Source organism: Biomphalaria glabrata, chromosome 2 (assembly GCF_947242115.1).
Source record: "Biomphalaria glabrata chromosome 2, xgBioGlab47.1, whole genome shotgun sequence".
NCBI lineage: Eukaryota > Metazoa > Mollusca > Gastropoda > Planorbidae > Biomphalaria > Biomphalaria glabrata.
In genome coordinates this window covers 61,352,787-61,424,875 of record NC_074712.1, presented here as the reverse complement: position 1 = coordinate 61,424,875, position 72,089 = coordinate 61,352,787, and the positions used below count along the sequence as shown (strand labels likewise).

The 72,089-nt window shown below is 36.5% G+C and overlaps 2 protein-coding genes across 5 annotated transcripts in view; both read left to right on the top strand.

Annotated features, from left to right (window-relative positions):
• Positions 1-15,137: 15,137 nt before the first annotated feature.
• On the top strand, positions 15,138-54,409 carry LOC106052545 (solute carrier family 15 member 4-like). Of its 4 annotated transcripts, none has more exons than XM_056021790.1 (13): positions 15,138-15,212; positions 23,473-23,559; positions 38,397-38,554; positions 40,168-40,266; positions 40,912-40,976; positions 41,953-42,092; positions 46,604-46,773; positions 48,480-48,529; positions 50,315-50,473; positions 51,533-51,722; positions 51,855-52,055; positions 52,594-52,728; positions 53,332-54,409. In XM_056021790.1, the coding sequence occupies exons 2-13, from the start codon at positions 23,483-23,485 to the stop codon at positions 53,613-53,615; spliced, it is 1,728 nt and encodes a 575-aa protein (XP_055877765.1). In that variant the 5' UTR covers positions 15,138-15,212; positions 23,473-23,482; the 3' UTR covers positions 53,616-54,409. The 4 variants fall into 4 exon arrangements, with proteins under 4 accessions (XP_055877765.1, XP_055877766.1, XP_055877764.1 ...); XM_056021791.1 differs by lacking the exon at positions 15,138-15,212 and adding an exon at positions 15,252-15,419 and having other exon boundaries at positions 23,472-23,559; XM_056021789.1 differs by lacking the exon at positions 15,138-15,212 and adding an exon at positions 15,252-15,422.
• Positions 54,410-68,439: 14,030 nt separating this feature from the next.
• The window catches only part of LOC106070759 (solute carrier family 15 member 4-like), a 43,110-nt gene continuing 39,460 nt past the window's right edge, over positions 68,440-72,089 (top strand). The window contains exons 1-2 of the mRNA XM_056021250.1: positions 68,440-68,534; positions 70,706-70,863. Of these exons, the coding sequence (XP_055877225.1) occupies positions 68,440-68,534; positions 70,706-70,863 (253 nt within the window). The remainder of the gene's footprint in view (positions 68,535-70,705; positions 70,864-72,089) is intronic.

The following is a 72,089-nucleotide window of genomic DNA, read 5'->3' as shown; positions in this document are numbered from 1 at the left end:
GACAGTGTGCAACATTTTTAAACATGATTATTAATTTATTTAGCACTTTACTAAATAGAAGAAAAAAAAACAAAAAAAAAACATTTGAGTCGATAGCGGAGATTCCCACTGAAGCCTGTAAATTTAATTTTAAGATAATGTAGTTGTAAGAATATATACTGTCAAAGTAGAGTTTCTACGGGGTTGCCTATTAGGCATTTATTTTTTTACTTATGTGTAAATCAATTAATTAATAGCACACACATTCACCACACACAAACAAACCCACAAAGACAAATATTAACAGACACACACACACACACAAACACACACGCACACAAACACACACGCACACAAACACACACACACACAATGTTGTCTAAATGTTTATAAAGTAGATAACCTGTACTGAATTCAACGTTTGAGATCCTTTTCAATACCCGACCATTCCTACCGGTAAGTAAGCCTTTGTGACCTGTATTTGTCCCGGATGTACGAGGTTCGCATCAAAATGTTTACCAAGACCTCATCAAGAGTCGAACTTCGGGCTCATCACCAGACGTTTAAAAAACCACGAGAAAAAGTAGTTGAAAAAATAAAATCGTGCTTGAATAGTCCTTGACCTGGACTTAGTCAAAACAGAACTGGAAAGACCAACCCAAGTGCAAAAAACTTTCAAGTCTATGTTATCTGCATTGATATTGTCATCCTAAAGGAATTTCCATGAAGTTATATTATCATTTTTTTGTTGATATTTACATTTTAGTATACGTCTTAATATTTATTAAAATGAATTTAATCAATTCTGATACAGTGTCGAAATGTAATGTTAATTAGATTTGTGTTACGTCACTTCCATTGTGTTTAACGTCACTTTCATTGTGTGCCACGTCACTTTCATTGTGTGTCACGTCACTTTCATTGTGTGTTACGTCACTTTTATTGTGTGTTACGTCACTTTTATTATGTGTTACGTCACTTTTATTGTGTTACGTCACTTTTATTGTGTGTTACGTCACTTTTATTGTGTGTTACGTCACTTTTATTGTGTGTTACGTCGCTTTCACTGTGTGCCACGTCACTTTCATTGTGTGTTACGTCACTTTCATATTGTGTTACGTCATTTTCATTGTGTGTCACGGCACTTTCATTGTGTGTTACGTCACTTTTATTGTGTTACGTCACTTTCATATTGTGTCACGTCACTTTCATTGTGTGTCACGTCACTTTTATTGTGTGTCACGTCACTTTCATAGTGTAACACGTCACTTTTATTGTGTGTTACGTCACTTTCATATTGTGTTACGTCACTTTTATTGTGTGTCACGTCACTTTTATATTGTGTCACGCCACTTTCATATTGTGTCACGTCATTTTTTATTGTGTGTCACGTCACTTTTATATTGTGTCACGTCACTTTTATTATGTGTCACGTCAATTTTATATTGTATCACTTCACTTTTATTGTGTCACGTCACTTTCATATTGTGTTACGTCACTTTCATATTGTGTCTCACGTCACTTTTATTGTGTGTCACGTCACTTTCATAGTGTGCCACGTCACTTTTATTGTGTGTCACGTAACTTTTATTGTGTGTTACGTCACTTTTATTGTGTGTCACGTCACTTTCATATGGTGCCACGTCACTTTTATTGTGTGTCACGTCACTTTTATTGTGTGTTACGTCACTTTTATTGTGTTTTACGTCACTTTCACTGTGTGCCACGTCACTTTTATTGTGTTACGTCACTTTCATTGTGTGTTACGTCCATTTCATTGTGTGTCACGTCACTTTCATATGGTGCCACGTCACTTTTATTGTGTGTCACGTCACTTTTATTGTGTGTTACGTCACTTTTATTGTGTTTTACGTCACTTTCACTGTGTGCCACGTCACTTTTATTGTGTTACGTCACTTTCATTGTGTGTTACGTCCCTTTCATTGTGTGTTACGTCACTTTCATTGTGTGTTACGTCACTTTATTGTGTGTTTCGTCACTTTCATATTGTGTTACGTCACTTTCATTGTGTGTTACGTCACTTTCATTGTGTGTTAAGTCACTTTCAGTGTGTGTTACGTCACTTTCATTGTGTGTTACGTCACTTTCATTGTGTGTTACGTCACTTTCATTGTGTGTTACGTCACTTTCATTGTGTGTTACGTCACTTTCATTGTGTTACGTCACTTTCATTGTGTGTTACGTCACTTTCATATTGTGTTACGTCACTTTTATTTTGTGTTTCGTCACTTTCATATTGTGTTACGTCACTTTCATTGTGTGTTACGTCAATTTTTATATTGTGTTTTACGTTACTTTCATTGTGTGTTACGTCACTTTCATTGTGTGTTACGTCACTTTCATTGTGTTACGTCACTTTCATATTGTGTTACATCACTTTCATATTGTGTTACGTCACTTTCATTGTGTGTTACGTCCCTTTCATTGTGTGTTACGTCACTTTCATTGTGTGTTACGTCACTTTTATTGTGTGTTTCGTCACTTTCATATTGTGTTACGTCACTTTCATATTGTGTTACGTCACTTTCATTGTATGTTACGTCACTTTCATTGTGTGTTACGTCACTTTCATTGTGTGTTACGTCACTTTCATTGTGTATTACGTCACTTTCATTGTGTGTTATGTCACCTTTTTTTTTATACTGTCAGATACAATTCTAATGTCTACCGTGTTTAATGCTTGCACTAATGCTTCACAATTCCTCTTTTCAGGCTGCAAACTCCTCATCGGTTCAAAAAATGGGAGAAACCTGGGTGGACAGGGTTCTCGATTTTCCTAAAAATTTGACAGTTGATGTATATTTTAGGAAGAGAATGATTATCTAATTTGCTACAGTTGGAACACTCTTGTTTTTTTGTCCTTTTAATTTTATGAAATATTAAACTTTTTTTGGGTGGGGGGAGATGGGGGGGGGGAGGTTGGTAAAATGTATCCTTTTTTTAAATCTATTAGTCATTAGTGGCGAACAAAGGCGATCTTCTTTGGCTAGCTTAAAGGACGACGATGTAACAAAAACGCTATAAAGATCAACTCAGGAGCCATTTCGCCCTGACTCTCCTACAGGAAAGAAGCTAGCAGCAGATGGCCCCTGAAAGAGACGGTGAGCTCACACATAAGCTGCGGGAAATAAACATTTGAGACCCAAAGAAAAGCCCTTTATTAAAGACAGGCGCAGAAGACGAAAAGAAAATTTAAACAGACCGCCGAAGGGCAACGGCTTTGTCTGCTCGAGATGCGGAAAAATATGCAGGTCGAAACAAGGTTTGTGTAGTCATGTGAAACACTGTACTTAATCTTCGGGATCGAGGTCATTGCTATTGTTCATTTGTTATTAGTAGCAAAAAAATCGTTCTTACAAAGGTCACTCAGTTGTTTAAAGTACTAATTGTCCTTTGCTTCAAAGTATTTCTTTTTTTTTTTTACTTGTTACTTTTTTTAATAATGATAATCATTCTTCATTAGTTTCTTGGACAGACAACCAAATCTGGATATTGTTTAGAAGTTTTAATATTTAAAAATATTTGAGAATCGTTCAGTATTTAAATAGGCTACTGCTTTTGTGAATATAATCATGCATTGGCTTTTTAAAGGTTCTATGTCCTATGTGATTTCAAATATTTTTTAAGGCTAGTGATGTCACTACTGCGATGTGTGGGTAGTGAAGCGTGACAAGCACTGCTGCTCTTTGGTATGTCTGGCCCAGTGGTGTAGCAAGATACTCATGGGCAGAGGCGTAGTGAGGGGAGGGAAAGGGGGAGACGATGCCCCAGGTGCCACTCTCGGCGGGGGGGGGGCACCACACGCAGAGAGGCACCAAAGAAATGATTGTAGGTATGTTTGTTAGGTAATAAATTCAAAGGATATTTGTATAATATTATTATTAAATACTTTTTAGTTATATGCCTATATTTCTAAGGCCTCCTTCAGGGAACAATACCAGGAAAAAGAAGAAGAGGCAGACAGAGAAAGCGATGGGAGGACAACATAAAAGAATGGGCGGGCCTACCATTGATAGATGTTCTTAACAAGGCAAAAGTCAGGGAGGAATGGAGAAAGACGGTCGACAAATCCTGCTTGGTGCCCCAACGGTCCAACGGACTAAAGGATAGGTAAAGGTAAAGGTAAAAAATATTGCTATGTGATGCTCATGGGATTGCCCCGGGCGCACGTTTAGCTCATTAAGCCCCTGCTCATGGGCCCGGGTTCAGGAATACGACGATAATTAAATTTGTAATAGATCTAGACAAACAATCATGTAATTAACATTCGTAATAGATCTAAAGTCTAAACTAATAATATGCATTTATAAAAATGAAATTTTAAAAAAGGGAACAAACTGAATTTGAACTTTTTATCTACAGCCTTTCTCATGCTTCTTAAGCTGTAAGAAAGATTGATTGTAACTTAACCCAAATTGGAGTCACACTGAAATCGAATGCCTAGGATAACAAAGTAACAAAAGCCAAAACAAAAACGAGGTCCTGACTCAATGTTTTAGAGCAGCTTTACAGAAGACACAATGTGTTCGTAGCATATTTGTTGAGATCATTGACTGCCCTCCCCAGTAAAAGCGCAATGGTGATCTCGAGATCAGCATGTCATTTTTTAACACGTAGGTGGGACTTGTTTTGCTACTTTATGAAAATTGACTAAGAACACTTTTTTTAATGATTTGATGATCGGATTAACAGAGGTGCCCGACGAAGACGCTTTAAAGACCAGGTTTAGGCGCCAACTTGCCTTAGCTGACATAGAGGAGAGCACCTGCTTGCATGTAGCCTCAGAACGAGACAGCTGGAGGTCACTCACAAATGCCGAGGGATGCACATTTGAGACCAAAAGAAAATCCGCTGCAGAGGACAGACGCAGACGGCGAAAGAAAATCTTAATCGAACACTGGTAGACAATGGTTATGCTTGCCATAGATGTGAAAAAATATGTGGGTCACAGCTGGGGCTGCGTAGCCACGGGAAATGCATTCCTCATTAGTCTTCGAACTTTTATAAATATGAAGTATTGGCCTATATTAAATGTTTATTTTCTGTTTACTTATAAATTAATGCATGTATCTAAACGAGTCAATACATACCGTAATATTTAAGAAATTACAATTACGGAACACTGTTCACATTCTGAGTATTTAGAAGAACTACTTGCTTATTTTTTTCAAAGAGATTAATTCACGTGGTGGCCTCTACTAATTAATTATTCCAGTAGTTCCTAGAACACCTATCTAGGCTTTGAGGAACAAAGTTTGGGAAAAAAACTGTAGAAGAGAAGACTTATTTATTTATTCTCTGGCACTGCCAGGGTCGAGTTCCGTTAAAGAGAAACAAAATTCAATGTAGTCTCTTTATCAGTGTCCACCGAGAATTTTTCTGGTGATGTGGCAGGTCTGCAGCGGTAGCGCCCTCTGACAGGCAACGAGGATGTTCCTAGGGCCTTAAATGTTTCCGTGAGAACAGTTGTCATTATCCCCTCGGTTGATATAACAATAGGGTATAATATTGTTTTGGATTACTCCCAAAAACACTAAATCTCCAAGCCAAGGTTCCCATATTTTCTTTGTTTTTCCAATTCGTTTTTTTTTTTTATTATGAGACAGTGGTACGGAGATGTCAATAATAGTAGAGTTGTTTTTTTTTCTTTTTTATCAATGAGCAGCAGATCAGGGCGATTAAAATGTACTGTGTCATTCAAGATAGGCCTATCCCAGTATACCTAGTGATCGGCAGACTTGAGAACCTATTGTGGCGAGTATTTGTAATAGTGGAGATTTATATTATCGATCAAATTTTGTGTCAAAGCCAAGTGTTGGTGTATTAATTTTGTAATTTGTTTATGTCGATCTAGGCTGACAGCTGTTATTATTATTTAACAATATAAGATATTATGAATAAAAAGTAGTATTTGGTAAATTTAACAGCCGATGGTGAAAGGGACTTCTAGGCTTAAGTAATTACAGGTTTATTTTTCACATTATATTGTCCACATTAATTGGAGGATTCTGCGACTTCCACTACTGTTTAAATATTTTAGATATATACAAGAAACATTATGTAAGCATTTGATGGTGTCGAAATATTTCACCCTCCCTTTTTCTTTTTTTTTTTACTAAGGCCTTTGGGCCCGTACTGGTCGACGGCCTGGGAGCAATGAGCCGAGACCAGTCGTTCAAGTAGACCTCACCACTGACCTGCAACGTCACAATCTGCGGGGAGTGGAGACCAATAGCTCGTCGCCACCTGGTACAGACCTGTGACGTGGCAACGAGCTATTGGTTGAAACTGCCTACATGTTGCGACGTTGAAGGTACGTAGACCTACTCTCTCGTTATTTATTCGCTTGTCTCCCTTTGGCCTTTAATTTGTATATACGCCATCAAGCGTGCCATCAAGTACAAAATATTCATATCCATTGTATCATTGAACGAAGGTGTCAACTGACGTTTCAACCAAGCTAGCATTAGCTTCACTCTGTCTTGACCTTTCACCTCTCACCTCTGTGAACCCATGAGGCAAGACCTTGTCAAACATCATTACGTAGTATGACAAACAGAAGGTGAAGAGCACGCTTTTTTTTTTTTTTTATTAAAAGGGAAGTCACTCAAATAGAATGATGGGAAGACTTTTTAATGAACGGACAGGAAACATTGACAGCAGACGAGAAGTTCGTTTTCACGACACTCCGTCAGAACATCTTAAACCTTTCAATCGATCTGAAAGATGGGACATAACGTTAGAATCAAAGAACAAAAATTTAAAAAATACTTGAAAAAAAAAAAAAAGAAATCTTATATTAAGCGTACTTGTATCAGATTGGATCAGTCATGTAATGAAATATGTAATAGATCTAGACAAACAATCATGTAATTAAATTTGTAATAGATCTAGAGTCTAGAGTAGTCTAGACTAATAATATGCATTTAGAAAAATGAATTTAAAAAAAGGGAACAATCTGAATTTGAACTTGTTATCTAAAGCCTTCTTGTGCTTCTTAAGCCAACGCGATAACCACTCTGCTAGCGTAGAATCTATGAACGTGGAAGATTGTACAGTTATCTATTGTTTCTATTTCATGTTTGTGCGCACCAAGCTTGAGACGGCAATTAATATAAAGGGGACTAATTCAGCTAATTGACACCATTTCAGTCAAGTACTATTTCATTCCCTTGTTTGAGAAACCAAACAAAGTAATTTATAACCAATTGAAAATTAGCTAATTGGTTAATTCATTTTATTTATCCTTGTGTTGTCAGGTAATAGAAATAAGTGTGGGAAATTTCAGATTGATCCGAGATTGGGTGTCGGAGAAATAACGTTTACAAATTTTGGACTGGTAGACAGACACACAGACAGACAGACAGACAGACAGAGTTGATATAAGCTTTGTAAAAAACATTCGTGTTGTGAAAAAAACGTATAGTCTTTCTTCGTGAGAGTTTTATTTCTAACAGCTACAAAAGTCATAATTAGATATTTTCTGGGATTACGAATTATCCAACTACTAAAATTGAACAGAATTATTCTTTCATTTCCAGACAATGTTGTTTAAGCAGCATAATAATCATTTTCAAGTTACACATATTTTAAGTATTAACCATGTGTTAATCAGGTCGTGAATGTTAGTTAAGGATTTTAACTCTAGCAACTCTGCATTCTTCCTGTCTGACTCAAGCCACCCGCTCTATGCTTAAGTGTCATTAGAGAAAGAAAAGCACTAATATATCTGACGGTGAACTAGGGTAGCATGTGACCAGCACAACGAGCATCTGCTGAGCAAGAATTCCGAAGTTTAAGATCCAAGCCTGCAATGGGGTTCCAGCTTTAATTTGGGGACCTTTAGGGGCGCCTCTTAGGCCATACAGCTCTAATGGGTAACTGACATTGTTGGTTAAAAGTAAAGGGGGTGTTACAAGCAGTGTTTGTTTATTGTAATGATTGGGGTAAAATTATAGTCTTACTATACCATGTCTTGCATGTCTTTCTGGTCAACAGGTCCTGTGTGTAGGGGTACATCAGATGTGTGACTCCGAGAGAGTGAGAGTGTGGATATTGTTAGAGTCTGGAGACTTAAGTTAGAGTTAGTCGAGAGTTGGGAGTGTATGAATGTTTTTTCCCATCGTAGAGTCCATGTTGGACGCTGTCTTTGTGATGAAGTAATCAAATGGCCGGACGTTTAGTGTATATATGTTCTAGAATTAAATAAAGTGATTTATTAACTACGAGCCGACCCTCAACGTAGCATACGCCGCTACTGACGGTGGATGGTTGGGTGACGTAGAGAATTATATATACAGAGAAGATTACTTGTTCTCCCCCCCCCCCCCCTCTTTTTCCGAGCCGCGCTCTTTGTCGCCCCCGAAAGTTACGTGGGGTAACTCTAGTCCGACATGCAGAAATAAAAGAGTTATCTTTCCATGACTTTTTTATTGAGGGTTAGAGAGTCGCCGTGCGTGCGTCTTGTCCCGCATGGTTGGGCGAGGTAGAGAATTATATATACAGATAAAGTTCTGGGGTATGTCTCTTTGGTGAGTGTGTTATTACTACACTGGTAAAGATTAAGATGATCCTGTCGTCGAAAGATTTAACTACAGTTTGGAGCTGCTTCCCAGTGATCCAACCCCCTAGACAACGACTTTCACAACCAGCCAGAGCAATCCCTGTATATAGGCTGTTTGTGAGTGGCGGTTGGTCGTTGTGCTGCCCCACAGGACACCCTCATTAACCATGGGCCACAGAAACAGATGACCTTTACATCATCTGGCATATAGATCGCAAGATCTAAAAAAAAAAAAATGAAAAAAATGCTCGTTAGGCTTCAGACGGAGAACTAACATTGTTTTGAATTTAATGACAGACATTTACCACCTGGAGGAGTACACTCGAGACTCAAAGTCAAGTTGTCCTGAAGGTCGTCCTAGTCTCGACAATGTAATTTATCACTTCTGTGAGATACTTATAATATACATACGTATACTTGGGTTTTTGAAAGTTGTTTATCAAGGGGGAGATAAGTGGAGATCAAGACCATAGAGAGAATTTATAGAGTACGTAATATGTACCCAGATAACAAGAGAGCGCCACTTTATAACGCAGAGACGTCACATGACCTAACTTTACAATAGGGCAGTGGTTCTCAAACTTCTTTACCCGGGGACCTATTTATAGAGTCAAATCTTGTTCATGGACCCCCTAAGCTGGAGCGGACTGGATGTCATAATCGGTCCGGGCATTTCTATAAATTCCGGCCCACAAATTCTATATCATGCGATAGGCATCATTATCTATATCTACTTGTCCTCTAAATCATTATCTAAAGTTTGATAATGTATAGATATGAATAATGAATGCATACAGTGAACTCTACATCATTATAGGAAATATAGGCCTTATGTTGCTTTTCAATCGATAAGTATGTAGGCGCTAAAAGGATGAAGCCTACTAGTAGCACTGTCTACGGATAAAGGCTATGACATTATTTCGGAAAATGTGTTAAAATTAAAATGGTATAACACGGTAGAGTCTGTGAAAGATTTGTTTTTAAACACCTCGCTCAGAGGGCCTTTTTTTTTTTATAGAGAATGTAATAAAACCTTGAACAATTTGATATGTGCCATAGTGGCATCGATGTGGCCATATCGGTGGCCTTACCGGCCCATTTGGGTACCGGCCCACCGGGCATTTGCGCAAATGCCCCTATTGCCAGTCCGCCCCTACCCCTAAGTGAAGAAGCTTCATAAAATGCAATGTATATAAGCTAGTTATGGTCTTAAAAAATGATATGCTGCACACATACTGGTAAACATAAATATCAAAGACTCAAAACCCAAACATTTACTGCTGCAGGGGTAAACGACTGTATAGAAAATACGAAAAACATGCATATATGTAACCCTGCCGGACCAAGTAAAAAAAAATTTCCACCCCATTCCGATTTCCCGCGCTTTTACACCAGCGTAGCTCATTACTTTTCTGCCTCGATAGAGAACAACATCGGACAGATACGTTCACTTAAGACTATTTGGTGTTAATTGTTTGTTATTTTTTGTTTGTTTTTGTAGCTGATGAAGGCCTGGTGGCCCAAACGTCCTTTGTTTTACTTGGTCCGTCAGGGTTACATATATGCATGTTTATCGTATTTTCTAAACACATATATATATATATATATATATATATATATATATATATATATAAATATATAACTTTGGCTAATTAATAAGATAAACGAACAAATTAAAAACTTGGATGAGGTTGATGAGAGTTTATGAGTGTATTCATGCGAGACAATTATCACTTTAAAAACACTGTGCGCGGGCTGGAGGCAACAGTGGAAGACAAGCCTTATTATTATTATTATTATTATTATTATTATGCTCGGCTCAACCAGTAGTTTTTTCTAGGCGGTTTCCTGAATTTGTGATGAGATCAATTACGGCAATTAATCCACGTTTTACCAAATAACACGACCGGAAAGCAGTCAACAACTTCGGTAGAATGGTTTGAGAACCACTGAAAGAGGGCAGGGATGCCCAAAAAACGGCTAGCGGGACAAGGATTACCCGTGACGCGGTTCTATCCGACGTTAACCCGACCAATTGAAACCTCCATTCACATTTCATAATGAATCCTCCGAGGTTTAATTCTATTACACTTGAAAATTTTCGGAGATTATTTCCGTCTCATAGGAACACGTTTTGGCTATGTATTGAGTCCCTAGGCCCCAAACCGTTGAGCATCGCTACAATAAATAAACAGAGATATTGATGTCAAAGGAATATCGGAGCCTCCTTCGACTCCACCCTTAAAATAGTTTATGATAGAAGTGGTGAAGATATCGGATGCTTTATGACTTTAGAAACATGCACTATATCTCTTCGATATCTTTTCTCCATAAAATACATCTTCAGAACTTAGCATTATACATATATATATTTCAGGTTGAATATATATGAGTCACTGCCTTTGGTTTCGTCTTGAGACGGGCAATATATATATATATATATATACATATATATATATATATATATATATATATATATATATATATATATATATATATATATATTATCAGAAGGATAGAGAGACCGAGAAAGCAATAGAAAACATTAAAGAATGAACGGGTCTGATTGAAAGAGAATATATTCAAGGAAAAACCTGATGAAATACTCAGAGGCCCACAGAGTCACATTTCTGAAACAAATTCGTACAAGTTCTCTTCCCAAGTGCCATTAGGATGGCTGCCTGGTCGTGCGGTTTGCGCGCTGGACTGTCGTTCGGATTTATCGACGGTCGTGGGTTCAAACCCTGCCCGCTCCCATCCCCCGTCGTCCTGCGGGAGGTTTGGACTAGGAAGTAAACTATCTTCAACTCTGAAGGAACATCTGAAACACGTACAACATTTTTACATTTTACATTAGAGAATGAATTGGTAGCCTGAATCAGCCAGGAAAACAAACGACTTAGTAGAGTTTCAGTCATTGACTAACATGCATCACTTGATTCAGGGCCGGTACTAACTATTGCGGGGCCCTAGGCGAAACTGATTGCGCGGGGCCTAGTCTGGGTGGGAATAAGGATAATAAGTGAAAATTATGATTTTGTATTAAAAAAAAAAATCGAATTTTGAATTGTATTTATTCTGTACTATGAACAAATTGCGATTAAATTAACTTTAATTTAAGAACCTTGCAACCTATGGCATATTTATATGCCGGGGACTATAAAAGTAAATAAAGAAATGTAACCTCCGATTAAGGTGAAAATTCGCCCGATTATTACATTTTATTACATGAAAGCTGACGATGCCTTTTTTCTTTTATCGCGCGTAGGATTGGCGTTTTCCGCAATGAATGACATCCACAAATGACTATTTTGACTATTTTTCTGGAGATTTTTAAGAGTTTTCAGGAGATTTTAATAAATTCAGGAGATTTCCATGACTTTTTCGTATATATTCTGCAATTTAATAATTACACCTAGAATTAGCGCGGGGCCTATGAAAGCGCGGGGCCCACTGCGACCGCATAGGTTGCAGTGGCCTAAGACCGGCCCTGACTAGATTGACAAATGAAATTCACAAGTCGTAATTACCTTTTTTTTTTGAGGTAACGTCTGCAATATGTAAGATAAGAAGAGAAGATTGACGTAAGTCTTGAATGAACATGACTTAAGTCAAGTGAAAACAAGCAGGACCTATTTCCTTACTAAATGCCTACAAATCAATCGCTATCTCGAAACATCTTGACTCCTTCCATATCAAGACTAAACATTTTTCACTTCATTTGTTAAAAAAACTTGATGACCATCCTTTTAAGTTTCTCAAAGCTGTTATCGCTTTTCGGAATGTTTCCCACTAACCCTTAAAGTGCTGAACTGTTTTACAATCAGTGCATACAAAATGGAATGACAATTCTGATGTTTAGAGGCTTAAACTAACACACGGAGTTTTAAGGGTTAACTAACACATCGAAAACACGTGAAAGAAATCAGTTTAGAAAAGAATTTCGTCCTGCTGATTGATTAAACTTAACGGTAGAACGTCGATTATCCGGTTTGGCTGAGAACGGGGCCTATCCGGATAATCGATCGTCCGGATAACCGAATGCGGAGTATTATAATCAATCAGTTTCACCAACAATACAAAGAAACTTGAAACGAGGGTATCAGCGTCACGTACGTCAATAGGAAATTTGAGTAAAATATACAAGGGAACAGATCGTTATACGTAGCAGCCTATCATTATTGAGAGATAATATTTACTGACATGTAGCGGCACATAATAATAATTATAGCTTTTGTATAAGGCTACTTTCATGCTTATAGCATGGTCAGAGCGCTTTGGTCCAATCTTATTTGTGGAGCAATGGGGGAAGGGGTATTTGGGAGATGATTTTTCGTGCTGCCAGTAAACACCACCACTCTGCTCGAGTCAAGTGTCGAACCTTGAGCCCCCTTCATTGGTAGCCAAGACAAGCCAAGTTCAAGCGTACTTAGCCTCTGGACCACGCTTCCCACATAAGCAAGACCGCTTAGATACCGTTAGGGAGGGGGCTGGTGACTGAGTTGTTAAGCGCTTGGCTTCCGAACCTGGTGTCCTGGGTTCGAATCTTGGTGAAAACTGGGATTTCGATTTTTTCTCAATTTTTAGGGCGGCACTGAGTCCACCCTCCTCTAATGGGTACCTAACTTTTGTTGGAGAAAGTAAAGGCCGTTGGTTGTTGTATTGGCCACGTGACGCCCTGCTCGTTAACCGTTGCCCAAAGAAACACATGACCTTAACATAATCTGCCCTATAGACTGCATGATCCAAAAAGGGAACTTCACTTAGATACGTACTGTTAAAAAAAAAAATTCCAGATATTTGACGTCACAGATAATCGACATTCTACTGTAGTTTTTAACCAGCGGGGTTGAAATGTTTTACTAACAATATCCGGGAAAAAACTCTGCAAATTCAATCAGGACTGGTATTTCTTATCATTGAATAAATAGCTACATTAAGATATTTTTTTTCTATTTTACATTCTAATGTATTTTTCAAATATTTCTTTATATTAAGGAGTAAAAAAATGTGATAGGTGAATCATAGGTGTGGGCATTTAATGAACTCTAACTCAGAATAACACAAAGAAAATAAAACGAATAAAATGATAAAAAATGTCTCAAAATATAAACAAATGATATAGATTTTTTACAATCAAGTTTTTAAGCTATCTACTTACCTTATATATTACAGTTGATACTTCAAATAAAAGAAGATAATTACGTCCTTCGCATTTCATGTGTCAATCTCGTAATGCATGTTAATCAATGACTTAAGCTCTGATAAGCCGTTGGTTATCCTGGCTGATTAAGGCAACCTATTCCATTCTCTAAAGGCAAGAAGGAGCACTTGTACGGATTTGTCCTAGCGTATGGAATAAGAAATTTGCCTCTATCTTTGTGTCTTTCTGAGTATTTTATTAGGCTTTGTTTTTCTATTTTGTAACATCTTAACAAAACATCTAACTCCATCTCGTGTAAAACTGTTATATTTGTTTAAAATTAAGTTATATATGCAAGTAAAATCATAAGTCCATTGGGGATTTCTTTGCAAGCTATCATTTAGGAACTATGGACCAACTAATTGTCAGGGTTCAACTTATATGCTTGGCTCTTGTTCTTGTGTTTCTTGACTTGGCTCGTTAGGGGTATGAATACTTAATTACACTTATCAATGCTTGCTTAGTTACTCACATAAGAACAATTACTACTAGATACACTGAAACTCTAACTATAGATGTCCATTTTAATACGAATAATACGTTAATATTCAATAAGCACATAATGAAATCAGCTCTCAAATATTAGTAATCAACAATCACCAGTCCATCGACTTTCATGTTATATACTTATATAAACACCAGTCCAGGAAGCAACGTCCAACCCTCCTGGACCGGGAGCAAGACCTTATCTTATCTTATATAATACAGACGTTACTTCAAAAAAAAAAAAGGAGATTACGTCATACGCGTCATGCATTTAGTCATGCATATTAACCAATGACTTAAATTCTGCCAAGTCACTGGTTTTCCTGGCTAGCTTAGGCAACCCATTCCATGCTCTAATAGCACTAGGGAAGAAGGAGTATTTGTACACATTTGTCCTAGCATATGGGACGAGGAGTGTGCCTTTATCTTTGTGTCTTTCAGAGTATTTTATTAAATTTTGTTTTTGTATTTGAAGATTATGGTTCAGTGTTTTATGTATGATTGCTACTTTACTTTTGAGCCTTCTGTCCTGAAGGCTTTCTAAATATAGTGATTTTACTAAAGGTGTTACTCTTACTGACTTTACACACTCTCTCGCACATTCAACGAAGACTTAATCACTCAGTTCACAACATTTGCAACACTTTGCATTCATAACAAGGGCATATAACAATCATACCAAAATATCAAACAAACATTCATTCCCGCCTTACCTCCCCCTGACACTAATAAATAAATATGTATATGCATAATTTTATTACAAGACATTATTATGCAAATACTTGTAAGCTTTTCCAAAAAAGCTTTCATGGACTCCTCCCGGAACAGCTTAGATTGGCCTACTTTAAGCCGAAAGCTCAACTGCAATAGATAGTTGAACTATTTGAAAACACTTTACTTCAGCCTATATCACCGAAAACTTTGACCTAACTACCAATTTTTTTTTTTAAAACCTGAACTGTAAGTATCTCTAGTTACGTTGTCTCAAAGTTTAGGCTCTAGACGTACTGGGTTCAAATTTGTGTCGTCGCTGGGCACTGAAGGAGTGGATTTTCTGGACCGATGTTTCCGAGAGTTCTAGATTTTTACAACTTTCACCATTGGAGTTATAGTGTATTTCTGGCTTCTGTTTTCTTGGTGTTAAGATATTTGCGTAATTAAAAAAAAAAGGTCTGTAACAATTTTTTTTTTTTTTTTAAACCTGATCGCTTAATGTTTTGTCTAAAGAACGAGAAATTACAGGCATAATTAATTTTGTTTAAATTAAATTTGATTAAATTTGCATTACTATTTAGAATCTTCTGATTAAGAGCCACCCAAGCTATTTTCTATCATTTCAAAGGTACTTTACCATAAATTTAACAACAATACTTTGTTTATAATTGAGATACATTAAAAGTTATATCATGAGGCATATGTAACCCCATATTAAATACAATTAATTGTGCAAAATTGCAACTTGATTTGAGATCGGGTGTGGGAGAATGAACATGTACAAACCTTTTATCAGACAGACAGAGTCAGTTGATATAAGCTTTGTAATAATAACCAATAAAAAAGTAATGCGCAACAAACATTATCAATTTAATCCAGTCATATCCATTCCTTTGTTCTTTTTCGGCATGGGGGGGGGGGGGCAAATACATTTTAAATCGCATGTCCATGGCAGCATAGCCACATAGAATCAAACAGAAAAAATTGTCTGCCGCGCTTCACGGTGCATTGTGGGAGGAAGAATCAATGGGCCGGAAAGATCCACGTCACGGGATGGATACGATCCTCGGGCCGTAGTTTGGTCATCACTCATATGTTGAATTTTAAAGCGTGATTAACGCCGATAACAGAATATCGCTTTGACTTAAGACCAGTGTTTGTAAACACACACACAAAAAAATTAATTCTTGGTGTTCTATAATTAGTAAGAGGGGCAGGAACTACTCCAAGAACAGATGAATGCCTGGTCGTGTGGTAGGTGCAATGTTTCGGTGTAGATAGTGCTGGGTGTCAGATGCTGTAGTACTGACTGGATCTACTGTCTGTCGTCTATTTCATTACCCGTTAGTACTCCGACTTCCCATTCTTAGATGACGTCTTATCTTATATAATACAGACGTTACTTCAAAAAAAGAAGATGATTACGTCGACACCAAGCACTATTATTTGTTGTGGAAGACAATACATGAATCAATAGAAAAAAATCAACCAATTATATAAATAATCAGTGGCATCAATTAGCTTTGTTTAATATAGAAAAAGGTGATAAATCGTTCAGCATTAAGAAATGGCAGTAATTGTGGGTTATTCCCCTTATATAATTTTTTTTTTAAAAGTATTCGTTTTTTTAAATCTTGCTTGTTTGTTATCTCTGATTCAAGACATTGACCTCCTCACATCGATTTGTTCGATTTGAGCTCGATCTATGGTATTGTTGTTTCATTCAGAGACACTGCGTAGTTGTTAGTATGTAGTGATAAGAGACTTTTAAGGTCAACATGAAACTGAGAACTGAATTTCTTTACGTACACTGTGCGTCCTTTTATCTTCTTGAGTGTCTTTGACTTTATCTGGAACAGAGTGCATGCTATGTCTCGCCCCTTGTACACCTGTGATACCCTAACTACGGCCCGCGAACCATGTTTGGCCTTCACCCGATGCTATCCGGCCCTTTCGAAATTAATGCCCACAGTATAAGATGACGACGTCTAGGTTCAGTTCGCTTCAGTGGCGTAGCAAGGTACCCGTGGGCCCGGGTTGAAGAATGTGTTGATGGGCCACTTCCATTCATTCATCCTCCCCCGTATGACAAATATTTTGGTGACAAAAAGTTTCCAGTAGTTTGTAAGTATCGGTACATTTACTAAAAGACATACCAATGCAAATTCATGAGCACAGCTGACAGTATCATTGAAGGCCCAGTTTAAGTAGGCCTACTGTTGAGTACAGTGAACATAATGCGCAAGAGACTGCTTTTGTTGAAACAATACCTGAAGGCTATTGTACTGTCCACTCATATTGAAAAACCACCATTGCCTTGGCATTGTAAGTTATTTAAAGAAAGTTGGTGATATTTTATTACGTACAGTATTTGTTCAGTCAATCCTACAGACTTCCGGTTCTCACAACTATGAAAACCTACAAATGACAAATTTCTTTTTGGGTAGTTCGTCACCGGAGTTCATAAACCTAATGTCGTTGTGGTGTCCAGATGACACCATCGTTAAACCGTGGTCCACATAAACAATTGACCTTTACATCATCTGCCCTATAGATTGCAAGGTCTAAGAGGGGAACACTATTTACATTATCTGTGGGGGCCGTGACGCGTATTCAAGGAATCGACGTTGTCCTCAGAGTCAGAAAGTCTTCGCCAATCTGTTTGACAAGCATTCAAAGAACTCAATATTCAAAATGTCATCAAGAGAATTTAAAAAAAAAAATTGGGGGGTTTGGGGGGGGGGTAGCGTGGCCCAAACTAAAGATAAGCCATGTCAAAATATGAAAAAGTGTTATTCATTTTTTTAATAATTACTTCAAGCTTTTACTTGTTGCTTCAGACATGCTACTATAGCATGCATAAAATTCTAATTCCTTTTGTGGGCATATAGAAAAGGGGGTGGGGGAAAAGAGTGTACATAGACAATCCGCACGTATTTTTTTAGCACAAAGCGTATCGAGAAGTCCGTACGACAGTCTTACGCGGATGTCGCACATTTTCATGCCGCATGGCAACGTTACATCGACAAATCGCATAGTCCACGTTATAACGCTACGTTCCATTGACATGTTTAATTGTCACGATACACTGAAAGATGTTTGACTAGAATAGTGCCGGATTTTAGTAAGTGGATGCTCTGTAGATTGCCTGGGGAGGAAGTTAATACTGTCTAGTTTGTTAGGCTAGTACAAAGAAATGACCATACCTAACAAACTGGACAGTATTGACTTCCTCCCCCGCAAAGATCAATCTACAATCTTCCAACTATGGACAGGACAAACACCTCTGTTAAATTACAATCTCAATAAAATAAATCCCACACAACTACCCCTTTATAGACACTGCGTCCACCTTTATGAAACCGTAAACCATATCCTCTTTGAATGCCTCTTCCTAGTCCACCTTAGGCAGACCCTACTTCCACTACAGCCCAACATAGTCAACACCCTGTACGGCAGTGCTGAACAACTGAAGAGAACAGCACACTATTTTTCCTTGGCACAGTCTGCAAAAGAGCTCACAGCTCAGCAGCAATAAAGCTGGCTAGAAAAAGAAGAAGAAATGCCCTAAGAATGCTCATGAAGGCTTCTACCCTCCTTAATCTTCAAAATACATGTATTTATTAGTATACATTCAATCTACTTCAGAAGCAAGAAGTAAAGAATCTTGTCAACGTAAAATCTCATTTTCTTTATTATTTTATATTCCATTTGAATACTTTGTTAATTTTTTTTTTATTTTAAAAGCTCCCTTTGAGTGTGAGCCCTGGACATCTTCACGGGTTTACACTTTCACAAAGCCGGCCCTGGATTAGATCGAGTAGCTTATACACAATATAATCACTTCAATACTTAAGTAAACATTAAATTATCTTGAGAGCATAGTGTAGCGTGCTATCCCCCCCCCCCCCAAATTAAAACTACTGGTTAAAAGCTACTTGATAGTATAAACATTTATCACTACGCCCTGATAAGCTGACCTATCTGTTGTTGTTGTTGCTAGTGGTGTCTGCAAATGGAAAGGGGAGAGCTCGACGTAAGTGTGTGTATTTGTCCTTGAACTACAGGTCATGAACTTATGTCAGAGTTATTAGGGCACCACTTATACTCTTGTCTCTTATCATCTTATAAATTACAGACGTTCCTATGAAAAAAAAAGGAGATAAATACATCTTAAACGTATGTCTGAGCTACTCAAGTCTCAACACGGATCCGCTCCTTAATGTAATCAACGTATAGTCTCTTTCGTATTGGTGGCTCTCTTTGGCCTGTTTCTGTCCCGCGTAGGAAACTTATTAAATGCTGTTTTGTTTTGTCACGTGTCCATGTTTTGTAACAAAGCATTGACAAATTATTTAGCCGATCTGACCTATTGGCTGTCTATATTCTATCTGTCTCATGCCTCTCTTATGCAGTTGTGTGGAAGCGTGGTCGAGAGGCTAAGTACGTTTGAACTTGGCTTGGCTACCTATGATGGGGGCTCGAGGTTCGACACCCGACTCAAGCAAAGTTTGTGTTTACTGAGCGCCTAAAGCCAGCACGGAAAACCTTCTCCCAGTTACCCTCTCCTCCCCACTGGTTCACAAATGAGATTGGACCAAAAGTGCTCTTATCATGATATAAGCATGAAAAAGTAGCGCTATAAAAAAGCTATAATTATTATTATTATACTTGGTGCAGATAATCTTAATTATCCTTTTACGATACAATTTATTTTTCTCATGGTCCAGTCTGCCTCTGCGGACCATTTGTCTCAATTCTAAAGATAATATAAAAAAAACAACAACAACATGGGACATCTCATGTCCCTTTGGGGTGCGATGACCGCCAGCAAGCTTCTTCCAGGCGTCTTTGTTTTGGGCGAGTCTGTCCAACTGTCCCCACGTCCTTAACATCTGCTTGGCTTTTGCTTTGAAATCTCGATGCCATGTTGTTTTATTGGCTGTCCCTTCTTCCCTTTAAGTAGTTCAAATAAGAGCTTCAGATTTTGGAGGCAAGCTTGTAAAATGTTTGTAAAAATGTTTGTAAAATGTTTGACATGTTTCGGGTGTTCCTTCAGAGTTGAAGATAGTTTACTTCCTAGTCCAAACCTCCCGCAGGACGACGGGGGATGGGAGCGGGCAGGGTTTGAACCCTCGACCGTCGATAAATCTGAACGACAGTCCAGCGCGCAAACCGCACGACCAGGCAGCCATCCTGAGTCCTATCCATCGCTAGAGATGAGTAGCTGTGGCAAAGGAGAAAGCAGCCGCCTGTTGACAAAAAAAGACAAGGACTATGCTCAACATAATTGTTTAAATTTGGCCAAAAAATCAAGAACAATTTTCAATGAACTTTCACCCCAACCACTCTTAAAACTCCTTGACCCTTGACATAATGTATTCGTTTCTAGACTTAAGTTTTTTTGTTTTTTTTTGTTTTTTGTCTTCGGAGGGATGATGAGTAAGTCGATCTTATCTTGACTTAATGTCAGAAGTTATCGGCCTTGTTTTTCTTTGCATGGTAGTCTAAACTCCCTACATTCAACATTTCTGTATTTAAATTTCAGGCTCGAAAAAAATTGTGAATATTTTTTTTTATCAACACACATAAATGGGAAAAAAAAATGAATAAAGAGGTGGGGTTGCGGGGACGTTTGAGGTTAAAAAGGCCCGGTATTGACTGTCAGGTTCAACAGGTAACTCGATATGACACTACATTTTTTTTAAATCAAACATTAAGTGCAAACATGTCTCCGGAAATTGTAGCCACAAGAATAATCTACCACAAGACGTCATTAATTGAAGCCATGAACCAAAATGTATAACAAATAATGGGTCCGTTTTGTTTGGTAAAATGTTTTACATGTTTCAGATGTTCCTTCAGAGTTGAAGATTAATACTTCCTAGTGCAAACCTCACACAGGACGACGGGGGATGGGAGCGGGCAGGGTTTGAACCCGGGACCATCGATAAATCTGAACGACAGTCCAGCGCACAAACCACATGAACAGGCAGCCATCCATCTTTAGCTTTCTCATTATACAAAATTGCTTCAATTGTTGAAAAATATAAAGGCTCTATCGCGAGGTCCTCAGGGCTTGCAGAGAGCTTCCTTCAGGGAACAGTACCAGGAAGAAGATGAAGACAACGAAAGAGATGAGAAGACAAAATCAAAGAATAGACGTGTCATTGAAAGCGATAATAATCTTGGCAATAGACAGAAAGGAATAGAGAGAGGTGGTTAACCGATCACGGGTGGTGCCCCAATGGTACAAAAGACATGAATCCAAAATTGAAAGAGCACAAGATCCATTTTTTCCCACTCTGTGTTCCGCGGAAACCTAGTGTTCCACGACGCCGGAACAGGTTGTAAAATGTTTTACATATTTCGGATGTTCCTTCAGAGTTAAAGATAGTTTACTTCCTAGTCCAAACCTCCCGCAGGACGACGGGGGATGGGAGCGGGCAGGGTTTGAACCCGGAACCATCGATAAATCCAAACGACAGTCCAGCGCGCAAACCACACGACCAGGCAGCCATCCGAGGTATAGGTATTCTATAAACGACTGGGATCATCATATGCAGGCCTCCACTAAACAAGAAAAACACACACACACAAAATAGTTGTTAAGAAAACAAAGCTTATATTAAGTCTAAATGTATCAATTAGTTCGGATCAGCCATGTAATTGTATGTATGATTGACTTCTAACATAATAAATCTCTGTGCTTTTAGGAATATTTTACCAGTGGTTATTGTTTAGCTTTTAACTCTCTCAATGCGCTGTCATTCTATCACTGGTCTGGACCAGTTGGGAAAGGGGGAGGGAAGAAAGGGGTCCTCAAGGGGAATAATTCAACTCATAGCACCACATCTGTCCAGTGTGACTTCTTTCCCTTGTTCAAGATACCAAACAAAATAATTAGTTACCAATAGTTAATAAACTAATTGGTTAATTTTTTTATTGATTTTTGTGATGTCAGGTAAAAGAAATAATTGTGCGAAATTTCAGCTTAATCCGAGATTGGGTATGGGAGAAATAACGTGTACAAACTTTTTACTAGTCAGACAGAATGAGTTTATATTTGATATATATCCTTTGTAAAAATAAGCAAAGTGTTCACTAAATACTCAGAATAAGCGATGTGTTTCGTTATAGAAAAAGGCTGGGGAACCCTGATATAAAGTATTGTTAAGACACTATGGCCTCATGTGAATATAAACAAATAATAAGATGTGAGTGTATATGTAAGCATGAATCGACATCGCACATGAGACTTTGGTGTTACGGATTAAGAGAAAATATCATTAGGCAGTTTCATTCAGGAAACAAAGTTCTTCCACTATATTTTTGTTTTTTAAAGCCTCCAGATATTGATTATGTAATATTTTAATTACATTAATATCATGGAATGTAGTAACGGACTATCTACGAAGAGATAATATTTTCAGATAAACTCATCGCTGTCTCCAACCAGTAGACTGTTGGTGCAATAGCTGGCTGGTTGGATAACGCAATCATATTCATAACTGTAGTGACGATGTCCAGATCTAGAACAAACTGTCCTAGATCTAGAGGTGACAAACTTAGAGCGTGTAGTGGACACACCTAGATCTAGATGTGACCAACAAAGAGTGTGTACTGGGCACATCCAGAAGAAGGTGGCCAGCTTAAAAAATGGCAAAGATACATTTTGGAATAATTTGATGCAATTGTGGCTGAAAACAGAAAAAAGATTTGCACATTAAAAATTAATAAAGGGGGTGCAATGTCCTAAACAGGAGCTTGGGGATAAATATTAATCTATTGAAGGGTACTTTTAATTAAAAGATTTGAGAAACACTGGATGGTTATATGAGACTTGTTACCTTAAAGATTTCTTGATACTACAAATGTGAAACTACCTAAGATAACTGTAGTCGGTAAAATCTGAAGTCATGTTACTTTCACATGTACCCTCTCTCTCTCTCTCTCTCTCTCTCTCTCTCTCTCTCTCTCTCTCTCATTCATTCTGACTCTTTCATTTAATTCCCCTATCTCTTCCCTATCTCTCCCTCTCTCTCTCTCTCTCTCTCTCTCTCTTTCTCTCTCTCTCTCTCCGTGATTCACTTTCTATCATTTTCATTTCCTTTCACCCATCTCACCTCTTTCTCTCTCTCACCTCTTTCTCTCTCATTTATTCATTCTATCCTACTCTCTGTCTCTTTCATTTTCTCCCGCCCTCTCCTTCCACTCTCTCTCTCTCTCTCGCTAACTTTCTATCTGTCTCGGTTTTTCTCTCTCTCTCTCTGACGCTACCTACAATTGATAAGTACCTCAACCTACTATTTAGTTATGACAAATCACTTTTTAGTTAATAGGGAGTCTCTAAACGTATTAGACAACAAAAGTAGTTCGAGTTTTATCACTTGACTTTAGAGTCTTTTTTCTTTGACTAGAAATACAACAATCATTTATAATTGACAATAAATGGACATTGCTTAATAGTGTTGAAATACAACTGTTGTCTTTGTGTTGTCTGTAGATTGGTCACAATGCCCAAGTCCTTCAAAGTGAAAACACTGGACGAGATGAAGGGTGAGGAAGGTGGACAGGGAGCGTCACTCACCAGGTAACGTTGAAGTACACGTGTTTAACTGGGTGATGTTGTGATGTACACCTGTTTAACTGTGTGATGTTGTGATGTACACGTGTTTAACTGGGTGATGTTTTGATGTACACGTGTTTAACTGGGTGATGTTGTGATGTACACGTGTTTAACTGGGTAATGTTGTGATGTACACATGTTTAACTGGGTGATGTTGGGATGTACACGTGTTTATCTGGGTGATGTTGTGATGTACACGTGTTTAACTGGGTAATGTTGTGATGTACACATGTTTAACTGGGTGATGTTGGGATGTACACGTGTTTATCTGGGTGATGTTGTGATGTACACGTGTTTAACTGGGTGATGTTGTGATGTACACCTGTTTAACTGGGTGATGTTGTGATGTACACGTGTTTAACTGGTTGATGTTGTGATGTACACCTGTTTAACTGGGTGATGTTGTGATGTACACCTGTTTAACTGCGTGATGTTGTGATGTACACCTGTTAACTGGGTGATGTTGTGATGTACACCTGTTAACTGGGCGATGTTGTGATGTACACGTGTTTAACTCGGTAATGTTGTGATGTACACCTGTTTAACTGGGTGATGTTATGATGTACACTTGTTAACTGGATGATGTTGTGATGGACACGTGCTAATTGGGTGATGTTGTGATGTACACATGTAAACACAATCAACGCGTCTTTATGGAAACTGGCATCTCTTGAAGTACAAACACATTCAACGCGTCTTTCTTTGTTTAATCTACAATTTATTTGTTTTGGAGATTCTTGTAGTTTTGGCTGTGTAGGTTCCTACCGCCCCTAGGATTATGGGACATGCGGATATTGTCACTGATGGTACGCTAAGTCTATTGAACTCTATTTCCTTGACTGTTGGTGCAATAGATATTTATTTATATGACATGACGTCAGCAAAAATTTTATGATAGATGAGATAACATTAGATGAAGAGATTGGATTATCTGAACAAATAAAAAGTTGGATGGTTGGACAAAAAAACATTTAAAATTTCCTTTAAAGAATCCCTAGTAACTAAAAAGTGATTTGTCATAAATATAGATAGTAGATTGAGGTACTTATCAACTGGAGGTAGTGTCAGAGAGAGAGAAACCGAGACAGATAGAAAGTTAACGAGAGAGATAAAGAGAGAGAGAGAGTGGAAGGAGAGGGAGGGAGAGAATGAAAGAGACAGAGAGTAGGATAGAATGAATAAATGAGAGAGAAAGAGGTGAGAGGGGGGAAAGGAAATGAAAATGATAGAAAGTGAATCACGGAGGGAGAGAGAGAGAGAATGAGAGAGAGAGAGAGAGAGGGAGAGATAGGGAAGAGATAGGGAAGAAAATGAAAGAGTCAGAATGAATGAGAGAGAGAGAGAATGAGAGAAAGAGAGAATGCGAGAGAGAGAGAGAATGAGAGAGAGAGAGAGATGGTACGTGTGAAAATAACATGACTTCAGACTTTACAGACAACAGTTATCTTGAGTAGTTTCGATTCGTTGAATTATAAAATAGTTTGTGTGCTTTTATCTTATCTTATCTTATGTAATACAGACGTGACTTCAAAACAAAAAGATGATTTTATGTGTGCTTGTGTTTGAGTTCTTGTGTGTGTGTTTGTGTGCCTCTATGTGTGTTTCCATGTGTGAACGTGTTTTAGTGTGTGTGTTTGTATCCTTGCGTCTGTGTGTATTTCTATGCGTCTGAATTTATTTGTGCATGGGTGTATTATATGATGGTGCTTTGCATCCTGCTGTCTGCCCGTGTGGTATGCGTTCTGTGTCAGGCGGGTTTCTGTTACATATGGACCTCATTCACCAAACGAAAACAAACAACATTTAGTCATGTGATCATATTGATAAAACAACAGAAAAAAAAAACTGTCACGTGACAGCCACTATGTATTAAAATTAGATCGTAATTTGTATAGAAGATCTAGAGAACCACGTGGCAAAATATTGTTTGTTTACGATTGGTGAATGAGGTCCATTGAATGAGGTTGCTTGTAAGAGTACCCCATTTTACATAATAATGGAGATTGATTCTAAAAGAGCACCCCAATTAACATAACAAAATTATGATCAACTCCATTGATTCTAAAAGAGCACCCCAATTAACATAACAAAATTATGATCAATTAATTTACCTATTAGCGGGTGTAGCTAAAAGGAATCGATTAGAATTATAGCTAGATTTAGGTATTTTAGATCAACATCAGTGTGTGCTGGCACGTTCGTCCAGTGGTACATTGGTCCCTACTTCTAATTCCTAGGTTATTAAATATATTAAATATAAATAAATTAAATATATTAATATTTACAATTAAACTAATGTATGCAAAACAAGAGCTTAAAGTCGCAGGTAAAAATATATACAAAGTTTATTTGCATGAATAAAATTAATGTGTAAATAAATAGCCATCAACTCACAGGGCTTCAACACAAAATAAAAAAAAGTTACACATTCAAAAATATTATGTTATAACTAAATATACAATCTATTGTCAAATCTGGAAAATGACACTTCAGTGTAAACAATTATGAAGGTCACATGCCTCAGGTCAACACATGACCACTCTGGGGTCACAGGTTTCAGGCTGACACAGCCACTTTAAACCAAAAAAAAAAAAAGGTCATGATGAACTATAAGCTTCAGGGAAACTTATGAGGCTATAAGCTTCATAGAATCCCACTTATAGACACCCGTTTTTGGTAAAGCCTATCTGATGATTCAATACAGGTTGAATCCCTCAGAGACAAGGCTAGAAAAAATATGTCACGTTTGGGAGTACTCCAGGATGCAGAACATCAGGGTAAAATATACTGCCTGGAAATCATTTGAGGCTATATCTACTAATTAATACATTATATAAAATACAAAAATGACCAAAGATATACTAAGCCCAAAGATATCCAGAGCAGGGCACACCTCTCCCGAGTACCCAAGACACACGACCAATAATTAACAAAAAAATATTTACAGTTCAAAACACAGGTCCAGTGGTCAAGCTGGTAACTCAGGAGCAAGAGGCAACTAAACAGTCTACAATAGCGGTTCTCAACCTTTTAAGCTCGGCGACCCCTTTTTACAATCACCTACTCTGCCGCGACCCCTCCCCCCCCCCAACACACACATACAGAAATAATAGAAGAATAGACAATAACAATCAATATTTTCGATGGTCTTAAGTGACCCCTGGCAAATCGTCAATCGACCCCCAAGGGGGTCGCGAGCCACAGGTTGAGAACCCCTGGTCTACAAGTTCTTATAAAAACCTCTAAAGAGGAATCACTCCTGTCATCAAAATTAACTAAAAAAAAATAGTTATTTCCCCATTATGTCACAGTTTCCAACTTGTTGATCTACGGTTAGATAGATATAAGTTAATTGAATTCCCGGGTTCACCCCCCCCCCCAACCTCAACAGTATAAACCATAACGAAGAGTAACTAATAGTATTTAAACCTAAGGCTTGCTAAACATCGACTAAATGTCATTTAACGGAACAACAATTGTCAACACGAACAATATTTAGTAATAACCGGAAGTTAACTTACATTAGTTAACAACAAAAGTGGGCGTTAATACGTTCATAAGTTACATGGATGGATGAAGTATCCGTTTGGGACCCCTGAACTCAAGAAAACATCAAGAAACTGGAACAGACACAAAATAGAGCAGTGAGATTCATGACAAACGAATATTCACATTTGACTAGAGTAACACCTTTAGTAAAATCACTAAATTTAGAAAGCCTTCAGAAGAGAAGACTCTAATGTAAAGTAGCAATCATACATAAAACACTGAACCATAATCTTCAAATACAAGACAAAATTAAATAAAATACTCTGAAAGACACAAAGATAAAGGCACATTTCTCGTCCCATATGCTAGGACAAATTTGTACAAATACTACTTCTTCCCTAGTGCTATTAGAGCATGGAATGGGTTGCCTGAGCTAGCCAGGAAAACCAGTGACTTGGCAGAGTTTAAGTCATTGGTTAATATGCATGACTGAATGCATGACGCGTAGGACGTAATCATCTTCTTTTTTGAAGTAACGTCTGTATTATATAAGATAAGAAGATAAGATAAGATTATGACATGACTGATGAGTATTTACCACAATAATAAGAAGTCACAATGTCAAATACAAGTGAAGCAAGTCATTCAGCCGAAATAAATCACACCTCAAAAAAATGCAACAGTTCGAATGGACCTCATTCACCAATCGTAAGCAAACAACATTTAGCCACGTGATAATATTGATAAAATAACGAGACAAAAACGTATCACGTGACAACCTTAGTGTATTACGTAATTTGTCTAGAAGAGATAGAGAATCACGTGGCTAAATGGTGTTTGTTTACGATTGGTGAATGAGGTCCATTGGCCTCACCACGACTGCCACAAGCCAATGCCGAGGGTGATAGTCAAGTAACGCATCCCACAGATCAAGCCTGACCCTCAATACTGCTGTCCGATGGAAGTTTGGACTAGAATGCAATGCTCTTCAAGTTTTAAGCAACACCAGAAAAGGCATAAACTTTTGAAACGAACAAAACAAACCCGTTTCTAAGCAACAGCGAAAACAAAACAAAAAAACGTGAATTTATTAGAAGGTCGAAAGCGTTTTATTAGTATACGTATTAGATTGTTATGTTACATTAAAACTAAACACAACACAACACACATTGAAAATCCCTTCCTACCATGCAACATACAGCCCGACTCGTGCACGCAAAGCTTAAGGATAATAGTGGTATAATAATAATAGTAATTATTTTGTAATCAATCACGTAATTATTTTTTGTAATTTATTGGGACTAACAATGATAAGTCTGCGAGAAACTTTAACAAAACTTAAATCAACTCACTCTGTCTGTCTGTCTGTCTGTCTAGCCGACACCCAATCTCGAATCAAGAAGACATTTTGCACAATTATTTCTTTTTTCCTGACAAACACAAGAATCAAGAATAAATACAAAAAAAATCAACCAATTAGTTAATTAACTATTAGTAATAAATTACTTTATTTCGTAAGGGAAAGAAATAGTACTTGACTGAAGTGGTGGTATAAGCTGAATTAGTCCCTTTTGTATGAGGCTGCCATCTCAAACATGAAATAAAAACAGTAGATAACTATACAATCTTACAATATTCATACACTCTTCACTAGCTGAGTGGTTACCGCGTTGGTTTGAGAAGCCCCACAAGCTTGAATTCAGGTCGTTCCCTTTTATTGTTTCTTTTCTTTTTTTCTAAATGCTTTTTTATTGGTAGTCTAGATGTATTACAGATTTAATTGCGTGACTGATCAAAACTAATAGAAACAAATACGTTTAATATAATATAAGATAAGATAAGATAACTTTATTGATCCAAACAAATGGAAATTTATTTTGACTACAACTGACAACCTCAGCGGAACTACTGTACAATAACAATATAGATGCACAATATACATACGAACGACATTCACACACGAAGAAAACACATAGACACTCATAACCAGCGCTTTACAAATAGACTTCTAAGTACTTCTCGATGATGACAGAATGTTAATTTTTAATGTTGGTCATCCCGGGTCTATTATTACTGAATGTTTGTTTTATTTTCTTCTTTGATATAATTATGTTTTTCACAGAACTGGATGTACGCTTTTCTTTAAAAAAATATATATATTTTCCCCTCAGTGCGCTAAGGCCCAATCACTTTGTGGTGGACCAATTGTTCGGGGGGGGGGGGTATTGTTTGGTAGAAGTTGTCCAATCTAACTTTTTAAAAACAATTTAAAAACAAAAAACTCAACTTGAATTCTAATTCGAGGATGCAAGCACCCATGATGAAAGACTAACGCATTGGCCGCTGAGCTACAAAAAAAAAAAAAAAAAGGTGCTTTTCATGATAGAACAGCGGTTCTCAACCTTTTATGCTCGGCGACCCCTTTTTACAATCCACCACTCTGCCGCGACCCCCCCCCCCACACACACACACATACAGCAATAGATGCATAGACAATAACAATCCATTTTTTCGATGGTCTTTGGCGACCCCTGGCAAATGGTCCTTTGACCCCCAAGGGGTTCGTGAACCACAGGCTGAGAACCCCTGTAATAGAAGGTTTTTATAGTTATCCATTCTTAGTTTCAAACTTTTAGAAGACGACCTGAATGTCTAAACAAGGCTTATCTCCCTTTAGCTGGTACTTTCTCTAAAGAAACAAAAATTGCGACTAATTGATAAAATAATTTTTTTTTGTTTTTTTTTTTGTTATTCATGTGCTGTTTGGGACAAGAAAATTTTTTTGTGTAAAGTTTCAACTTTATGCCAGAGTGAGAAATGGTAGAATTAATGTGTACAAAATGTGTACCAGACGGAAAGACTGTTAGTGGGTATAAACTTTGTAACAAAAAAACAACAAAAAAAAATAAAAACAACAATCTTGTATTTCGTACATAGTCATACAAATATAAAAAACAAATACCACTAAGAACAAATACGTTTTTTTTTTGTACAATATCTCTTTTCAACTCATAACTTCATAGAACCTGGTTGGACACGGATCTCGAAAACAGCTTAAACGATTTATCTAGAAATTTGACTGTTGGTGTATATGTTCTAATATTATGCACATTTCCATGAAAGCATTTCAAACAAAAAGAAAGGTACAAACGAGAAAGGGGCGAGCTGTGATTATTTTCGTCTGGGGCGACACGACACATTTCAAACATTACAAAATAAAAGAGGAAAACAACACAGGGTTTATCTCCCTTCCTCTACCGAAAACTCCAAGCACGTGCTACTAGTGTGCTGTGTCTCGCGCTGGTCTCGTGAGCCGTTACTTCGATCAATACACAGCGGCTATCACACATCCGGGAACCGGACCATTTCTGGTGCGTCGGGGGCGTGGACCTGATTTCACAGATCATTGTCATATTTGCGATTTCTTTATAGTCCGTGTGTTGCCAGTGTGTATAGCGCTATGTAATAAATCTATTCAATCTTAAAAAATAAGTTTAATTTAGCTTTAAAACTATATAACTAGTTTAAAGTTGCAGCTTTCAAACCATAGTAACCTGTGTATATGTTAAAGAATATATTATTAAGGCTAGATTTTTATTCCGTATGTTTCATAGTAATGTTGAAGTATGACGTCAGGACACTCTTTTTAAAAAAAATCAATAATAGTTTTCAAGGGAGACAATTCTAACCACAAATTTGACGTCAGCTGTGTTCAATAATTTATGTTTTCCTTTTTGGGAGATTGTCACAACAATATCTAACAGATGGACATGGAAATTCCAAATATTGGATCACCACGTTGCGAATTTCTACATTGATATTCTTTCAAATAGTGTTTAAAAGGATATTCTACATTTTCTTCTAAAAAAAAAAGATAAAACTGTTTTATAAATGTAATATATTCTGATGTAGATGCTAGAGATAGTATATTGCAGACATAAATGTATACATGACTATCGGAATTTTTCGCGAAAGGAATTTTTATGTTGTCATTTTTTTGAGTCCATTGCATATAGTGTATTATTTGTGACAAAGGCAATGCTTTGAAGAAATTATATTATCATGGCTGCTTGGTCGCAGCTAATGTGGATTGTCGTCTGGTAGGGTCTATAGCCCCTGCACGCTGCTATCTTCCGTCGCCCTTCAGGAGGTTTGAAGTAGGATTTGATTTAATCAGAAACATGTAAAATTTAAACACATAAGTTTATAATTGTAAACAAATTTTAAGTGCACATTTCTTCTACTCGTGATATTGTACAAATTCTCCTTCTTCCCTAGTGCTATTAGAGCATGGAATGGGTTGCCTGAGCTAGCCAGGAAAACCAGTGACTTGGCAGAGTTTAAGTCATTGGTTAATATGCATGACTAAATGCATGACGCGTAGGACGTAATCATCTTCTTTTTTTGAAGTAACGTCTGTATTATATAAGATAAGTCGTGTTTGGTTTGTCATATTGTACTGCAATGATAAGCTTTTATTCTTGGTGTTCGATCTTGAAATGTTATAGTTAAATAGCTTTTATATAGCGCAACTTTCATGGTTATAGCATGCTCAGAGCGCTAAGGTCCAATCTCTTTTGTGGACCAGTGGGGGGAGGGGGTATCTGGGAGAAGGTTTTCCGTGCTGCCGTTAGGCGCTCAGCAAACATATCTCTGCTCGAGGTGGGTTTTGAACTGGAGCTACCTTATATGCTGGAAAGCCCAAGCCCAATCGGCTCTACCCTTCAGTCACACATTATTGTGATCATCCTAACCTGGATTTTGTTGTGACATAAATTGAATAAATCCTCAGATATTATTTACGTTGTGATAAGGCCTCGGCTTATGTTTACGTGATAGTCTAGTGATAGTCTACTGATAGTCTAGTGCGACTTATAAACACATTAAGTCGTATACAATAGGTTTAATCTCTCATTAGTATTCCTTTGTAGGTGTGTTTGTTAAAGATAAAGATAGTTTCGTTTAAGATTCATGTCTGCAATCTTTCCATTTCTCGTAAATAGCTTGCCTCTACATCGCTTATTATATACTTGACTTCTATATCTCTATAGCTCTTTAGAGAGATCTACTATATCAACAGTGGTCCACCGTAAGCTAATGTTTTGTGTTATTTTTCAATGGCTATAATCCGATGCGTAAATTCAGCACACTGTGTTCCGTTCAGGTCACCGGCTTTCTCTGTGTGTGTGTGTTTGTTGTGTGTTACAGCGTGGAATCAACATCGGGAAAATCCGATTCTTTTTTTTTTTCTTTTAGTAGCCTCTTAGTTTATATAGGTCACATTTTTATGCCGCAAGTTGTGATTCGTGTTGGTGTGTTCTTTTCTTGTTTGGTACACTTACACACTCACTGCAGTGGAAATGTAGACCGATTCCCACATTCTGGAATGAATTTGTTCCTGAATGGATATTTCAGGCGAGTTCCAAGATTAGGATCTACTCAGTTTGACATGTGTTGTTTAGAAGAGGCTTGTCTTTATTTGGTTTTGTTCTCTTTAAAAGACCTGTTTCACATTTTATTAGTATAGTCTCTTGTCTTGTCACATGACCTATATTTTACTTTCAACGGTATGTGCATGCATAAGATCTAGATGTCGACTTTATTATAAGTTCGCCGTTGTCTCCGATGTATGAAAAGTAGTACTGTGAAGTTATTGTTATTGTTTTTACTAACTTGCAGTTGTCCATATGTTGGCCATTTGACGGACGTTTACTTACTGCTTGGACTTATCTTCTTCCCTAATGCCGTTAGATAATGAAATGGGTTGCCTAAATCCGCCAGGATAACTAACGACTTAGCATGGTTTAAGTAATGGACCACATTCACCAATCGTAAACAAACAACATTTAGCCACGTGGTGCTCTATCTCTTCTATATAATTTACGATCTAATGTTTAATTCATGATGGTTGTCACCTGACAGTTTTTTTTCGTTGTTTTATCAATAAGATCACGTGACTAAATGTTGTTTGTTTACGATTGGTGAATGAGGTCCATTGATTAACATGCATGACTAGATTGACACATGTTATGGCTAGGACGTAATTATCTTCTTTTTTTTTTTTTAAGTAACGTCTGTAAAACATAAGATACGAAAATAAGACGAATCACAGACGCTCATTAAGGAGACAATTACGTACTACGCGTATATAGCTGGGCGGTTAAGAGCTTGACTTCCTTACCGTGGGTCCCGGGTTCGAATCCTGGTGAAGACTGAGATTTTTAATTTTGCGATCTTTTGGCGACTCTGAGTCAACCCAGCTGACATTAGTTGGGGGAAAGTAAAGGCGGTTAGCCACATGACACCCTCGTTTACCGTTGGCCACAGAAACAGATGACCAAAACGTGCCTGATCCTTTCTGTCTAGAGGCCAGAAATTCGTCCCTCCTGTTTGGGCGATCGAGAACCTTCCAGACTTCCCGTCATGTGCTACGATTGTCCCGTATCACTTGGACTTGATCCATTCACAAATCCTAACTTTTGCACTGTCGTATGTTTGTGGCTCCTCTGGTGGGTCCAGAAGCGTTCCTAGCTTCGCCAAACTGTCTGCCTTCTAGTTTCCTTTGATTCCACATTGCAAAGGAATCCATGGCATCATCTTGGACCAGATATTTCGTAGTCTGGGCATAACCGTGTCCCTAATTGTTACTTTACATTAATTGTTACTTTACATCAGTGATGCCCAAAATACGGCCCGCGGGCCACATCCGGCCCACGAGGTGTTTCCATCCGGCCCGCAGATATGTCGGCACAAATTGTAGAAAATCACCCTACAAAAAGAAAAAAAGGTTGAAAAATGTATATTTTCCTTCGTTAGGGCTTCAATCTTTCTCTAACGGATTGGTACCATGACCTTTAACATTTGTGCATTTATAAAATGGGACCCTGAATGTGGAATCTACCAGAAGTGAACGGATTTTTACTTTTTGTAGAAAATGATAATAAACCAACATATTTGATTTGAAAAGAAAGTGTGGCTGTTTTAAAAGCAAACAATATATAAACAGATTATTAACATAAAAATATGACGGCATTCTTGATACGTTCAACTACGCCTAGAGATTGGAAGATAGATGGGAATATTCACCAAAAAGAGACAAGAAAATGAGTCAGTGGTGAAGCTAGATACAATATTGCTCACATTTTAAGTAGAGAAATGAAGCTTTTCTCTGAAGCTTATTTGAAGGTTAACTTCAAATATCCCATTAATTAAGTACTAGATTCACAGGCTTCTATTACAAATAGTTTTAGGTAAATTTCATTTTTGTACTTTTTCGTTCATGTGGCCCGAGACACGAGTGTCGGAAATTAAAATTGGCCCGCAGGTCGAATTAGGTTGGGCATCACTGCTTTACATTAATGGTTTCTTACATTAAATGTTTCATTGGAAGGAACTGATGACGCAATATTCATTCGTTTTGTCCTATTCTAATGTCGTGTATTTCAAGTCAAAGCTTTATCTCTATCATGCTCTATTCTAACATTGTGTCATATGACATAGATAGCTGTCTTGTTCACGTGCCACGTTGGCCCAAGGCCAAACTTGACATAATTCACCAAACGAAGAATTAGGAAATAATTATTAGGCATACAGTGTTAAAAATTCAGCAGACTATTTGTTTCATTTTCTTTCGATGTGTAGGCTACTCTCTTCTGACATAAGAAAATTGCCATATAATGGTCTTCTTTGTTCAAACAAGTAACATGGACTATTTGTGATTTGTAAAACATTCAGAAAAAAGGTAATACCCATTCGTACAAATCGCCATGTCCAGGACGCAAAGTGATAGTGACACTGACCGTCTTTTAGTGACGGAAAGAGATGGTCAATCAGATGGTCAAAACAATCGCCGTGGGTAAGTTAGCAACTAGATCTGTATTATATTTAATTTGGTCATTATTTGCTTGAATTATTGTATTGAAAGATTTTTTATGAAAACAGTTCATGCATCTATTTATACTATCTTAATCGTGGACCTTGACCTTGAGACACGATACAAAATGTTTGAAAATTGCCAACTAAAAGTATAGAAACAATACAAAGTTGTGATATTATTATTGCCTCGTTTATATCAACTTAGTTCATCTGTCAGTCCGGTCAAAACCATTTACAGGTCATTACTCCCACTTCCCATTCTCGGTTCCAGTAGAAACTTTACATAATTAGTCATTGTCGATGACAACACATGAATCAATAAAATTAATTACCAATTAGTGTATCAATTAGTAATACTTAATGTGTTTTGTTTAATATGGAAAATATACTCCATTATACAAACTTGTATGCTTCAAAAGTAGGTGGAGAAATGTATATATCATCTATAAAAGTAAGTAAAGTTCCCTTTTCAGACCTTGTGGTCTATAGGCAGATGATGTAAAGGTAATGTGTTTCTATCATATATAAGCAACCACTAAATGTGTAATGCATGTGTTACCTGCAAAGTGTGAAATGTAGGCAATCTATTAGATACCTGAGGTTTTAGGAAAGTACGAAATGATTCTACATTTCCTACTTGCCGAGGTTTTCTATAGAATGATTAGTTTTGCGTCAGGCAAACTAAAAAAAATAAAATAGAAAGATATTTATACATTAAAAAACAAAACTGAAATGAACATTAGTATTTCTTAAGACTAAAACTAACTTTGTAGTCCCATGTCTTCTTTACCCTAGGCTTGGTTTTAATGTCAACTTACTAACTTACTTAATCCTGTGTACTCCCCGGGGAGCATAGGGCCGCAACCACACCTCTCCACCGAACTCGGTTCTGAGCAGCTTTCTTCATCTGCTCCCATGTCATTCCAGTACCCTCAGCTTCACTGATGACTGACCTCCTCCAGGTTTGTTTGGGTCTGCCCACTTTCCTCTTTCCTTGTGGGTTCCAGTCAAGTGCCTGCCTTGCAGCATTGGTTGCTGGTTTTCGCAGGGTGTGTCCTATCCAGCTCCACTTTCGCTTTGTGATGTCTTGGGCTATGGGCTTTTGTCTAGTTCTCTCCCACAAATCGATAGTAGTTATCTTTTCTGGCCACCTAATTCCTAATATCCGGCGTAGGCATCTGTTAACAAAAGTCTGGAGCTTTTCCATATTTGTTTTAATGACTCTCCAAGTTTCTGAACCGTATAGGAGGACAGACTTAACGTTTGTATTATAGATTCGTATCTTGTTGTGTAGAGATAATGCCTTAGAGCGCCAGATTGTTTGAAGATTTGAAAAGGCAAACCTAGCTTTATTGATCCGAATTAGTATATCATCATCAGCTCCGCCGTCTTTACCAACTCTACTTCCCAGATATGTGAAGTGGTCCGTTCTCTCCCTGTAGCATGATTGGGTTCTCTTGTCTGTTGTTGATCCTCATAACTTCTGTTTTCTTTTTGCTGATTAGAAGTCCAGTCTTTTTCGCTATTTCTGAGAGTCTGGTGAGTTTGGTCTGACCTTTTCGTTGTGTATGGGAGAGGAGGCAGATGTCATCGGCGACATCCAGGTCCTCTAAATGTTGTGTTTAATGTCAAGTTTTATTTAAATACATATTTCTTTAGCTCATGAAAATAGTAATGCACATGCAGAATAACAAACGGGCACGACATGACCTAAATTGTGCCGAAGTGCCATAAACCCAAAACTCATAATTATAAAATTGTTTAGTTTTTTTCCCTAACTAAACTAAAATGAGAAATGAAAAGATACCGATACATGGAGAGGTGGGCGTGTTAAACTATTTACCTGCAACCGCTAAAGAGGATTACAGTAATTCATAACACTCTTAAAAGCTCCTCTTATTTAAATAACTCTATACGTTTCTTCAAAAATACAATTACAAAATCAATATAATAGTTTTACAAATAGAGGATTTTAAAAGTTATAAAGGGTAATCCAAATCTGATGATATTTGTTCGGATTTTTTTTTTATTGCATTTCCCAACTTTTGCTTAATCTTTTATTTTTCTTATAAATTATTTTATATGGATAACCCCTCCCCCCCCCCCCAACCACCCAACTGAGACTTACCAGACACCTTCAAACTCCTTACAAAGTAGAACGCAGAATAATAAAATCGTACTTGAATTTCAAAATATTTCATGAAAAAAAATGTGAGTTGGTCATAGGCTGTACAATTCTTTTGTCTATCTTGTTTCTCAGACTGTGACTTTTTACAACTGTTAGGTCATTCCAACCCAAACAAAAAGTGTGTACCTCCATGTCCGATATTTTCCTCCAATAGTTTTAAGTGGAAGCACCTCATTGGGAAATGTTATTCTAAGTTCTTTGTATTTTTTATCTGGGCGGGACTTTAAAATGTCAACCTGATAGTATGAACTTAAATGAGAAAATATCTTATTATAATTATTTTAAACACCATTTTTTTTTTTTAATAACCCTCTGAGGTGATAATAAAGGTCAGTCTCAAGATGTGTTTTATTTTGTCAATGACATATGTGTCGAAATGTCAATCAAAAATGAATTGCACTAAAGCCTTGTTTAACATTTTTTTTAAAAAGGAAAAAAATGTGCGCTATTCAAATTTAGCTTTGTCATCATAGGAATCCTTGGGCCTTAGGCCTCTTTTCTTTGCCTCTTTTTTTTGGAGCTTTAAATGCCTTCTTTTTGTCCCTCCTTCCTCTTTTGTGGGCTTTTAATTTTTTTTAAACTATTATTATTATTATAAGTTCTCACATTTCACAAATAGTAAAGTATAAAGAATTAAAATTAAACTTTGAAATATGATTAATCCATACTTGATTAGTAATTAAAATAGTGAATCTACATAAATAGTAGGTAGAAAGTTCAAGATTATTGAAAACAAACAAAAATTGATCTGTCTTGTGAAGAATGGTCTCCACACTACCGTTAACAGACCACCAGCAGACAACGGTAATGTCTGTACTGGATGTGGCAAATTATGTAGGTAACCCTTAGGACTGCGTTGTGACGTAAAATATGGCACCCCTCCTTAAATCTTCAGATTCGAACTCAAGCCTTATGTTTATATAGTACGTTTACAGATGTACAAAAAAAAATGTGCAGATGTCTAACAGAGGTAATACTGTTGCATGCCGACTGATACAAGAAATATCACAATGGATGCAGCACAGACATATGTTCAGAATCAAAATACGAGAATGTCAGTGTCTGTTTAAAAAAATAGGGTTATACACACACAAACACACAGTGCACAAACACACACATACATACACACACACAAACATTCAACACTCAAACACACATACATAATCACACAAACATTCAACACACACACACACACAACGCACAGACACACAACTTTATGTTTCACTTTTCTCTTTCTGCCCACATACAGCAACACTTCGACCTTCTTCGTGACCCTGAGCATCCTGGTCACTGAGATGTGTGAGAGGCTGACCTACTATAGCATTTCCGCTGGGCTCATTCTCTTCTGCACAAGCAAACTGGACATCGGTCAAGCGAACGCCACCACAATCAATCAGGTGTTTGGTGGTAGGTATCCTCTGGTTTCAAAACATTTATCCGTGACCACTTCCGAGACTACTTGCAGTGTTTTATTACAAAGCTTATAGCAACTCACGCTGTCAGCCTGATTGGCATTGGCATAGACAAGAGTCAACTAATTACTGGTAATTAATTACTTGGAGGCGCGGTGGCTGAGCGGTAAAGCGCTCGGCTTCTGAACCGGGGATCGAGTCCTTTGATTTTTAAATTTCGAGATGTTTGGGCGCCTCTTCACTCTGATCTCTTTCTCTATGTTTCTCTCTGAGTCTTTCTCTATGTTTCTCTCTTAGTCTTTCTCTATGTTTCTCTCTTAGGCTTTCTCTATGTTTCTCTCTGAGTCTTTCTCTATGTTTCTCTCTTAGGCTTTCTCTATGTTTCTCTCTTAGTCTTTCTCTATGTTTCTCTCTTAATCTTTCTCTTTTTTTTCTCTTCTCTTTTTCTTTCTGTCTTTCTCTTCTTCTTTTTTTTTCTCTCTCATTTTGCATCTTTCTTTTTCTCTCCTTCTTTTTCTCTCTAATTTACCTTTTATTACACGTTCTCTGTATATCAGGAACGATCACACCGGAAGTGTTATATAGTATTGTGGTCTTTGTGCCAAAGTTTGTGTTCAAGTTTTAGGGCCCATCCTCTCAGTATCCTCCCAGGCTAGGCCCATTGCCTGCGATGCTTACTAGCACTTTTCTGATTATAGGTCGACCTTTTTAAGGACACCCCCACCCCTTTGTCTTTTTTCAGTGTTACAGTATGAACCTGATACTGATAAAGAATAATAGTGTTGTTGGTTTTCCCTTTTGAAAAATTTCTCATTTATAATGGTATTTACGTGGCTAAATTAACACATGTAACTCAGGGGGGTGTCAAACCAATCCTCATCATATGATATACTATATGTCCCTGTTATTGTTTGTATTGCTGATGTATAGTTTATCTGCGTGTTTCTTAATCGACCACCGGCGGAAAAATGGTTATGCTTGCCTTGGGTGTGGCAAAATATATAGGTCACAGCTGGGGCTGCGTGGCCAAGGGAAATACTGCGTTCCTCATTCATCTTCGGACTCGAAGACAAGCCTTATTATAAGCGCGATGGTTGCCCGTTTGTGGATCAGTGGGGGTGTAGGCGGGTAACTGACAGGTCTCCGACAGTCTCGTGCTGAATGTAAGGGCTCGGTAATACAACTCAGCTCAATGGACCTCATTCACCAATCGTAAAAAAAAAACAACATTTAGTCACGTGATCTTATTGATAAAACAATGAAAAAAAAAAACTGCCATCATGAATTAAACATGAGATCGTAAATTATATAGAAGAGATAGAGCTCCACGTGGCTAAATGTTGTTTGTTTACGATTGGTGAATGAGGTCCATTCGGATCTCGAACACAAGCTCCCTTGATAGGTAGCCACATGTTTAGGCATCTCTGCCACGCATCAGCCCTGCCCAAAATATTTCTTTTAACTCTTTCTCTCCGTAATTATTTACCACATTCTGGTGGAATCAACGCTGGTAGCGTCAGTTCGGAGAGAAAGAGTTAAATTATTTAATGATTGCTATTCTTTTATATATCACAGCGCAATGCGAATCATGACTTTTCTATCTTTTAGGATTTGTGTATATCATTCCAATCATTGGAGGTTTTCTGGCCGACTCCTACCTGGGTAGGTTCAAAACTATTTGGATATCATCGCTGATTTACATTGTAGGTAAGCTGATACTTAAGGAATATGCAAATATCTGTTGGAGATGACTTTTTTTAAAAATAACTTTGTTGAAACGATCTTTTTTTTAAATGGCTTTTTTTTTTAAATAACTTTTTAAAAATGATTTCTTTAAAAAGACTTGTTGGTGTTAAAATACGTGACAATAATCATTTATTAAAAAGTCTTTTTGTTTGAAATGACTTGATAGATTGAAATGACTTGATAGATTGAAATGACTTGATAGATTGAAATGACTTGATAGATTGAAATAACTTGGTGGATTGAAATGACTTGATTGATTGATTGAAATGACTTGATTGATTGAAATGACTTGATTGATTGAAATGACTTGATTGATTGAAATGACTTGATCAATTGAAATGACTTGATTGATTGAAATAACTTGAATGACTGAAAAGACTTGATTGATTTAAATGACTTGATCAATTGAAATGTTTGATTGATTGAAATAATTTGAATGACTTAAAAGACTTGATTGATTGAAACGATTTGATTAATTGAAATGGCTTGATTGATTGAAATGCCTTGATTGATAACTTGTTTATTTGAGAGGACTTCACTAAAATGACTTGTTCGAAACGACGTGTTAGTTTGATAAGATTTAATTCGATTCTCTTCTTCCAAAAGGAGTGTTTCTGCTACCAGCCGCGGCGATAGAATACAAAAATTGGAACTGGGCTGAACTCTCTGTGGTAGGTAAATACGCCATACAACTACATACATATATGTTTATTATTTTTTTTTTATTATTTTTTACTGACAACTTAGCGACATTACAGAGAAAAGCTGCGACTACCTACCTACTTAGTATGGTAATGATGTTACAGACGTTACTTATAAAAAAAACAACTGTGCTTAATTTTTTTTTTTTGGTTCAAGCTGTTTAGCGCATTATTAAAATATTCGTATTTTAAGCGTGAATTCTAGACGTAAATAATTCATACAACATTTACCAATATTTGAACATTAATGCAGTGTATTTAAAACAAATAAATTATATAACCTGTAGTCTACAAGAAAGATACAATTTAAATTACATATTTCGAAATATTCAGTTATGATTTCTGCATCCTCAGAATTTCATCGTTTTATGACGTTTTTTTCTGTATATTTTGTATATACGGATTCATCCCCCCCCCCTCAAGCAATATGTTCTGTTACGTTTTTTCTTCAACTTCCCATTGTCGGATCAAGTTGAAAGTTTGCAGAAATATTTATAGTCGATGACATTAAATGAATCAATCCTAACAAAAAAAATAAAAAAAAGAGATTTGTTAATTAATTAATAGTAATTAATTAATTTTATTTTTAAAGTAGAAAGAGATAAATGGCAGTAATTATCGGTCCTTTCCCTAAGATAGGCTTTGCTTAAAAAAAGATTCCTTCTTTTGTTTTTTCTTGTTTAACTCTTTCTCTCCTAACTGACGATACCAGCGTTGATTCCACCAGAATGTGGTAAATAATTACGGAGAGAAAGAGTTAAGATTCCCAAGTCCCCAAAAGCCTATTTCAGTCTGCAGCCATTACTTATACATTTAATTATTATCAGTTGAAAGCAAAGGTAACGATTACTAAGAGTGATTTATTTTTAACCCTTTGCTTGTCAAACCTACTGGTAAATATGGCACTTACTTTAATTTCAAATGAAATTTTTTCTTGGCATTGCAGACTGGCAGAACTGCTCTTTTTGGCACGGCCTTGGTGTGCGTGGCTCTTGGCACAGGAGGAATCAAGGCTAATGTGGGACCTTTCGGAGCAGAACAAATTGAATCGCTGGGGAAGGACGCTATCCAGACATTCTTCAATTGGTAAGCTTGTATGCATCATTTAATAAACTAATTAGTACTTTGAACTAACTAAGGGAAGGAAGCTATCCAGACATTCTTCAATTGGTAAGTTTGTATGCATCATTTAATAAACTAATTAGTACTTTGAATTAACTAAGGGAAGGACGCTATCCAGACATTCTTCAATTGGTAAGTTTGTATGCATCATTTTATAAACTAATTAGTACTTTGAACTAACTAAGGGAAGGAAGTTATCCAGAGATTCTGCAATTAGTAAGTTTGTATGCATCATCTTATAGACTAATTAGTACTTTGAACTAACTAAGGGAAGGAAGCCATCCAGACATTCTTCAATAGGTAAGTTTGTATGCATCATCTTATAGACTAATTAGTACTTTGAACTAACTAAGGGAAGGAAGCTATCCAGACATTCTTCAATTGGTAAGCTTGTATGCATCATCTTATAGACTAGTTAGTACTCTGAACTGACTGAAAATAGTAGAGTAATCACTGCGAATAATGGAAAATTCTGAGGACATTCTAGAGGCGAATACTTCATTGTATTTGTTGTGGATGGTCGTTGACTTGTCGCACCGTTCTGCTGGTAGGCAAATAAACTGCTGTAGGCATATTATATCATAACTTGAAATAATAACTTGAATAACTTCTTGGAGAAAAAGACTAAGGATACATTTTATTACAGTTTAGACAAAATCAACTTGAGATGCAATGCAATGTCGTAGACTTTAGTAATAAAATAAAATGGTATTTTAAACAAAATATAAATCACTACAAAACACGTCTTTTCACTCTATCTATCTGGAGTCGTCTCCTACCAAAAGACCGCTCACGACAATGCTTCTTATCTTGCATCATTCACACTGCCTAGTTAAACTCTTAAAACCGTTTTCTAGATGCAGGACAGGGATATCTGCAGGCTAGGTTTGATCTTCCATTTTCATAGTATGGAGTTGCCCAGCACAGATCATTAGTAACTGTTAGTAGTGCATTCCAGAGACTTTATATTGTAAAAATGGTTAGAGAAAAATGCATATTTTTTGAAAAACAACAACATTGAAATATAAAGTTAGAGTTAATTTGGAATGAGATCATATTTTCCTTCTGCTTTTTTGGACAATGACTTGTCTTTTTTTTTTATTGTTACATTAGAAAAAATGTCGTGGAATTACTTGTTCTCATTGATTATCTTCTCTTGGTATAATTTATGTCCCCTGATTCATGCATACTACATGTTCACATTGTTAACTATCTCTCTCTCTCTTGCGTTCCATAAGTCATGTCGCACACGTGTTACACCTGTCTAAGCTGTCACAGCTGTCTAAGCTGTCACACCTGTCTAAGCTGTCACAGCTGTCACACCTCCATCAGTGGACTGGTCCCCGATCAATACAATAAGTCTGATAGATCAGACAATTGATTGTATACAACGTGTGTATAATAGCCATTTTGTAAACAGACTAACATCTAGCCTTTTGACAATACTTAGCGATTTTTAATAGTGCATGTATATATATATATATATATATATATATATATATATATAGAGAGAGAGAGAGAGAGAGAGAGAGAGAGAGAGAGAGAGAGAGAGCATCCTCATTGCACTGCGCGGAGTTATAAAAAGCTCCGACAACTTTGTCACAATCCAGGCGCTGTTCCTCAAGGGGCCGTTACATAATAAATGGCGTGTCCCGCACGGTTAGCCTGGTATAGAAAAGAAAAATGGCGAGGGTCTTGGTAGATCTATACGCAGCCTCTTGTCGCGAGTCTGACCCACCCGCCAGACAAAACAGTGTACACTGTTCTCATACAGGGCGATGAGAGGGAGCTCTTGTTCACTTTTGCTGGCCTAGAGTTCCAAGAGCCGAAGGCTCAACTCTACCTGACAGTTTAAGAATAAGAATAAGAAATACATATATAATCAAGTGCACCTGGTTCTCGGTTTTACTTATAGAATTAATGTTTGAATTTAAGTAAATCATGATTTAATTGTATTAGTAATGAAGTAAAAAAGTTAAGTACCTCTTTCAGACAAGTAGGTCAGGTGTTGTAAAGGTTATCTCTTTCTTTGGACGACGGTCAACAAGGCCAGAAAAGCGACCAACCTCAAATACGTTCAAAACCTCAGTCTTCATCGAGATTCCACTCCGAGACCCCTGGGTTGACAGTTTAAAGTCTTACCCCTCATCCACCACGCTGTATGTGGTAAATCACGCGAATGGAGAGGGGATTCTGGGAATGGAGAAGGGGATTCTGGGAATGGAGAGGGGATTCTGGGAATGGAGAGGGGATTCTGGGAATGTTCGTGAACGCAAGCGTTGACGTGTATGTCTATGTCAGGCCCTTCATGAAGACTACATCACTTTGTGCATCTTGCATTCTCCCAGCTTCCCACTTCACCTGTGTGGTCACCTAAGACCAACCTAGCCCCGATGTTAGGTGTTAGTAAATAGAACTCTTTAAGTTAGGTCAGACTCTACAGGATTTCTCGCTAGGGTCTCTGCCACTAGAAAAGTGAAGAAAATGAAAACTACATACAAATGCGATGGATCCAACGAGGTCACCTATGGTCACAGCTCTTTACTTTCTGGACCCGCTCTGTACCTACATTTTGTTCCTAGTCTTCGCAACGTCGTTAAACAGTTTGACGCTTTGCACTCACTTTGCACTCACTTTGCACTCACTTTGCACTCACTTTGCGCCTGGGTACTCCTTACCTTTCTCTTTCTTCCACCGCCCTTAGCCGCTATCACCGCGCCTCTCTCTTTCCAGTCACCTTCACTTATCTCTTTACTTTGTTGAACCGTTGGGGCACCACACGTGATCTTTTTTTTCTCCATTCCTGTCTTTTGCCTTAAGTAGAGTCTCACTCAACGAGTGGCCTGTTCATTCTTTTACATGTTGTCTTCCCATCGCTTTCTCTGCCTGCCTCTTCTTCTTTTTTTCCTGGTACTGTTCCTTGCAGGAAGGTCTTCGCGAGACCTTATGACATGGTTTCAGTTTTAGCTTGCGTTTTTTTGACATTGATCAGCAGGTCACCGCGAGGACCTGCCAGTTTGATTCGGTTCCGAATCTCCTTATTTTGATGCAGTCTTTGTAGCTGATACCTAAAATCAGCTACTGGGGAATCTTAATTCTACTGCTAGGATCCTCTTATCCAGTTCTGAAGTCAGCGTCCAAGATTCGCAAGCATATAAGAATATCAGTCTGATTTTAACCTTACGCTTTGTCTATCCAGATGGTTTTAGCCTTGCAAGTGCTCCCTATCTCTAGCCTGTTCCTTTCGAGCTTGTTACAACTGCAAGAGAAAATGAAACAACACCAAAATACAATGACGTCATTGTGTTTCTCTGTTCAGTAATTTATTCAAGTAATTGCTTTATTGCGTGCTAGGAAGTCAGCAGAAGAAAAAAATCAAGAAAAGGAAGACGCCTCATGGGAATAGTGGCCAGATTTTTTTGGTCTTCAAAAACAGCATTCAGCAAAGATTGTAAATAATATTTTCTGAAGTCTACGTTAAAAAAATAAGGGTAAAAAAAATATGTATGCAATAATGGGGAGGGGGGCATTTTATAATCATGGAGTTTATTTTTTTTTAAATTAAGAACAGATTTGTATTGGTCCAATCAAATGGAAATTTAGTTTGGCTACATTTTAACTAACCTCCTCGGCGTAACTACTGCAACAATAACAATATATATGCAAATACGAACAACATTTACATATGAAACACATACACACTCACAAACAGCGCTTTATGAATAAGACTTCTACGTACTTCTTTAAGTTTTAAGATGCAATGCAGTTAAAGCAGAGACAGTTAGTTAACTATTTCCCAATGGACGGAAATGTTCAGAGAAGATGAAGGAAGGCCTGTTAAACTGAAATATATTAGATCAACTCTTTTAATGTGGTGTTAAGTGATTTGAATAGGAGACTGGTCATAATTTTAGACATAATGTGTTGCTGGACTGAGCACAGAGATCTATACTAACGCTTACTCTCCCTGTTCAACTGTTACTGTTATCTTAATTCGAAATGTTCAAAGTTTGAAAACAATGAATAAATAGAAACCAAACCAAGATCTGAATTTAAGGAGCACAGGTGACGATTCTAAAACAGACTTTCCCCATAACATGCGGGTTAATTTTAAAATAGGAGAAAATTCGGAGGTTTTACTTTTTCTAGTTCTAAATACTTACCTGTCCATACCATCACAAAAGAGGTACAAGACACCGATAGCAAAGACAAACAGACACAAACACTCTTTTGTTCCCCTGGCAATCAAATCATTAAATAAGAACAATCTGGTATAAACTTTGTCACATGTAAATTATGAGCGAGTCTGGTGTGAATGTACATTTTGGTTTCTTATAGTTATAATGTTTTTTGTTTGGTGTGATGCACAAATTGTAAGACAAATTTCCATACGGACAATAAAGATTATTATTATTATTATTATAATCATTTACCTTTTGACATATTATTTTCATTCATGTTTTTCACTACGCCAGGTTCTACTGGGTGATCAATGTCGGCGCCCTCATCGCCTACGCCGGGGTGGCGTACATTCAGCAAGAGGTCAGTTTTGCCTGGGGGTTCTTCGTTCCGTTAGTCAGCATGGTGTTGGCGCTGAGTGTCTTCGTGGCCGTTAAATCGAGATACGTCAGGACCAGACCGAAAGGTAGGAGATATTCTGTTCCTCACCTTTAACTTTAACGTCACTCCAGCGTCACTGTAACATCACTGTAGCATCACTCTAACATTGCTTTAACATCAATCCAATATCAATCTAACCTCACCCTAACTGCATTACTGTAGCATCACTTTAACATCGCTTTAACATCACATTAACATCTTTTTAACATCGCTTTAACATCGCTTTAACATTACTTTAACATCGCTTTGACATCACTTTAATATCGCTTTAACATCGCTTTAACATCACTTTAACATCACTTTAACATCGCTTTAACATATTAACATCACTTTAACATCACTTTAACATCACTTTAACATCACTTTAACATCGCTTTAACATCACTTTAACATCGCTTTAACATCACTTTAACATCGCTTTAACATTACTTTAACATCGCTTTGACATCACTTTAATATCGCTTTAACATCGCTTTAACATCACTTTAACATCACTTTAACATCGCTTTAACATATTAACATCACTTTAACATCACTTTAACATCACTTTAACATAGTTTTCACATCTCTTTAACATCACTTTATCGCTTTAACATCGCTTTAACATCGCTTTAACATCACTTTAACATCGCTTTAACATCACTTTAACATCACTTTAACATCGCTTTAACATCGCTTTAACGTAATTCCTACATCACTCTAACTTCATTATAAAATTACTCAAAATCATCATTTTAACATCACTATGACATCAACATTAGTGTAACGTCCCTCTAACGTCACTCTAAAATCGCTGACCAATAACTAACACAGACCAAATACAAGAATGTCAATACTAAGTCACACCCATCTACAACAATCTTACTAGGAATGAGCACTTATAAATTCTTTACACCAAAATACATCAAAGACTTTTCTATCTTAGGAAACTAGGAAAATTTAAACTTAACGAAACAATAATTAAACTTTTTATATTACCGTCGTTAGTCGAATTACTTTTACCTTTTACTGTTTTCCCATACAGATATAAAATAATAATAGTGTGTCGTACATAAAATTGTTTGGTTCTGGAACTATAAACTTTGTGAAATTAGAAAAAGCAAATAGTAATTTGGATTTATTATGCTACTTTTACTTCATTATTGTTTAAAGGGTTCTTCTTCTTCGTTCTCATTGTTATGTTGGAGTGTTCAGATGAGTAGACCAATACATGAGATGAACTGCGCAGTGGTTTCCAAATCAGGGAGCTCTCCATATAGTTTCCTTTCTATTGGGGTGATTCTAAGACTCTTGAGACTCTAGGCCTGTGAAAGCTTGCGTCTTCTTGTCTGAACAAACTTCTGTCTGAGACATCCATAGTTCCGATCCCGATGGCTCTTATCCCAAGAGGAGACACTTAAGTTAGAAGCGAAGTCGAATGCCGAGCACACTGGGGAAACTCTCCCATATTGCTTCTCTGTGTCACATAAGATGTGCAGGTGTACTCCGTAAACAAACGATCCCTTGAATAACACAGTATGTGGATAGTGACTTCTTTGTCCTTGTTCCTTATGCACCCCATGAGGGTGGGGGGTCTCTTTTGCTTCCCAATTGGCCGCTTATTGGCCTAATAGTCTATTCTAACGACCGTTTCCACCAGAAAGCTACGTTGATGCCGAGAGGCGTTGTTAAAGGGACTTTTTCTAACAATAGTTGCTGAAATTTTAAATGATGAAAATGTCTTTATTTCAGGTAGTATTCTTACAACAGGATTCAGTATTTGTGCTCAAGGATCTAGAAGAGTAAGATTTACCGCATTCTAGTAGAACTATTTCCTTTTCTCTCTCTCTCTCTTTCTCTCTTTTTTTCTCTTTTCTGTATATATAGTTGTTCCTACTTTTAGATTTTAACATCCTCTTCTCTCGAACTGAATTTTTAAAAAAAATCTTTATTTCTTGTAGGCCTTTTCTTCTTGCTCTTGTTTTTAAAAAGCTTATATCAGCTCATTCTGTCTGACTATCTGTCTGACTATCTGTCTGACTATCTGTCTGACTATATGTCTGAATATATGTCTGACTATCTGTCTATCTGTCTGACTATCTGCCTGACTGTCTGTCTATTTGTCTGACTATCTGTCTGACTGTCTGACTATCTGTCTGACTGCCTGTCTGACTATCTGACTATCTGTCTGACTGTCTGCCTGACTATCTGCCTTACTATCTGTCTGACTGTCTGACTGTCTGTCTGACTATCTGCCTGACTATCTGTCTGACTGTCTGCCTGACTATCTGTCTGACTGTCTGACTATCTGTCTGACTGTCTGTCTGACTCTGCCTGACTATCTGTCTATCTGTCTGACTATTTGTCTATCTGTCTGACTATCTGTCTATCTGTTTGACTATCTGTCTGACTGTCTATCTGACTATCTGCCTGACTATCTGCCTGACTATCTGTCTGTGTGGTACATAGTTTGTTCACGTTATTTCTCCCACACTTTTTCTCGGATCAAGTTGAAACTTTGCACAGTATTCATTGGCATAGCCAGCATATGAATTTAGTAAAAAACTTTAACTAGTCAGGGAATTTATTACTTGCAATTAATTATTTTGCTTAATATCAACACGACGCGTGGTGGCTAAATGGTAAAGCACTTATAGCTTCTGAACTAGGGGTGTCGGGTTCGAAGCCTGGTGAAGACTGTAATTTTAATTCCCGAATCCTTGAGACATTTTTGAGTCCATCCAGCTTTAATGGTTAGCTGACAATAGTTGGGAAAAAGTAAAGGCGGTTGGTCGTTGTGCTGGCCACATGACACCTTCATCATAAACCCTGAGCCACAGAAACAGATGACCTTTACATCAACAGCCCTATAGATCACAAGGTCTAAAAGGGTTACATCTGTGCGGAGTTCTTTCCCTTAATAATAATAATAATAATAATCTTTATTGTCCATATGGAACTTTGTCTTACAATTTGTGCATTATCTTTGTTGTTTGTTTTTATAATAGGCTTTTTAAAAAATATTTTGCTTGTTACTAATTTGTTCATTATCTTTTGCACTAACTCTCTTTTTTTTTTCCTAATTATTTGTCTGTCTTTCATACTAGTGTCTAGTTTACTTTTTTTTTCTTTCTCTCTCTCTCTCTCTCTCTCTTTCTCTCTCTCTCTCTCTTACTTAGTTTTTACTCTTTAAAATACATAAAAATTTTCTTCTTTCCTTTAATTCACGTTTTATTTGTCCACTTAGGGCAGGGGTTCTCAACCTGTGGATCTCGACCCACTTGGAGGGGTCGATTGACGATTTGCCAGGGGTCGCCTAAGACCATCGAAAATACTGATTGTTAATAAATATTCTTCTATTGCTGTGTGTGAGGGGGGGGGAGGGTCGCGGCAGAATGGGGGATTGTAAAAAGGGGTCGCCGAGCTTAAAAGGTTGAGAACCGCTGACTTAGGGATATTATTGTTGACTCTCACAGAAGTATCATATTTATTTCTTTATGCTTTGCTAGAATCAGCTATAAATATTAGTAGCCTAGTAAATGTTGATAATACTCTATATTTACTGTTAATTAATCAACTATCACTAGGAAGACGTCGGCTCCTCCGGTAAAAAGAAAATGCTGTCATCAGCCAAGAGAAGTCATGGAGGGGACTTTGAAGACCACTTGGTGGACGGAGTGGTCAGTGTTATTAAGGTCATCCCATTCTGTTTCCTGGTCATCATGTACTGGGCCGTATATTCTCAGGTATGTAGTTACTGAAAGTCTAACCTCAAATTGTATAATTTTTGCCACCTAGTTTTGTATGTCCACATTTGAGACCAAAAGAAAATACACTGCCGCAGAGACAGACCTTGAAAAGGAAATCTGAATTAACCACCAGCTGACAATGGTTATGCTTGCACTGGATGCGGCAAAATATGTAGGTCACAGCTGGGGCTGTGTGGCTACGAGAAATACTGCATTCCTCATTAGTCTTATTATTATTTTTGTATATAGTCGATTCCATTATTGATTACAGATTATTTATAGTTTTCATATTTTGTTTAATATTTAATGAAAATCTAAAAATAGACTAAAAGAGTGATAGCTCTCTTCAAATTGTACATTTTCTACTGCTAACTAGAAAAATGAGTGTTTGTAAAGGTAAAACCAGGCTCTTTCATCTATAGTTATCTTTGATGTTTTTCTATATTGCAATTTGGTTTGAGAACAATTGTAGTCCGATTATCACAAAACTAATAATTTATTTCAGCAAAGCAAAAATTTAACAAAAAATGTTAAATATCTTTTTCTACAACATAATCAATCATAAATCCTAATTGGAATAATTTATAATTTCAAATCCAATTTAGAAAGCAGCTGCTTTTTATTTAACTTTATCTTCCTAGTTGCTTCCGCGCTGTGTCTTATGCAGATAAGTCAAAGGGGGGTAACATTCAAATAACGAAATCCAATAACACAGTCGAAAGGCCAACAATAGAAGTTAATTGACGCTGAGAGCGAATGTTGAACAATAATAATGAGGGGAACCATCGAATGTTGTCAAGCTAAATCTCTACGTCCATAAAACTACCTCTCTCTAAAGCCTTCAGAAATAGCCTGTTTACATTTTGCTCTTCTTCCTAAAGTCCTAGCCTAGTTTTTATAAGTCGCGTCGTTGTCTTTCCCTTTTTTGTGTGATAGATAACTAAATCCTAATCCTGCCATAAGAATCCTTGACATTATTTTCAACATAGTTTGTATTTGAATCTTTACACTTTTTATTTAAATTGGTCTTTTTACTGTACTTGTTTTGCTTCTCAGATGTCCAACACATTCTTTGCCCAGTCCGAGAGGATGGACGTCAGTATGGGAGGCGGCGTTAATGTCCCAGCAGCAGCACTGAACGTCTTCAATACTGTAGCCATCATTATCATGATACCCATCGTAGACAGGCTTATCTACCCCTGCTTCAACAAAATGGGAAAACCTTTGACCTACCTAAAACGAATAGGTATAGATTATAGATCATAGAACTAAATTGAGTTGCAGTTTACTTTACTAACAATTGTGGATTCTAAGAAAAGCAACTCAATTTATATTTTGATTTGACTTAATAATAAAACAAATTTCTAAACCTTCACAGGTATTGGCTTTATTTTTGCCACTCTAAGCATGATCGTAGCAGGTATCGTGGAGATTAGCAGGAAGGAGTACCTTGACAGAGCCAATCCACTCGTACAAAACCTGGGTGGCCAGAACTTCAACGCCTCTACCATGTCTGTTTTTGTTCAAATCCCACAGTTTGCTTTAGTAGGAGCCAGTGAAATATTCACCAGTATCACTAGTGAGTCAAACTTATTAATATAAAAGTAGACTTTTCTTATTTTAATATTTTTCTATACACAGTATATAATAAATTTTGCTTTTTAAGATGTTATTATTTTTTAGTGGTCTGTCCGTCTTGTTTGATCTCAGAAGCTATAAAAAATTTAAAAAATCTTACATCAAAATATTTTTGACTTTTCAAAGTTCTGAAGAAACAGCTACTTTTTTTCTTTTCCAAAAAGTAAATTATTTAATTTTTAAATTAATTGCAAGCAGTGTTTTCATAATTATATATCATTTTTACAACTATTCACTTTTAATAGTAAAAAACTTACTAGAGTTTACAATTGCCTTGTAACCTATATTTTAAAAATCTTTATGCAAACGTTGTTTTTTTTTTCTAAAAAAATTTTTTTCTTGAGTTGAGGGGTCCCAAACAGAGAATGCATATCTAAACTTATTTAAGCTACTTAAGCTAATTAGCTTTATGTGCGTCTTCTAACTGAATTCTAGCTATAGCCATAACAAATTCATTATTTTTTTAATTCAACCCACAGCTCTGGAGTTTGCATATAACCAAGCTCCAGTTGCCATGCAGGGTCTGCTGACTGGACTTTTCCTTGCAGCTTCTGGCATTGGCAACTGGGTCTCGACTGCTATCCTGGCTATCGTGGAAAGTGCAACTGAAGGAGGTTAGAAAAAAAAGTCCTTAAGACATAATATTAATGACATTTTCCTTCAATAGAGTTTTACTCCATTAAAATTTTTTGATTTACAATATTCTAGCCAAATTTATTATAGCTTAATATAGAAAATATTTTTTTTTTATTTCTTATAATTTTTTTTTAAACCACTAGAAGCATTGTTGAAGAGTGGTTAGTGCTTGGCTTCCAAACCTAGGGGACCCTGATTCGAATCTCTTTCTTGACTGTGATTTTGAGTTTCAGGATTTTTAGGACAACCCTGATTCCATCCAACTCTAATGACATTGGAAAGGGAAAGTGAGAGGCCATTGGTCTTAATGCTAGTGACTTGACACTCTCATTGACCGTCGGCCATATAAACAGATGACCTTAACTTTATCTGCCCTATTAATCGCAAGGGAGTATTTGAACCAACTAAGGACTCTATCTGTCAATAAGAGCATGCTAATTTAAACATGAATATAATTATCAGGTTCTTTTACATAATTTGCAATAAATTCCAGAAAATGAAAATTGAAATATATTTGGCATTCATTTTATCAAATCAACTTTCTTTTTGTCTTCCCTTGAACTTGACCTTGACCCAAACAGATCCCTGGTGGGCAGACGAGATAAATGACTGCAAGATGGAGAACCTGATGTTTCTTCTAGCCGGACTGATGGCCTTGGACTTCATCATCTTCTGCATTGTGGCACACTTCTACACCTACCAGGACCCGGCCAAGTTTGAGAAGACTGATGAGGTCCCAGTGTCAGAGAAATCAGACACGGACGGTTCTCCCAGCAATGATGCCCCTCCTTCTTACTACAATACATTTAACAACCAGCACACCCATGACGCAGTAAAACCTTCAGATGGAACAACACCATTTTGATGAGAAGCTATGTAGAAACATACACTTAAGCTTTTGAACAAGTCTAATTATGCTGTATTCTTAATGGAAATGATAGAAGGACATTAATTTATATTTTTTTTTTTAGCAGCATTTACATTTTCAGTATTTTTGGAACTAATAAAAATTAAATAAAGGACATTAAATAGGACCCTTTATATTTGTACATTTACATTTATAACAGTAGAACTTTTTCGAAAGCTTATTACTAGCTCTATAAAAAAATTTTCCATAGTTTTTCTGATTATTGTGTAAATCAAATATATAAAACTTAAAGGTGATGGTTTTCATTGTTAGGTGTAATGCTTGGTGTAAGGACTTTTGGTTATATTTGGTATATAAATTCACACAGTTTGAGTTTGCATTGGCTTATCATGTATTATACATATAAATTGTAGTATGATATATTTTTTTTTTTTTTAGCATTTAAAAAAAGGTTTCAAGAAATCCCATACTAATTTCTAAATAGCTAGGTCTTACATAATTATAGTGGGCCTATCTTTGAGTTTAAATAGTAAGAACTGGTCCATTATGTTAAAAGGCCTAGCAAACCTAGTATTGATTCCCTGCGGATGCTGTGATGCACACAATAAAAGACATTTCATACATATGATGAAAATATGTAACACATTTAAGGTTTCTGATCTTATGTTACAAGATATTTATAACAGATGATAAAACAAAACTGTATTTACATGACATAATCTCTGTATCTGGTTTAACATTTGCTCTTCCATTCATTGTTGTTATATATTGTTATCCAAGCCTACAGTTTATACCCTGTGATTGTGTGAAGCAGTGTATTGAGTTCTGCTGTATCATTTCATGTTGTGAACAATTATTCTTGTTAATATATACCTGTTTTATTTTGAACATTGTAGAAATTTATTTTATTTAAAATAAATTTTTTTTGAATTCAATATGGACACAATGACATTTGACATAAAATGACTTTTAGCAATTCATGACATTAATCCTCATAATTTTCAAATAAGACATTCATAAACTCTCAAACCATGTTAAAACTGTTTAGTTTTTATTTATTTGGAATAGGGTTGTATAATATATACTACATACTAGTGCATTAGAGATACAATTCACAAAATATACGGAAAAGGAATGTTTGTTCTTATCACAATAATTCTTTGGGTGACATTCTTAATTTACTTTCAAATTTAAGCAATCATAATAAAAAATTTAAAAGTAATAATATAACAATATTTTATCATAACTAACTTTTAATTACTATATATGTTGGAAGCTCAATCTTTTTAGTTTGTTTCATTTAACTGAGATTTTAGAAGCTATAATAACACATATATGTCATTGGGACTTTAGACCAAGTATGTTGTAATAATCCTTCAGCAAAATACAATGCTATATCGATTTGTTTGATAAATTTTACATCAATTTTGCTGTTAAACTTTGAAGGATAGTAATACATTTTAGGAATTGCAACTTTAAGAATACTTTACAAAGCCTCATTTCATCAGCTTATATTAACTGCCAAATATATTATTATGCTTAATATTTATACAATGCATTTCATTTTTTATTTCCATTTGTAAACATATAACCAATAAAAATAAATAGTGACATGTATTTCTATATATTTCTAGGGATCTTGATACCATGTAAATGTCGGAAGAAAAATTAATAGTGTTAAGTCAGGAAGTAGACTTAGAAATTGTCAAAGAATTTGATACTTATTGTATTTAAGTCTAAATATGAGTTATTTTTATTCATTGTTATAAAACCTACATCTATGGGGATGACTGCTCTAACTATTATAAGGTTACAAAACTTAATCTCCCTATAAATGTAATATATATATTTTAACTATGGATTTGCATTTAAATTTGAATTTATCCTACAACCACTTGATAGTTAGTTCTTATAAATTATGGGAAAAGGTTCTCTCCCGCAGAAACACAGACATTGTGGAAGTAAGCACAGAAAATAATGACATTACTTTCAGTAGACTAAACGATTTTTATAGCAGAAACTTTAATAATGTTATTGAATACTTTTTTTTAGATCAGTCAATGTTTTTGTTTTCTTTTAAACTTTGAGAGGTTTCCAGGAAACCACAAGGTACAATGCTCTACAGTTTTTGTTTTTGTTTTTTTTGCTTAAGAGATGTTTGAAATATAAACTAGATTTCTTGATTCTCTATTACTGTAGTGCCTGGTTCTGTACTCTTGCAGGTTTGGATGTAAGAGAAGAGGCTATCGTTTTTATATATGAAAGAGTTAACTCTTTATGTGGGAAGCCTAATTTGTTTCAGTAAAGCAGAAAGCTCTTTAATACTGCACAGCTTTAATTTTCTGTGAGAATTATGAAGCTTACATTACATTATAACATTACTTTTCTATTTCTGCACCAGCTATGGTTTTGTGGGTCCCATTTATTAAGCTAAATTATTTTTTCTAAAAAAAAAGTGCAACAGCAGACAATCAAATTATTTAATAAATATAATGGCATTATATTAGCATTATATTGGCAGCACACATAATAGATTTTTGTTGGTATACAGATGCTTAAGCATAATAAAATTCGGTGGGACATTTTTATAGTTTGCCACTCAAGCTTTGAACAGCTCTACATGTCTAGTAGGCTTCCTATATATATATATATATATTATATGTAGCAAAAGAAAATAATTTATATATGTTATAAATAATATTTATATATATAGTACAATGACTATTTAGTAGGTGACAATTATCTTATACATAAGATTTCAGCACATAATATGTAATCAAAATATAGTCTTTCACTGACTTAGTTTTAAAATGTATTTTCTTGTTACTACATTTGATTTGATTCTTTGCATTAATGTCATGTTTCGTCTGTTATTTTAATGTATCAATCATTTCATATTTCAAAATTTTTTTTTTCAAAAAATGTTTTAATGTTTACAAAATGAATATCAATAAAAAAATGTATTGTAAAAAAATTTTTTTTTTGTAATGAAACAATTCTATCGATTCTATTGGTTTTGTAAATCCAAAAGATGGTATGTTTGTATTACACCACAAACAAAATAAAAGATGACGGCTGGACTGTGGCTTCTATGGTTTTGAGCCATATACCCACTGTCTTCACAGTAGTTTTGATAAAGGCGTTAAAATCTTCATTTCTAAACGAACATCCAAAGCGAAGAAGTTTAAAAAGTTTGAGAATAGTACATTTAGTCATTTATATTTCATACCTTGTATCAACTCACTCTCTCTGTGTCTTTCTGTCTGGTAAAATGTACACGTTAATTTTCCCACATCCAATCTTAAATCAAGTTGAAATTTCGCAAAATTATTTCTTTTGCCTGACAAAACAAGAATCATTGAAATTAAATTTTACCTTTCATTTAATAAACTAATGGTAAATATTTATTTATCTTGAAAAAAAGGAAAGAAATTGTACCTGACTGATAAGATGGTATAAGTTGTATTAGTTCTCTTAATACTTAGTAGAGAGAAAAGTTTCAAACTAACATTGAGAGAACTATTAAACCTACTATTTTTATAAGACTTCCCTGGCACAGTGGTTACTGTATTAGCTTGAGAATACTGAAGTTGTTTTAGTCCTTGAGTTGAATTCAGGTCGTTCACTTTTTTTTAATAAATGCATTTTAAATTTAAAAAGCGATCATCCATATACCCCCTAATCTTCTCTTTTTTACCAACTGGTCCAGACAAGTGATAGGATCATAGCGTTTTGAGAAAACTAAAAGCATGAAACTGCGCAAAACCAAAACATTCATAAACATTTTTTCTCATCGCATGGATTTATTATTGCTAGTCTAGATTTATTACAAATGTAATGACATGACAGATCCAATTGAAACAGCTACGCTTAATATAAGCTTTTTTTATTTAAAAAAAAGTAGGCCATTTTTTAAATGCTTTTCTTGTTCAATATCTATGTTGCAGCTACAGAGAGAATTAAACTTAAAGGGCGGATAATTTTAATTCAAGCACATAACATTTCTAAGAGTTAGTAGGTTTATCGATAGGGTTACAAGACACCTGCGCAACGAGGGGAAAACAACAAGGCTGGAAACACAAACTCAAAATCGGCCCCCGAAGTGGTCTACCCTAGCAGGTAAAAAGGTAGGTTTCACTGGTCTCTGTGGGAACAAATAATGTCTATAGTTTCTGGCTTATGAACAGAGTTGATAAAATAAAAAAAAAATAATTATCAATTGTTGCTTTAAATTATTTACAACTTATATGCATACTAAATAGATTTTTTCTCTTTAAAAATCAGTAAACAATTTCAATGTAAAAGTAGAACTTAGTATGACAGAACTTTTGCAACTTAGCAATACAAATGTAAAAAAAAAAATATTTTTTTTTTGACAACAAAACTAAAACCATTTGCATAAATAAGTTAAAATATGGTAAATAGTCGTCTCCCCTACTAAAGAGCCTCCCGAATTTTTACTATTAATAGTAAATAGTTGTGAAAGTGGTATATTTCTATGAAAAAACTGCTTGCATAAATGATTTAAAAAATTAGATTATGCGCTTTCAGAAAAAAAAAAAGTATTGTACTCGTTGCATCAGAACTTTGAAAGGTCTAAAATATTATGATGTCGGATTTTAAATATCTTTTCTTGTTTACGAGATCTAAACTAGGCGGACGGACGGACAGACATTCCACACAAAACTAATAGCGTCATTTCCCCTTTCTGTGGCCGCTAAAAATTAACCAATTAGTTAATTAACTATTAGTAACACATTACTTTGTTTGGTAAGGGAAAGTAATCGAACTTGACTAAAGTGGTGGTTATAAGCTGAATTAGTCCCCTTTATCTAAGACATCTGTCTCAGAGATGGTGAACACAAACATGAAATACAAACAATAGATAACTGTACAATTTTACAATGTTCATAGACTCTTCGCTAGCAGAGTGGTTAGCGCGTTGGCTTGAGAAGCCCATAAAATTGAATTCAGATCATTCCCATTTTTTTTTAAATTTACTTTTATAATTGCTTTTTTATTGATAGTTTAGATCTATTGTAAATACCGTTACATTACACAAATAAGTGCTTGTTATGATAGATTACAGCGGTTCTCAACCTTTTATGCTCGCCGACCCCTTTTTACAATCCCCCACTCTGCCGTGACCCCCCTCCCCACACAAACACATACAGCAATAGTAGATTAGACAATAACAATCCACATTTTTGATGGTCTTAGGCGACCCCTGGCAAATCGTCAATCGACCCCCCAAGGGGGTCGCGACGCACAGGCTGAGAACCCCTGTGATAGAAGGTTTTGATAGTTACCCATTGTTAGTTTCAAATTTTTAGATGACGACATACATTTCTAAGCCAGTCTTATCTCCCTTTAGCTACTACTGTCTCGATTTAAAAAACAAAAGAAATAATTACGACTAATTAATAAAACTGTAGGATTTTTTTTTTATTTTGTTTGTTATTCATGTACTGCTAGGGACAAGTTTTTATTTTTGTGTAAAGTTTCAACTTTATGCCAGAGTGAGAAGGGGTAGAAATAACATGTGTACAAAATGTGTACCAGACGGAAAGACTGTTAGTGGATATAAGATTTGTAACAAGAAAACAAGAACCACGCATTACGTACATACTCATATAAATAAAACAAAAATACCACTAAGAAGAAATACTATTTTTGTACAATAACTCTTTTCAACTCAAAACTTCCTAGAACCTGGCTGGACACGGATCTTGAAAACAGCTTAAACGATTTTTTCTAGAAATTTGACAGTTGGTGTATATCGTTGGCCTTACCATTAACACAAATAAGACTGAAATCTTATATTTACCTGCTCATGGGAAAGCCTACTAGGATCCGAGCATCAGAATAAATGGCAATGATATAAACGCAGTGGACAGATTCACGTATCTTGGCAGCACACTCTCCAGAAACGAAAAGATTGATAAGAAATCGACCTGCGTATCGCCAAGGCCATTGCATCCTATGGCAGACTGTCTAAAAATGTCTGGAACAGACGTGGTATCACTAAAAATACAAAGCTAGGGATCTATAGAGCCGTCGTTCCCTACATTGCTCTATGCCTCAGAAACGTGGATAGTGTACAGAAAACATGCAAAGAAACTGAATCACTTCCACATGACATGCCTAAGAAAAATACTGAATGTCAAATGGCAAGACAAAATACCAGATACTGAAGTCCTTCGAAAAGCGGGTCTGCAAAGCATCCATATAACCCTGATGCAGTCTCAGCTGCGATGGGCAGGTCACGTCTGCAGAATGGAAGACCACCGCACCCCTAAACGACTCTTGTATAGCCAACTAAGCGAAGGAAAGCGCTCGCAAGGTGGTCAAAGAAAGCGCTTTAGGGACACCCTCACAGCTTCTCTGAAGACGTTCAGCATAGACCCAGCCACCTGGGAGACAGAAGCACAGAGCATCATGGTGTCGCACTGTGAAAACTGGCGCACAGGTCGCTGAGGAAAAGAGAACAACGCTGGCAGAAGAAAAACGCCAGAGAAGAAAAGTAAGGCCCACGACAATAGCTCCAGCTGGAATAACCTGCCCAGTGTGCAGTCGAACATTCCGGGCTCACATAGGTCTCAACAGCCACATGAGGAGGCATAAAACCCCAGTGCAAAGCTCTCAGCCCCCTGGATGACAAAGTGGTCATCATCGAACCACGATGGACGAACTATATATATATATATATATATATCGTTGGGAAAAAAATTACTAGCTATTTGGACACACTGTGAAAACTGTAGTTTGACAGTTACAATTTTTTAAAGTATAAAAAGAAATAAATGTACATTTAGCCTCAGAACTTTATCTTGAACGGACTATATGTCTTTTCATCTTTATTAAATTAAATTAGTGTTAAGGAATATTTTGTGCATGGTAACTTAGTCTAGATCTAACAGCCTATCACTGGAAGCCTGGTCGTGCGGTTTGCTCGCTGGGCTGTCTTTCGGATATATCGATGGTCGAGGGTTCAAATCCTGCCCGCTCCCATCCCCCGTCGTCCTGCGGGAGGTTTGGACTAGGAAGTAAACTATCTTCAACTCTGAAGGAACATCCGAAACATGTAAAACATTTTACAAAGTGTAGTAGATCTACACATTCCCTTCAACCAGGATTCTTACTCGGGTGAGCGGAGGGGGGTGGGGTAGATCCATTGATTCCAAAATCAAACATTCATCAGATATTGACGACTATCGTGATACATCGATATACATATATATAAACGAGTTATTGTCTTTATAATTTTAAAAAAAAAAAGTGTTTTTTTTTTCTTGTTTTAATAAAATTTGCATTCTTTTAGATACTACCCTAGCCGTCTTGTTTTAAAATTATGCACATTTGTATCATGAAATTTAATTTTTAAAAAAGGTAAAAAAGAAGAGGGGCGGGCTTTACTTATTATCGTCTGGACTTACGTAACACATTTCAAACATAAAAAAAGGAAAACGACACAGGGTTTATCTCCCTTGCTCTGCCGAAAACACCAACCACGTGCTATTGGTGTGCTGTCTCGCGCTGGTCTCGTGAGCGGTGACTTTGATCAATACACAGCAGCTATCACACATCCAGGAACCGGACCATTTGTTCCCTGTGTTTTCTAGCGTGTCGGGGGCGTAGACATTATTTCACAGATCGTATTTGTGATTCCTGTATATTCTGTTCTCGGTGTATTTGACGCGTTCTAATTGGATTTTTCAATCTTAAAAATAAGTTTACTTTAACATTGAAAAAAGGTATATACATACGATTCTATTAAGTATATTTTAATTTTTAATGCTCAGATTGCTATACCGGGCAGTGATATTGACACTTAAAATATTACAGATGTGAGCGTGTTAAAACATAGCCAAGGCCTTTTTGCTAACATTAAACGAGGACAGTTTTCTGGCTGCCTGGTCGTGCGGTATGCGCGCTGGACTGTCGTTCGGATTTATCGATGGTCGAAGGTTCAAATCCTGCCCGCTCCCATCCCCCGTCGTCCTGCGGGAGGTTTGGACTAGGAAGTAAACTATCTTCAACTCTGAAGGAACATCCGAAACATGTAAAACATTTTACAAACAAACAAACAAACATCGTAATCTTTGCTGCCCTTTTTAGCTGATATAATCAGTATTTGCAGTAAAATTTAGTTTATTGTCTAGGATAGTATCAAGGTATTTAAAAGTTTGCACTATTTCAATAGTCTCTCCAGGTACAGAAACTATATCATTTTCCTTCTTTTCCCTACGAAACTCAATTATCATTTTTAGTGGCCCCCGAAAGGGGAAAGGACGCTATTAGTTTTGTGCGAAATGTCTGTCCGTCTGTCCGTCCCGTTTAGATCTCGTAAACTAGAAAAGATATTGAAAATCCGACATCGCAATATTTTAGACCATTCAAAGTTCTGATGCAACGGCAACTGTTTTTTTTTTCTGAAAGCGAAAAGTCTAATTTTTAAAATCAGTTATGCAAGCAGTTTTTTAAAGAGAAAAAGCTAATTAGTATGCATTATAAGTTAGACCTAAATTAAAACGAAAACGTACAATCCGAAAAACGGCCAGCTCCTCTACCACCGAAGCAATGGTCCACTTGACCTGCGCTATCTGTGGACAGGAGTGTCTCTCCAAAATAGGGCTCCACAGCCACATGAGGAAGTGTGCTCTGAGATGAACCATAGTCGTTCTACGACTGAAGGAGGCCAATGATAATGATATATATATATTTATAGTTTGTAGTACCAAATTTTAAACCGTAGGAACCTGTGTATATGTTAAAGCATGGGCGTAGCGAGGGGTGTAGGGGTTCATCCTTTTTTCATAAAACGGCGCCACACTTTCATGGAGGTCCTCAGTGGACTCTAGGTGGGTAGATGCTTCATATAAAGCCAGTGACAGATTTTCGCGAAGAGAGCTTGTCCAACGCTGTCCAGTGCGCCTAAGTCCTAAGTAAGTTAGAACAGCAGGTTAGGTATTCGAATAAACATTTTTAAATAGCAGGATAATGCACAGTAGATACCTCAGAATATGCATTTCTTTCTGTTTTAAATACCGGAAATAGTGCCTGTCGGCGGGGCAGGGTTTACTCAGGGAAGCTCGCAGCGCTTCCCCAGATCCTCTTGTTAGCAAGGGCGGGGAGTCTACAATTTTTCTACTAACTCAAAATAATGAATGGTCAGAATGTAATAAAGATAAATTATGCACGCACACACACACACACACACAATACTACGACCCGTGGGAAATATCTGGTCCAAGATGAAGCAATGGATTTCTTCGCATCGTTAAATCAAAGGAAACAAGAAGTCCGAACGTTTGGCGAAGCTATGAACGCTGCTGGACCCACCAGAGGAGCCGCAAACATACGAGATTGCAAAAGCGAAGATTTGTGAAAGAATCAAGTCCAAGTGGTACGATAGTTGGGACCTTTGTAGCACGGGGCGGGAAGTCTGGAAGTTTTTTAATCGCCCAAAACAGGTATTCATTAGATCTTCAAATTAGATATTCATTATAAGACATCAAATAGGCCAGGTTCACATCCAACTTCACATTCACTTTCATATATCCTTTGGTTTGCTGGACCGATGGGGCACCACACAAGATATGTCAACCTTCTTTCTCCATTCTTCTCTGTCATTAATCTTTGATCGAATTTAATTCTGATGTTCAATCTGAAAATGTTGATACCTGTGGACCACTTCGGGGGCCGATTTTGAGTTTGTGTTTCCACACAAACTGTCTTTGTAACCTTGTTTTTTTTTTTAATTTTCAATGCATATCACCTAGCGCGTCTTTCATGTTTAGTGTGTTCTGGTTTTATTGTTTTGTAAAATGTAGTACAATGTTGTACGTCATACAGGCGTTACTTCAGTGTTTGAAGATGTTCTACATCCTAACACTATCATCCCTCAAGATATCGGGAAACGGCAGCGGGCAGGAAATAAACTCTGGACTTTGGAGACGACCGAACGATAGCCCAGCGCGTGTACCGCTAGACCAGACCTGATTTTTTTGGGGGACATGTGGATGTGACCGTGTAGTGGAAAGGTTTCTGTGTTGCCTTTGGGTTCTCACAAAACACAATTCAGCCTAAGTCCAATCCCAAATAAAAAATCCCTTTCTCAAACTCAAACTCCCTGGATAGGAAGCCAAGAGGCTAGATCGAAATAAAAATCGCTCTTCGTCCACTTGTTGGTCATACGGCTCAAATCAAATAATGACCTTTTTTTTATCTTGAACCTCAGAATAAGACAACTTTGCCCCTTGTGACAAGAGGGACAATTAGGGTGGCTACCTTTATTTATTTTTATTAGAGTTAGTCCCCTTTAATACTTTATTTAAGTCCCTGTTAAAGGTTTACAGTTGCCACTCTCTTTTGAGTCTTTCAGCTGACCAGTGTAGTTTGAACTAAATCTCTATAATGTTTAACTAATACTTGTGTTGTACTATTACTGTGTTATTCAAGAGGAGTGTACCACTGTTGTGGGAAGAGTATTTCGATAGAGAGCTAAGTAGACTTTATTTATTTGTTAGTAGTAAGTTGGTTTATGTAAAATAGTATAGGTCTACTTAGTCTCTAATCCTCTCCTGTAAGTTTTTTTGAAAGACATCTTTTGTTTAGATACGAGACAGTAGTGTGTCTCATGAATGACGTCATTTCATTGCTAAATGCATGTATGATATTATTGTAAACCATCTTTTGATTTTTCGGCATAAGACATTATAGTGCCTCTATGATGATGGTTCCTTAATTATATTGACCGGAAACTGTCTTGCTACTTTGCTTTGTTTCATTATGTCATTTTCTTTTGTGAGCCTTTATTGCCATTTATATTTTTCATGATCTTTTTCTTTTGTTTCTAAATAAACTCTCTTTTTTTTTGTTGCAACTGAAATCTCAGACTTATTATTTGTTTGTCTCGGTAGTATTATACATCTAGAGGCTATAGTTATTAGCCTAGATAATATAATTGGGACCACAAATTACCACTGGACTAACTTGCCAGTACAGTACAGGTCACTGGTCTTATGACCTATCCTAATTCTAGGTCACACCCTTCCATTTTAATATCTTCTAATTTAAGCACCTCCCCCCCCCTCCATCTACTAACGACAACGTCTGTATACAAATACGTATTGAAACACTTCATTACAACATACTAAGAAAACAAAAGACCTATGAAAATACCCTGAAAGATACAAAGATATTCCATATGTCAGAACAAATTCCTACAAGAGTTCATTTTTTTCCTATTCCAGCATTGAACGGGTTGCGTGAATCAGAAGGAAAGCAAGTTAGCAGAGATACGTTCATATGCCCGACTGGTTAAAACATAAATACGCGTAAAAAAAAGGAAAGTTCCCCTTTCAGACCTTGCCGTCTATAGGGCAGATGATGTAAAAGCCATCTGTTTCTGTAGCCCGCGGTTAACAAGGGTGTCATGTGGCTGGACATGATCTTCATCTTCATCGTTACCATTTACATCAGAATATATTACATTTATAAAACAGTTTTATCTTTTTATTGTGTAAAGAGAATGTAGAATATCCCTTTAAACACTAGTTGAAAAAACATCAATGTAGACATTCGCAACGTGGTGTGCCAATATTTGGAATTTCCATGTCCATGTGTTAGATTTTTCTGTAAAAAATCTCCCGAAAAGGAAAACAGAAATAATTGAACACAGCAGACGTCAATTTTGTCGTGAGAATTCTTTCCCTTGAAAACGATTATTAAATTAAAAAAAAAAAAGAAGATTTAAGTAACGTCGTACAAGCCTTTAACTTTAACACATGGGCGTAGCCAGGATTTTTTTCGGTGACCGGGGGGGGGGGGGGGAGAAAGACTCCAAAACCAAAACCTATCTTGGCTGCGCTGGGGCTAGTAATGGTTTAATACTAAAATCTCACCTAAAAAACAAAACAAAATCAAAGCAAATAATCTGTCTTAAAAATTTCATTTAGGGGCTGGAGATGTTGAACCCAAAGAACTTCCACCTCCCATGGGTAAGCCCATGCCCTTGTTACTAATGTGTTACTTTAAATTGAATGTTGCATTGAGTGTTTAAAACTGATACAGATATTAAAAAAAATTACAAAGAGAGTTTGTGTGATAACAAACTCAGAGGCGGCACCCGTCGGATCCATGTCTGATCCGCCTATTCCCAAACAATATTCAAGACGTGGTTTAGTTTTGATTGTCGAAAGTAATAATGTTTCAAAGATTCATTTGGCGTTGTAAAAATGTGTTTTTTTTCTGTAAATTGTTTTACATGTTTTGGATGTTCCTTCAGAGTTAAAGACAATTTACTTCCTTGTTTAAACCTCCAGCTAGACGACGGGTATTGCAGCGAGCAGGGTATGAGCATTGGACCGACGAACGATTTCAAATAATTATTTGGCATGGATTTGTTATTTACTCTTTCTCTCCGTAATTATTTGCCAAATTCTGGTGAAATCAACGTTGGTATCGTCTGTTAGGAGAGAAAGAGTTAAAAGAAAAAGAAAACAGGTATCGAGCTTTTACTTTGGCAACTTTTGCTCGATGTCCCAGCACAGTATACAAACAGAGCTATTGGCATATTCATTTAAATGGAACTAGAATAATGATGTAGATCTACCACACTAAGCTTCTGATTTAGGACTCTCAAGATCTATACAGAATACCCTTGTATCTAAAATATAAATTTGGAATAACTTAAATATGATATTAGATAATATTTATGTTAAAAAAAAGCCTAGATAATCTATAAATAGACTTAATGCAACATTTAATTTAAATATAGTTAATTTTAGTATTTTTAACATTACAATATTGATCTAGACATTTGGAAATCAAAATCTATACTTTAAGTCTAGAAATTAAAATTCTAGATCTTGATCAAGGCTATATAATTCTAAACTAAACCTAGAAATTCTAGATCTAGAACTTACAATGATTTTACCTATATAATATAAATCTAGATATAGTTTAAAAAATTTAGATATAGTGTAAAAAATATAGATATAGTGTAAAATCGAGATTAGATGTAAATCTAGCTAGTATGTCTTTTTTTTAATGCGAGAAAGATAGTGAGGTTTAATAAACTATGATGAGCCTAGTACTTAAATAGCATTTCATTTAAAGAATTGATTTCATAATTTAATGAATAAATAAAATTAACGTAATTAAGGTCGATTTCTTTTTCAAAACAAAATCCGGAACACTCTTTACCGATATTAAAAATTTTGATATGTTTCAGCAAGAAAATTAAATGTAAAATAAGTCTAAAAAGTGATTTCAATAATCGTTTCTAGTAATTTACTTTCTTATTTTAAAATCCTGATCAACCTATTGTCGATATTTAAAAAAAAAATCATTTCAAATAAATGTTTTTGAAGTTGAAAATACCGAACGATTTTATATCGATAATTAAACTATAGTAACATATTGCCCAAGAATATAAGTGTAATGAAAGTTAATTATGCGATTTCAAACAATCATATTAAGAAAATATTTTTCTTAAGACATTATCCGGAATCAATTTAATAGTTTATGAAATATAAGTCATATTGTATTTTTATACTATTTACATTAAAAAACCGGACCGGAACAACATATTTTTTTTTTTTTGCAACGTTTAAGCACGGAAATTAAATGTAATATAAGTTAGAAGAGCAAACAAACATTGGTTGGCATTGATTAGTTTTTCACAAAAACATCCGGAACAATCTATTATAGATACGTATAACTATTGCAATGTTTCGGAAGGAACATCAAAGGTTAAATCACATTTTCAATAGCTTTTGGTGTTGTTGTTTTTTCTAAACGTGACGGACAGACCAACCAACAGACCAAACGCACAATAATTAGCGACTTCTGTCCTGATGGGGGAGTAAAAAACAAAAAAAATCTGATTATTTGAACATTTTGAGGGAACTAGTCTAGTACCATAATTAGTCGAGACAGTCACGCTGCATAAAAAGTCCATTTAAAACAAATGTGCGTGATATTTACATATAAAGTGCATTCTTAGCCTTTTTAAATAAATATAAATGTTTTCTTTTAAATTTTGGAAGCTACTTGACCAGAGAAAAAACACAGTTAACTAATATTTATATTTGTTGTCAACATTTCTTGTACATATTATAAATATATTTGACTTAGTGATACTGAACATACACAAAAAATTGCCATTCTTTGTTAACATATTTTAATATTATCTCTCTTACATTTATGTATTGTTTTAGAATTGGTATATTTTTATGAAAAAAATTGCTTGGATAATACATTTTATAAACTAAACGGTTTCCTTTTAGAAAACCAAAAGTAGCCGTTGCACCTAAACTTTTCTAGCCGCATCGCATGGTGAAATAATATTTTTCATTTCTCTTCTAGTTTGGAGATCTAAGTGTGACAGACGGACAGACGGACCTAATACGAACCTTATAGGCCGCTAAAAAAGATAAAATGGAGCTGATGACGCAATATCTATTCGTGCTGCCTTATCCTAGTCCCGCCTTTGTTAAGTCGTAATTTTATCTACATCTTGTTATATTCTAACATTTTGTCATAAGACATAGGCCTATATCGCTGTCTTGTTCACGTGTTACGTTGGCCCAGGGCCAAACTTGACATAATTCTTTAAACGAAGAATTAGAAAATAATTATTAGGCGTACCGTGTTAAATTCAGCAGACTATTAGTTACATTTTCTTTGTATGTGTAGGCTATGCTCTATGCTGCATACGAATGACAATATAATGGTTTTCTTTTTTTCAAACAAGTAATATGGATTCTTTGTGACTTGTAAAACATTCAGAAAAAGATATTACGCAATCGTAAAAATGACCATGTTCAGGACAAAAAATAATCGGGACAGTGACCATCTTTTAGTGATGGACATAGATGGTCAGTCTCTTGATGAAAACAATCGCCATGGGTAAGCGAGGAGCTAGATTTGTATTATATTTAAACTTGGTCATTATTTGCTAGACTTATTTTATTACATGCATCTATTATAAAAATCTCACTCCTGAACCTAGACCCTGAGACACGATCAAATTAGTTAGCAAAAATACAAAGTTGTGATATTGTTACCTCGTTTATATCAACTCAGTTCATCTGTCCGTCCGGTCAAAACCATTGACAGGTCATTACTCCCACTTCCCATTCTCGCATCCAGTAGAAACTTTGCATAATTAGTCATTGTCGATGACAACACATGAATCAATAAAATTAATTACCAATTAGTGTATCAATTAGTTGCAATAAATTTATTTTATATGGAAAATATACTCAATTATACAAAACTGTTTTTCTTCATAAGTAGGTGAAGAAATGTATATACCATCTATAAGTAACCACTGAATGTAAAATGCATATGTAGGCATTCAATACTCGTAGGCTTATTATATCTTAGCAGTTAAACTTCAAATCACTAGAATAACTTCCATGTAAACAATTCTAAGTACAAATTTAGCGTGGTCGAGAGGCTAAGTGCGCTTGAACTTGGCTTGTCTTGGCTACCTAGAAGGGGGCTCGAGGTTCGACACCCGACTCGGGCAGAGTTGCGTTTACTTAGTGCCTAAAGGCAGTACGGAAAACCAACTTCTAGATACCCCCCTCGCCCCCCACTGGTCCACAAATGAGATTGGACCAAAAGCGCTCTGAGTATGCTATAAGCATGAAAGTAGCGCTATATAAAGGCTATAATAATAATTTAAAACAAAAGTTAAAATGAGATACAATAAATGTACTAGACTTGGTAATATTTTCTAGCGGAATCTGATTCCTTACAATAACACAGCATTTCAGTCTCATGCACTTGAGTCGTCTCTCGTAACTAATACCATATGACGACATTGCCACCTATATTGCATCATTCACCACCAATCGCTAACCTCTTCCCACCGTCACCGTGGAAATACACACACACACACTCTATCACATGCTGGATTTAGCACTTTGACGGTAACATCTACATGACTTTCGCCTATTAAAATTTTAAGGATTTAATTTGGCGCTGGTAACATCGATAGAATGCTGTTCACTCCATATGTTCCCCGGCGAGCTCTGCCACGTTTCTCCCTCTAAAATTACGATTTGCGGGCTTTTTCAGGACATGGAAAAAAAGGATTATAACTCTCACGCCGTTCATGTCGTCTGCTGGGCCCAGTGCTATTTTCATATCAGGACCACGAATATTTTTACGATGGGCTGACGGTGACAAAGTATTATCTTTCTGCGAATCCCTCCTCCCTAAAAATACGCGGGGCCTGGGGCAGTCGCGCCCCATTCGCCACCCCACAAAAGCCCATCTTATTTAATAATACCCCTTTATTGCGAATTAATATAAAGACATGTTAGTAAGGTTACAAAACATTTTTTTAACTGGGAGGACAGGCGTGGATATTTAACAGACCACCAGCAGGTAACGGTTATGTCTGCTCTGGATGAGGCAAATTATGTAGTTCACTCCTAGGACTGCGTTGTGACCTGCAATGCTGCACTCCTCTTTAATCCTCAGATTCGAACTCAAGTCTTATTTAGTTGTTTAAAAAAGCCGAAAAAATGTGCAGATATCTTAACAGAGTTATAAACTTTTGTATGCTAACTGATATGAGAAATATTACAATCAATGCAACACAGACATATGCTAATGATGGGAAGGTGGGAAGCGTGGTCGAGAGGCCAAGTGTGCTTGAACCTTGCTTGGCTTGGCTACCTAGAAGGGGGCTCGAGGTTCGACACCCGACTCGGGCAGAGTTGTGTTTACTGAGCGCCTAAAGGTAGCACGGAAAACCAACTCCTAGATACCCCCTCCTCCCCCACTGGTCCACAAATGAGATTGGACCAAAAAGCGCTCTGAGTATGCTATAAGCATGATAGTGGCGCTATATAAAAGCTATAATAATAATGATAAAAATTATGAAAGCATTCGAATGTCAGTTTTTGGCTAAAATTAGGGTTATAGACACACAAACACACACATGCACAAACATTTAACAAACAAACACACATAAGCAACACACAAGAACACACGTACGCACGACACACACAACACACACAACCAAACTTATGTTTGACTTCACTGTTTCTGTCCGCATACAGCAACACCTCGACCTTCTTCGTGACCCTGAGTCTCCTGGTCACTGTAATATGTGAGAGGCTTGCCTACTATAGCGTTTACGCTGGACTCATTCTCTTCTGCACAAGTAAACTGGACATCGGTCAAGCGAACGCCACTACAGTCCACCTGGTCTTTGATGGTAGGTAACCTGTAGCTTCGAAACATTTACCCATGACCACTTCCGAAAGTACAGTGTTGTATAACAAAGGTAATATCAACTCACTCTATCTGTCTATCAGTATGGCATTGGCAGAGACAATACAGTTAGTCAATTAATTACTGGTAATAAATTACTTGAAGGCGTGCGGTGGCTGAGCGGTAAAGCGCTTGTCTTCTTGACCGGGGGTCGAATCCTGGTGAAGACTGGAATTTTTTAATTGCGGGATCCTTAGGCGCCTCTTCACAAAGATCTCATGGGTATCTGACATTAGCTAGGAAAAATCGTTGCGCCAACATCATGACATCCTCGTTAGCCGTAAGCCACAGAAACATATGACCTTTTTATCATCTTCCCTTTAGATCACAAGGTCTGAGAGGGGAACTTTCAATTTAATTTTTTGTTTGATATCAACGATTGAAATTAATTTTATAGTATTTACAAATACGGCTAAATATGTAGGGTTTTGTCCCCTTAGATAATGGAACATTTTATTTCTCTTAACACCCTATCTGGGATCCAGTTTAAACTTAAAACATTATTTCCTGTACCTAGCAAAACACCAATCAATTAAAAACTAAATCAATCAGTCAATATAGTATTCACAATTATTAATTATGGTGTATAGAAGGGAAATAGCACATTCATTATTGAACGTTACAACTGCAAGTGCGGAGTTCTTTCCCTTACATAAGTTTTGTTTTTAAAAAAAGACCTAAATAATTAAAGAAGAACGAGTATGCTGTAATACTGACCGAGAATACACTTTAAGCAAATAGCATCAGTTTCATGACGTTACTTTATACATTTTTACATAGTTATCTTATCTTATCTTATTAATCTTATTAAATACAGACGTTACTTAAAAAAAAAAGATGATGATTACGTCCAACGCGTCCTACTCGTTATAATTCTAGTCATGCATATTAACCAATGACTTTAAATTCTGCCAAGTCACTGGTTTTCCTGGCTAGCTCAGGCAACCCATTCCATGCTCTATTAGCACTAGGGAAGAAGGAGTATTTGTACAAATTTGTCCTAGCATATGGAACGAGGAATGTGCCTTTATCTTTGTGTCTTTCAGAGTATTTTATTAAATTTTGTTTTTGTATTTGAAGATTATTGTTCAGTGATTTATGTATAATTGATACTTTACTTTTGAGTCTTCTATCCTGAAGGCTTTCTAAATTTAGTGATTTTACTAAAGG

Excerpts from the sequence above, each read along its gene's own strand:
- LOC106052545 (XM_056021788.1), top strand. The coding sequence starts at position 34,851 with ATGTCCAGGACGCAAAGTGATAGTGACACTGACCGTCTTTTAGTGACG. Across the intron at positions 34,940-38,396 it reads GGTCAAAACAATCGCCGTGG|CAACACTTCGACCTTCTTCG; the intron begins GTAAGTTAGCAA and ends GCCCACATACAG. Across the intron at positions 38,555-40,167 it reads AATCAATCAGGTGTTTGGTG|GATTTGTGTATATCATTCCA; the intron begins GTAGGTATCCTC and ends TCTATCTTTTAG.